General features: G+C 32.5%; 3 protein-coding genes and 1 long non-coding RNA gene across 4 annotated transcripts; all 4 read left to right on the top strand.

Annotated features, from left to right (window-relative positions):
• Positions 1-12,121: 12,121 nt before the first annotated feature.
• LOC132754473 (uncharacterized) lies at positions 12,122-24,638 on the top strand. The gene is made up of 3 exons (XR_009629084.1): positions 12,122-12,226; positions 12,711-12,881; positions 24,192-24,638. It is a non-coding gene; the product is annotated as an uncharacterized LOC132754473 (long non-coding RNA).
• Positions 24,639-27,868: 3,230 nt separating this feature from the next.
• On the top strand, positions 27,869-29,257 carry LOC132754471 (uncharacterized protein K02A2.6-like). The gene has a single exon (XM_060745100.1). It carries the CDS (start codon positions 27,869-27,871, stop codon positions 29,255-29,257), a length of 1,389 nt encoding a protein of 462 aa, XP_060601083.1.
• A 908-nt stretch (positions 29,258-30,165) lies between these two features.
• Positions 30,166-30,828, top strand: LOC132754470 (uncharacterized protein K02A2.6-like). The gene has a single exon (XM_060745099.1). The coding sequence runs from the start codon at positions 30,166-30,168 to the stop codon at positions 30,826-30,828; it is 663 nt and encodes a 220-aa protein (XP_060601082.1).
• Positions 30,829-44,715: 13,887 nt separating this feature from the next.
• LOC132754472 (membrane-associated guanylate kinase, WW and PDZ domain-containing protein 2-like) lies at positions 44,716-63,709 on the top strand. Its single transcript, XM_060745101.1, has 4 exons — positions 44,716-45,295; positions 49,695-49,893; positions 61,471-61,569; positions 63,138-63,709. The coding sequence occupies exons 1-4, from the start codon at positions 45,221-45,223 to the stop codon at positions 63,218-63,220; spliced, it is 456 nt and encodes a 151-aa protein (XP_060601084.1). The 5' UTR covers positions 44,716-45,220; the 3' UTR covers positions 63,221-63,709.
• The last annotated feature ends 8,380 nt before the right edge of the window (positions 63,710-72,089 follow it).

The raw sequence follows: 72,089 nt of genomic DNA, 5'->3' as shown, positions 1-72,089 counted from the left end.
GTTTGTTATAAATAGTTTCAGATCAGATAAAAGCAATAACGCTTCTTCCAGGATATATATTACCTTTGAGTAATAGAAGACTTAAGGCGAACAAATAATTAAATCGCAGAAATCAATAAAGATAGTCGAGCGATTTTTTTATGTTTTCAATTCGTAATAAAAGTATCTAATTTTAATTCAGTGCTCGTGTTAGCTACTTATATCCGTTAATTGCTCTTAGTCATAAGAAATCTTTCAGTCGAGACATAGAATGTTAATTTGTAAAGTATTTTTCGCGTTCTGTTAAGCACACACATGCTCATGTCAATCACTTCTTTGTCGTGGCCTTTTAGCCAAGTGTTTTGTTATACATGTTATCATTAATACATTATTGGATATTTGTTTCTTTGTATTTAGTAACTTTGTATACTTATTGATAGAAAATATTTTGTAATATGATACTCAAGAAGAAAATGCACAAATATGTTTGATATATTTCGTACTAAGGTTGTCTCGAAAGAAGACTTTGTATCGCATATATTGAATTTGTCAATAGTACTTAGAAATTAGTGCTAAGTGGAAAATATAAAAGCTGTCGGAGAGATACTTAATCAAGAAATCGAAATTTTATCGCAAACTCTTTTGATCGCTCTCAATTTGTAATATCTCAGAAGGATAAAACATGATTATCATTTATATATTCCGGACTTAGGTCGTATCATGAGTTGAATTTGTATCGAATATATTGAAAGTGACAATGGTTACCTACAAATTAATGCATGTTTTCGATCAGTACCTAAAATTGTATCTTGAATGCATTCAGCGTTTACATGTTCGAATTAGTTATGAAGTTTTAGCATCTTGGATGCGCGTATTGCTCTTAAACTATTTATAAGAAAAAGCGCTCTGTTGAGATGCAGAATGATTTTTTTATAAAGTATTTTTGCAACCTCTTAAAAACATACATGGTGATGTTAAACACTTGTGTGTGTGGTGATCTAGGAGCTTTATTATGCGGTTATACATTGCTGGATATTTGTTTCTTTGTATTTATGCTCATTGTATAATTGTTAATAAAGGACGGACTGCTGTATGATACTAAGGAATATAAGACATGTTTATACCTAATATTTTCCAGCTTTTAGTCGAATTTATTGAATGTGTCACTGTGAACGTAGAAATTAGTTTTTAGTGCAAACTATATCCATTTATATAAATAATGATTTCGAATAAAAAGATAATATGAATATGTATGTTATAAATAGTTTCAGATTATATGAAAACAATGACGTTTTTTCCAGCAAGTATATTACCTTTGAGTAAAAGTAGACTAATGTCGAACAAATTTTTAAATCGCAGAAGTAAATAAAGATAGTTTAAATTCACAAATCGTAATAATAGTTTCTCATTTTAATTCACCGATGGTGTTAGCTACTTATATCCGTTTATTGTTTTTAGTCACAAGAAAAGTATTCACTCGAGATATAAAATGTTAATTTCATAAAGTGTTTTTCTCGCTCTGTTTAGCACATACATGTTCCTGTCAACCACTTCTAGGTCGTTGCCTTTAGCCAGGAGTTTTGTTATACATATTACCAGTAATACATTTCTTTGTATTTATTAAATTTGTATACTTATTTATAGAGAATATACTGTTATATGATATTCAAGAAGAAAATGCACGAATATGTTTAATATATTTCGTACTAAGGTCGTTTCGAAAGAAGAATTTTTATCGCATATATTGAATGTGTCAATAGTACTTAGAAATTAGTGCTAAGTGGAAAATATATAAGCTGTCGGAGAGATACTTAACCAAGAAATCGCTATTCTCTCGCAAACTATTTTTACTGCTTTCAATTTGAAATGAAAGTATCTTGTATCTCAGAAGAATAAGTCATGAATATTATTTATATATTCCGGACTTAGGTCGTATCAAAAGAAGAATTTGTAACGAATATATTGAAAGTGAGACTGGTTACCTAGAAATAAATTCATGTTTTCGATCAAAAATAAAACAGTTCTGGTCTGAATTCATCGTGTACATGTTCCAATTAGTTTGAAGTTTGAACATCTTGGATGCGCGTATTGCTCTTAAACTATTTATAAGAAAAAGCGCTCTGGTGAGATGCAAAATGATTATTTGATAAAGTATTTTTGCATGCTTTTAAAAACATACATGTTGATGTTGAACACTTATCGGCGTGGTGATTAAGGAGCTTTATAATGCAGTTACACATTGCTGGATATTTGTTTCTTTGTATTTATTCTCATTTTATTATTGTTAATAGAGAACGGATTGTTGTATGATACTAAGGAATATAAGACATGTTCTGAATTAATATTTTCCAGACTTTAGTCGAATTTATTGAATGTGTTACTTTGTACTTAGAAATTAGTTCTAAGTACAAATTATGTCAACTTATATAAACAATGATTTCGAATAAATAGAAAATATAAATATGTATGTTATAAATAGTTTCAGATCTGATGAAAGCAACTTCTTCAAGCCAATATGTTACCTTTGAGTAATAGTAGACTGATGGCGAACAAATTATTAAATCGCAGAAGTCAATAAAGATAGTCGAAAGATTTTTTTATGTTTTCAATTCATAATAAAAGTATCTAATTTTAATTCAGCGTTCGTGTTAGTTACTTATATCCGTTAATTGCTCTTAGTAATAAGAAATATTTCAGTCGAGATATAGAATGTAAATTTTGTAAAGTATTTTTCGCGTTCTGTTCAGTACATACATGTTCCATTCAACAACGGAATACCGTAAGGGCCATCGTGGTTATACATTAAAATACAGAGGACGTCAATGCGAGAGTGCGGCAGTGCGATTACGACAGTACGACAGTACGACGACGACATTGCGACAGTGCGATGACGACATTGCGACAGTGCGATGGCAATAATGCGATAACTTGTTAGTACGATGACGACATAGCGATAGTGTTATCGCACTGTCGCCACTGCACTGTCGCATTGTCGTCATCGCAATGTCGCTTTGTCGTACTGTCGTCATTGCATTATCGCACTGTCGCCATTGCATTGTCGCACTGTCGACTCTCGCTTTCTGGTGGACGTTTTTAAACTGCTGGCGAATAAGCTGACGGTATAGAATATGGGGTAGTTTTACTTTGGTCAATACATTTTTTCCTTCTTGTTTTTTCTTATCCTTTTTATTATTTTTTGTTTGTTTTTGTTTGTTTATTTTCTGTATACTAATAATGTTTAAATAAGATTATTAATTAATTATAAGAATCATTTTATATATAAATACTGTTAAATAAAGTTCAAGGTCGCTATTACCTCAAAACTGAAAACAGTTTCCAGAGTAAAACTTAAGTTCCATGTGGCCCACATTACTCAAACTTTATTGGAGGATTGCTGTTTGAAGGAGGTAATACTTTATTTAATTTATGTAATGTCTTACAAATGCTTCATCCCTACTAAAAATGAACTTTCGGGCATATAATGCTCCGCCTAGCAGTGCTCTTGTTATATTTATATTAACTGCAACAACCACCAAAAACTCAATTAAAGCTTGTATGGACGAGTACCTCAGTGAACAAAGAAACTCGCATTTGCTTTTCCCACCCTCCCATCACAATTATAAATTTCCATTACAGTCTTGCAAATAAATGGGTTTGTAACTTCATGCATATTTTTTTTTTAATTTGATATTGATTTATCATGAGGGTGCAATGGAGGGGGTACCCTTTTCTGCACAGGGGTTTGAAGGGTGACTGCCGCCCAACTCAACTCAAAAAATTGGACTTGTGAGAGGCTCAAAATGGCATCAGGTCGATCTTAAGGTAACGTGTAACCAACGCTGAAAGACCTTCACTCTATACCGACCCATCGGGAATTTGCAGCTTTGTTGGAAAAATTAACACAACATAGTGATTTTGAAATGTCCCCTCGTTGTCATGGTAACAGGAAATTAAGATACAAATGTTATGGATAAGTAAACATTTGTACCAAGTTTGATCAGTATTAAAGCAATTTTTTTCTAGTTGCATAGTCGATTGATTGATTGATTGATTTGGTCTTACGTCGCACCGATACAGAATAGGTCATATGGCGACGTTCCAGCTTTACTGGTGAAGGAAGACCTTAGGTGCCCTTCCGTGCATTATTTTAGGCACAAGCGGGTACCTGAGTAGAACCACCGACATACTTTCATAGAAATTTGAACTTGTGTAACAGGGGTTTTTTCAATGAAAACAGACATCTTTCACAAAATGCTTATGCGGGAATGGGTTAACTGGTCAGCAGATTCTAATATACATGTGTACCTAAAGCACCGTACGTTAATTCGCTGACCATAATTATAGTATAAGAAGAAAATATGGCATAAACCATAAACCAATTTTTACAACATTGCAAAAGAAATCAATACTACACTGCAAATTTAATTTTCATCTGTTCATAAGCAGTTTCTCAAGGTTGAGCTAAAATCGCTTTGGCTATATATAAAACAAGTGGACACAGAAATCTAGTATATCTTTTATATTTCTTTTTTTTATTTAATCATATTTATTTACTTTCTTTAAGAAATATAAAAGCGCTATGTTCACCAAGCACCAAAAATGGATATTGATAAAAAATCTAAAGAAACGTCAATTTGATAGGTAGTTGATAGAAGGATATCCATTTAACCTACTACCTACTAGCTGGTAGTTGGTTGTTCTTAATCCCCCAAAACCTACCGGCAGGTAGTTGGTAATTCGAATTTTGCATATTTCCCTTAAAAAAACAAACAACAACAAACAACAAAAATAAACTGTTAGAATTTGTCTGGATTAAGTATAATAGATAGATGTGTTTTTCAACATTGAAACACATTGTCTCACTGTGTCCACCAGCGGAATCAGTTGGCTATAGTACAATATGTTGACCAGTTAAACTTATAGTAGGATATGCTGTAAAGTTAATCTTAAAGTGAAAATTGTTGACCGCTTATGTTAGATGTATAGAAAAAAATATGTGTTGACGTAAATTTCTAATTACATTTTTCTTTATTTACAATTAAGTAATATAATAAATCATACATCTTACAAAACATAAAACCACCGATGACGATCTATGAACAATTTTTGTTATACAGTGACACTGGATATTTGTTTCTTTGTATTTATAATATTTGTATACTTATTTATAGAAATTAAACTGCTATATGATACTCAAGAAGGAAATACATGAATAAATTTGTTTTAATTTTTAAAAAATGTAAACAGCACAAACACATGTAATAGAAGAAGAATTACGAAAAGGGCACAACAAGAAAACAACTTAATTTGATATGACGTGATGAAAACCCATAGGGCAGCTCTGTAACTATAATGACAATATAATTTCGCGCTAAAGCTTCGTCAGCTTTTCAAATCCAAACATATGTGTTGAAAAATTCAACTTGACTTTGATGATATTATTTGACGATAATTCATAAATAATATAATATTGGTGGCAAAGGTAACAGCAAACATCACATTGAAAATGGATTCCACACAATATTTTGAGAGTGCTTGAACCTATAAAAGTTCTCATAGTGTATAGAAAGATGGGGCGCATTGATTAGATAAAAGTTATTTTCATTATTGAAAGTGCAGTTTCAGTTTTGTAGCATATGTATATTATAGATCTATTATTGTGGAAACATATTCTTGGTCAACCTTAGTTGATTTCATGAAATTATGTATTTTGTATCAAATAGACTATGTTTTTTTTGTCTAGTATCAGTACTTGCATACCATATGGTATTTGGAGCACTATGGAAAGATATATACAGTTTTTCAGTTCAATTACATGTAAATTTTAAGGGCTCCATCAGTTGAAGTTATATTTCCATCTAAGTATATGTTAACCAAACATATCAAGATCAAAATTCTAAAGGTGTGTACAATTTTGACCGAGTTATTTGCCTTTGATATTTAAAGGAATGGAGATTTCCATGATAAACTTCATCATTTTTAATCATATTAGGTATGCAAGGCTATGACATCAAAACACATTTCTACTTCGAGTTTGGTATCGACGGGGAAAATGGGTAGATGAGCCGTTTTATCAAACACTTTGTGAAACGTTGAAAGTTGCTTGTATACGACCGGACTTCAGTTAGAAGCTGTTTCGTTGTCTAGAATAAGTTTACCTATTCATAGTCAAGTTTTCATCATATAAAATGAACATGTTTTGCGTTCACACACACAGTACATATATCATGTTTTAAAATCACACACAATTTGTTGAGACATTCTTAGAGACGTTTAAAAACTGGAACTTTTTGTATTGCCATGAAAAAGACGACATATAGGGGTTAATCTTTATTGGCGGTGTCAGCGTCGATGCCGGCGTCCTTATGCTTGTCCAAAGCCTAACACAGTCACTATATGTCGGATTGACTCAAAAATTGATATGCAGGCTTCTTCTAGTAATACTAAGTCCAAGGCACTAGAATTGTAACTCTGCACTTCTTATTTTTTTAGTTATTGCCCTTTGTTATTTTTCATATTTTATTTTAGTCCTGGCCATTTCTCCTAAACTATAAAAGCTATTACCTTGAAACTTCACAGGATGATAGAATTCATGAAGAAGAAGTGCAGTGTTCAAGAACTTGAACTCTGCACTTAATTATTTTTAGTTATTGCCATTTATTAATATTCATACTTAATTTGCTTGCCCAGAGCATAAGCTGGTCACTATAAGTTTGATTGACTCCAAATTTGGTATGCAAGCTTTTTTATTGACCTGAAGAGTAGAGAACAAGGTTCTTTACTTTATTATTTTTTTATGATTTATTTTTTAGTTATTGTATTGTATAATAGAGGGACCACCGAGAAACCGGCATGCTAGAGGCCATATATTCTCCCAGAAAGGATAACTAACATTGAACTTAATCTGTAATAATTATTCAAAATATTAATTATTTTCTATTCACTGTAAATGATGACCAAAAATTGTTACATTAAATCAAAATGTAAAGTTTTGCTTATAATCACAAGAATTGAATTTTTATATCAAGCAGACCGTACACATAATTTTACGAAGACCGATGATCATTTGTTTTTGAACTGACGCAATCACGTGGTTTTGTAACATTTATTTAAGCCGTAATGTTTTTATTTGTTATGACTTTCATTATCACGGGGGAGGAACTGTTACATGAAGGATCGAGGTCTTATGATAATTTGTCAGGAGTTCTTGTGGTACTGTAACGGAGTTCGTCGGAAAACTTTTGGATATACTACAAAAACGCTCGTCAAAAATGGTCATTTTTATCTTTAAAAAGTCAGTAAGGGTGCTATATTTAATTGTAATGATTAAGTTTTTCTGACATCTTGTCTTATGTGTCACATACTTGTTCATAGTCTATATCATCATCGCCTTTGTTTAAAATCTGGTAGTTTTCTTCATCCTTTCCATTCATAATTACCTAATTATAAGGCAAACTTGCTAACATGAAACCCCGCCTAACAAATTTATGCCCGATTTTTTCAAATGTCAAGGAGTTCTTTTAATAACTCTGAAGATGTCCTTGGGATAATATTTGTTACGCCTGCGTGTTTCTTGTTCTAAATCACGGCACGTTGTAGCGTGTTTTTGTTTTGTTTTTGTTTTTTTGTTGTTTTTTTTTGTTATTTAATAAGATTGTTACTCATTCTTTGCACAAAAATGAGGATATATTTTGTTGGTTTTATTTTAATTTTATTATCAATTATAAGTTTTTTTTTTTGTTTTTCTTTTTTGAAAATGTAAATAAAAATTGTTTTATTGATACTCATTATAAAAGCAAGATAATTTAATAGAAATACGATGTTGACAGAAGTAAATATTTGAACTGATTATACAAATTATTTAGTCTACTTTATTCATGAATATATTATGAATAGTTTCTGATATTGTTTGAACAAAGAGGCTGATAATCATTTACTCAAAATAAAGCATGGAATTTTTACGGAATATGATGGACAAATAAAAAATAAATATAATTTGTGTTGAAAACATGAAATAATTTTGATGAGCCATTTGCAACTTAAACAAATGTGCTAGTATTTTATGTGATTTATGACTTTCCCAAAAGTCATGGTGTAAGTTGCAAAAAGGTGATAAGCAGCTAATCAGTTAAATAAACACTGACCAGCCGAGAAAAAACTTGTCTTCGTTCGGTATGAGCTTCAATTGTGTTTTTTTGCGCTTTCACTGCGCTTTAACGGCGCTCAAACGGCGCTCTCGCTTCGCTCTTGTCTCGCTGAAATAGTAAAGCTCCGTAAAAGCGCCGTGCACATGCATTATAAGCGCACAATCTACGTACATGCGCCGTGTATAACCACAGCGTTTATTCGCACTTATCCGGAAAATTATATATAACAAAAATGATTAAGTTTGAATACAGCTGATTTCATGTATAATTAGTTTATAATACTTGGATATACTTATACTTAATATTGAACCCATGGATATACAAGTCAACATGTGATCCGTACATATTATGATCAGATATTCAGATTATTAAACAACGATGACATAATTGCAAATTAAGTAATATTAGAAACATCAAAAATATGCATTACATTGTTAATCTAGGTTCAATTGAAGATTTTTTATGAGTTTTATATTTGTAAGGATTCCATAATATATGTATAGGTAACTGTTCACTGAGGTGAAAATTAATAAAGGGTCATGTTAATAACTTAATAATTTTCCTTTTCTTTTTTATTGTGAAGTCTAAATATATACAATTCTTAAGAAGAATATTTTCCGCTAAAATGAAAAGTATGATTGTCATTTTCTTAAAGCAAGTTATGGTTTAATCTTCAGGTAGTACTGAAGAAAGGCAATAAATCCTTTTGGAGTGGAATTGTGACGTTGTTATTCGTTTATTGTTTAGTTGTAAAACAAAATTATAAACAGTTCATGGTAAGTAAACAGTTATTATTATTTGATTTTGTATGAATTTTTAATATCTTTATATGATTATTCTGTTGCTCAAGACACACTTAGAACAAATTCTAGGTAGCAATACAGAATTGTCATTTGCTTCAAAACAATTAATGCATGCAAGGTGTTTGATAGTTAGCTCAAGTACTTGTGCATAAATCCAAGGATTTCCATTTGAATGATTTATGACAGTTATAACCTGCAATAAAAAAGAAGTGTTTTTGTGTGTAGCCAGCTACTGGTTTCGACTACTATTCAGAAAATAATGGTGCATTTTTATCCAAACTTTACAGGAATGATCAATACTTTGTTTAGTTGTGCATCTCATCAACATTTTTAGATTTGATGATTACTGACAGAAAAATGTTCCTTTCTAAATTTGTCTAGACTACTCCTCTTATACCACTTATGCAATTTTAATAAAACTTTACATGATTGATCGTTACGTGTTTATATTACACAGGTTTTCAGGTTGTAAGATTAAAGCTGAATAATGGGCCTTGAATAAAAAAAGCGTTTTGACCAGTTAATGATGTTTGGGTCTCCTGCTACACCGTAGCTTTAACATGCGATTGGATATCATGAGGCGACACGTGTCACTGATGTCCCTTGTTACTTACTAAAATCTTGGATGGTAATATCCTTTCCATTATTTTCATTCATATTTGGAAGTTCTGCTGACATGAAGGGGTTTCTCCAACACATCTTGATGTATTGCGCGAAACCACCTGTAAATAGGTTGCGAAATCTTTTTGCAGCCATTAATCATAAGATGCATGCAAATAGACCACACATCGTCAATCAAAAGTCCAACATCTAATGCATCTCAATTTTACAAAATAACAAAAAGCCACAGATCTAAAATTATTTGCATGAACATAGCTTTACATAGTCTAATTTTGGCCTGACATTTTTCTTTGTTTATTTCAATGAAAATAGTTTTGTTCATCTGTTATTCGTAGAAACATATCAAGAGGCAAAACTGATGAAAATCTGTTATTAAAGTTGTGATCATTTTAATAGCTTTTTCTTTGTGCCTATAGATTCACAATATTTCTTTTTTTTCCATATGAATATAAATGGTTTGCCTCAATGAATCAAGTGATATCTTAAATGCATATTTTCATAGTGATTTAAAACTCCTGATCGTTTAATTAAATCAGATATTACATCTTGCAGAATATCAAGTATGGCTTTTCAAACAGAGATGTTATTTCCGATCCTTAAAGATCCTTCAGCACGACATTATTGTTGTGTTTGTGGTATTTTTACTATTTGGCATTTTCTAGTTGGGTGGTTCCAATATTCCTACTTGAATAATATTAAATTACCCTTAGGATATGTTGCCTGCTTTTTAACTTAGTCTTTTGACATCTTATCTGTGATATGAAGGCTTCATAACCTCTGACCCCCTTTCAAAATTCCATTTTGCTTACTTCCGCCCATTGTTTTCTCGTTTAGGGCACACGCTTTTCATTACTTGGGGACCATACGCCGCTTTTCATGGAATTTTCTGTGTCACAATGAAGGTTCCATGATAACCGCCATATGAACACATCTGCGGATGTTTCTAATTTCAAAATTATACCACAAACGACCTTTGATTATAAAATGTTTCTGTCAGGAACAATTTGGACACGTCCTTAGATATGTGGTTTGGGCATCCTCTAGTGAACCTCTACCAAGATTGTTCAGATAATGGATCCCGGGTCAATATTGACCCTACCCCAGGGGTCACTTTCTTTAAGTTTCAGTCATATTCCCAATTGAAAATAGTGTATTAATTACCCAATCCACAGGAAAAAATTCTCAATTGAAAGTTACGAAATATATACAAATGTATATTGAATAATTAAAAATCTTTGCAAATAAGGTCTTCTTCACTGTTATAGTGCTTAAATGTTTGAAGATGCAATCCTAGACAATGTTAGCAAGTTTGCCTTATAATTACGTAATTATGAATGGAAAGGATGAAGAAAACTACCAGATTTTAAACAAAGGCGATGATTATATAGACTATGAACAAGTATGTGACACATAAGACAAGATGTCAGAAAAACTTAATCATTACAATTAAATATAGCACCCTTACTGACTTTTTAAAGATAAAAATGACCATTTTTGACGAGCGTTTTTGTAGTATATCCAAAAGTTTTCCGACGAACTCCGTTACAGTACCACAAGAACTCCTGACAAATTATCATAAGACCTCGATCCTTCATGTAACAGTTCCTCCCCCGTGATAATGAAAGTCATAACAAATAAAAACATTACGGCTTAAATAAATGTAAACAAAGAGGCTGATAATCATTTACTCAAAATAAAGCATGGAATTTTTACGGAATATGATGGACAAATAAAAAATAAATATAATTTGTGTTGAAAACATGAAATAATTTTGATGAGCCATTTGCAACTTAAACAAATGTGCTAGTATTTTATGTGATTTGTGACTTTCCCAAAAGTCATGGTGTAAGTTGCAAAAAGGTGATAAGCAGCTAATCAGTTAAATAAACACTGACCAGCCGAGAAAAAACTTGTCTTCGTTCGGTATGAGCTTCAATTGTGTTTTTTTGCGCTTTCACTGCGCTTTAACGGCGCTCAAACGGCGCTCTCGCTTCGCTCTTGTCTCGCTGAAATAGTAAAGCTCCGTAAAAGCGCCGTGCACATGCATTATAAGCGCACAATCTACGTACATGCGCCGTGTATAAACACAGCGTTTATTCGCACTTATCCGGAAAATTATATATAACAAAAATGATTAAGTTTGAATACAGCTGATTTCATGTATAATTAGTTTATAATACTTGGATATACTTATACTTAATATTGAACCCATGGATATACAAGTCAACATGTGATCCGTACATATTATGATCAGATATTCAGATTATTAAACAACGATGACATAATTGCAAATTAAGTAATATTAGAAAACATCAAAAATATGCATTACATTGTTAATCTAGGTTCAATTGAAGATTTTTTATGAGTTTTATATTTGTAAGGATTCCATAAATATATGTATAGGTAACTGTTCACTGAGGTGAAAATTAATAAAGGGTCATGTTAATAACTTAATAATTTTCCTTTTCTTTTTTATTGTGAAGTCTAAATATATACAATTCTTAAGAAGAATATTTTCCGCTAAAATGAAAAGTATGATTGTCATTTTCTTAAAGCAAGTTATGGTTTAATCTTCAGGTAGTACTGAAGAAAGGCAATAAATCCTTTTGGAGTGGAATTGTGACGTTGTTATTCGTTTATTGTTTAGTTGTAAAACAAAATTATAAACAGTTCATGGTAAGTAAACAGTTATTATTATTTGATTTTGTATGAATTTTTAATATCTTTATATGATTATTCTGTTGCTCAAGACACACTTAGAACAAATTCTAGGTAGCAATACAGAATTGTCATTTGCTTCAAAACAATTAATGCATGCAAGGTGTTTGATAGTTAGCTCAAGTACTTGTGCATAAATCCAAGGATTTCCATTTGAATGATTTATGACAGTTATAACCTGCAATAAAAAAGAAGTGTTTTTGTGTGTAGCCAGCTACTGGTTTCGACTACTATTCAGAAAATAATGGTGCATTTTTATCCAAACTTTACAGGAATGATCAATACTTTGTTTAGTTGTGCATCTCATCAACATTTTTAGATTTGATGATTACTGACAGAAAAATGTTCCTTTCTAAATTTGTCTAGACTACTCCTCTTATACCACTTATGCAATTTTAATAAAACTTTACATGATTGATCGTTACGTGTTTATATTACACAGGTTTTCAGGTTGTAAGATTAAAGCTGAAAAATGGGCCTTGAATAAAAAAAGCGTTTTGACCAGTTAATGATGTTTGGGTCTCCTGCTACACCGTAGCTTTAACATGCGATTGGATATCATGAGGCGACACGTGTCACTGATGTCCCTTGTTACTTACTAAAATCTTGGATGGTAATATCCTTTCCATTATTTTCATTCATATTTGAAAGTTCTGCTGACATGAAGGGATTTCTCCAACACATCTTGATGTATTGCGCGAAACCACCTGTAAATAGGTTGTGAAATCTTTTTGCAGCCATTAATCATAAGATGCATGCAAATAGACCACACATCGTCAATCAAAAGTCCAACATCTAATGCATCTCAATTTTACAAAATAACAAAAAGCCACAGATCTAAAATTATTTACATGAACATAGCTTTACATAGTCTAATTTTGGCCTGACATTTTTCTTTGTTTATTTCAATGAAAATAGTTTTGTTCATCTGTTATTCGTAGAAACATATCAAGAGGCAAAACTGATGAAAATCTGTTATTAAAGTTGTGATCATTTTAATAGCTTTTTCTTTGTGCCTATAGATTCACAATATTTCTTTTTTTTCCATATGAATATAAATGGTTTGCCTCAATGAATCAAGTGATATCTTAAATGCATATTTTCATAGTGATTTAAAACTCCTGATCGTTTAATTAAATCAGATATTACATCTTGCAGAATATCAAGTATGGCTTTTCAAACAGAGATGTTATTTCCGATCCTTAAAGATCCTTCAGCACGACATTATTGTTGTGTTTGTGGTATTTTTACTATTTGGCATTTTCTAGTTGGGTGGTTCCAATATTCCTACTTGAATAATATTAAATTACCCTTAGGATATGTTGCCTGCTTTTTAACTTAGTCTTTTGACATCTTATCTGTGATATGAAGGCTTCATAACCTCTGACCCCCTTTCAAAATTCCATTTTGCTTACTTCCGCCCATTGTTTTCTCGTTTAGGGCACACGCTTTTCATTACTTGGGGACCATACGCCGCTTTTCATGGAATTTTCTGTGTCACAATGAAGGTTCCATGATAACCGCCATATGAACACATCTGCGGATGTTTCTAATTTCAAATTATACCACAAAACGACCTTTGATTATAAAATGTTTCTGTCAGGAACAATTTGGACACGTCCTTAGATATGTGGTTTGGGCATCCTCTAGTGAACCTCTACCAAGATTGTTCAGATAATGGATCCCGGGTCAATATTGACCCTACCCCAGGGGTCACTTTCTTTAAGGTTCAGTCATATTCCCAATTGAAAATAGTGTATTAATTACCCAATCCACAGGAAAAAATTCTCAATTGAAAGTTACGAAATATATACAAATGTATATTGAATAATTAAAAATCTTTGCAAATAAGGTCTTCTTCACTGTTATAGTGCTTAAATGTTTGAAGATGCAATCCTAGACAATGATTGTTTGCTTTCATTTATTCACTGCAAAATTTCAGTCATGCATTTGTTCCCAATTTTTAACAAAATATCACTGAAATTCCCAATACCATGAGTATGGGTCAAGTTCTTTAAGTCCTAGGAAAAAACCATGTGATTATAGTAAATCTTTTGTTTGTATTTTGGTGTACAATTTTAAAGCCATTTCAGGACAAACCTTTGGCTTTTTTCGTCCTTTTCAATCCCTTGTTCATTTGTATTCTTTGTTATAAGTGTGTGTCATGTAAAGAAATGTACAAAATAAATGTTTAAGCTAAAGAATGGACCATTTGCACATTTCTCGATGCAGAATTGGACATTGATATCAGCTGGCAAAGACATTGCTTTTATTCCTTCACACCATTTTATTCTGTTCTCAGGTGAGAGACCTGTGGTCAATGACCACCTTGTTTGTTCAAACTTAATGAAAATAGCTTCAATCAAACCTCAAACGTGTTTAAATCTGGGTTTCTTATGACCAGGTTAAATTATAGAGAAACCTTGTTCACAAATAAGAGACTGCTGTTTAAGCTTACCGGAACATGCAGCTTGTTTCCCTATATGTATAGTGTAAACTTAAAAAAATCTTCTTTGAAACTTTGAAAAAAAAATTGGTTGTTATTAGATATTGTTCATATATCATCATCAAGTGAATCTTGACTTATATTTCGTAGATTTCTGCCCATTGTCTCACAGAGGCCATTATGTCAGGTGGGCTGTAAGCTTGTTATTATCATTATAAATTGAAATCTAGAAAGTTACACAAATAGTGGTGTAAACATTGATGTACATTGGTTGTCCCCCGCCTTTTCGAAGAAAAAAGAGGGATATAAAAATAGGCTCTGTCCGTCCGCCTGTCTATCCGAGCGAAGATCCAATGGTCTTTGAGCTTCATTCCATCCTGAATTTTAGTTAAAAAAGAAGGAAATCACATAAACCGACATAAACACATACACCGACTGGTTTATGTGGTAATTTTACTAGTGTATGGGGAAAAATGCCACATAAAGATCAAAGAAAAAGCACATGAACCCCAATTGTTGGCACGTCCGTACGGCCGTCTTTCTGTCCGTCCGCCTGTCACACTTTCGTGTCTGGTCCATAACTTTGTCATTTATCAAAGGTATTTGAAATAACTTGGCACAAATGTTTGTTATAATAAGATGATGTGCCATGCGCAACAACCAGACCCCTGCATCCAGGGTCAAGGTCGTACCTGCTCATTCAAGGTCAACATTGTCTATTTGAGGGTATATGTCGTGTCCGTCTAATAACTTTCTTGATTTTGCAGGGATTTTGAAAATACTTGCCACAATTGTTCACAATAATGAGACAATGTGTCATGCGCAACAACTGGTCACCTACCTCCAAGGTCAAGGTCACACTTGGAGGTCAAAAATTAACAAAGTCTGTTATATGGTATATTTTGTGTCCGGCCAATAAGGCCCCCACGGTTACTCGTTTAAACGGATCCGTTTTGATTTTCATTCGTAAACGATTACGAAATGTTTTACCGTTTAATCGAAATGACCATATTGTCTTACAAAATATATTAATCATTACCTGTATTAATCATGAATTCTATTAAATGGGTGGTTACAAATCTCTAGACAGTATCACCGTTCAATAAACACTCGTGATATAATACATTCTTGGTAAAGTTGATTTACTTTTGTTGCTCAAAAAGCAAAATGGGAATACAATGTAGAAAATGTGTGCAAACTCAATCGTGATGAGCCATGAACATTATTTATTTGTACATGTATTAAAAATATAAAGTAAGTCATCATTTGGCGGCTTGAATACATGGTGTAGTATAGTACATAAGAGTACCACCGTTTAAACGGTATCGTTTCGGTTCTTAACAATCGTGTAAACGTTTACAAAAAATTGTAAACGTGGGAGCCTTACCGGCCAATAACTTTTTCATAGATCAAGGGATATTTTTAATGATGTGTCATGCCCAACACCTGCATCCCTTCCTACAAGGTCAATGTCAAAAGTGAACATAGTCTGTTATAGGGTAAGGTTTGTATCCCATCTAGAACAAACTTCTTCATAGTGCAAGGGATTTTGAAATTACTTGGCACAAAAAGTCACAAAAATAAGGCAATATGTCAAATACAACACCTGCACCCCTACCTCCAAGGTCATGGTCACAATTAGAGGTCAAAGGTTAACAGAGTATGTTATATGGTATATTTTGTGTTCCGTCCATATCTTCTTCATAGATCAAGATATTTTATGGAAAGTATTTTGCACTAAAAGTCACAATGATAAGATAATATGTCATGTGTAACATCTGTGTCCCTACCTCCAAGATCAAGGTCACACTTAGAGCTCAAAGATTTACATAGTCTGTCAAAGGGTATATTTTGTGGCCATTCCATAATTTTTTCACAGATCAAGGGATTTTAAAATTGGTTTGCACAAATAATCACATTAATAAGACAACATCTCAGGCGCAAAACATTGGTCCTTACCTTCAATGTCACACTGAGAGGTCAAAGATTAACATAGTCTGTTATATGGTGTATTTTGTGTCAGATATATAACGTCTTCATAGTTATAGGGATTTTGAAAATACTTGGCGCAAATAGTTACAATAATAAGACGATATGTCATGCACACACTTTAAGGTCAAAGCTTAGCATGATAGATTTTTGCATTTGCAAACCTAACATTGATCATAATTTTGGACTGAAAGTCCTGAGATCCATACCTCAATCTTTTGAAATAGCACAATTTTATGCTTCATATAAAACTTCCCTAAGGTGGGGGACGTTGGTAACTCTGTTACAAATTCTTGTTAATTCTGTAAAAATATTAGAAGCTTGATATTATGTCTTAAATTTTAAAATTTGTTAAGTGTATTTTTTATGTGATTTTTGTTTTTCATTTATATCTTCAAAGTTACCATAATCATTGAATCATTCAAAATTTTTACCTTTTCTCTGAGTATTATTTTAGCACAAACTAGCTATAATGATGTAAAAATGCTAATCGTTTTAATTCTCTCATGTACTTCTTATTATATGCAGACAAAGTGATTCTTATAATTTTATGTCAGTACTGATTTAATAGATCAAAAGTGTACTATATTTCCATTGAAAAAAGACTGAAGTGTCTGGTGACAAAATACCAGTGTATTTATCAACTTAAGTAATAACCTCAGGTTACCTAAAGCGTATTTTTATTTTATTTCTTATCTAAATGAATAAAGAATTATTTTGAAGACATGGAGCATAGGAAAATAAACTAAACTGTTTTCCTATGTATACAGCATTATGCTCTTGATTTATAAAAAAGCTTTATTTTCCTTTGATACCTCAATACTAAGTGCTTGCATACTTATTTTCATATTGAATTTGATAGACAATATGATTTTGACAAAGTTCAATTTATGTTATAAATTGATACTTTGCATAATTTTATCAAAATGCTCACTAAAGACCGTTTACTTTGATAAATAATAATTTGAGTATGTTTATGATACATATATTTTAACTAATATTTTTTGAAAATGAAATTTCCTTTTTTAAACAACTTATAAACATTTTATTAGAAAGGGATGAGAGGGAATTCGAAATACTTCAGTCTTTGTTCAAATACAGGAAAGATGCATATTTTGTACACTCAACCCATAATACTTGTATTATACATATATGGTTTATCTTCATTTATATAATTTAACATTTTTTTTTTCAGAATAGAGTACTTTTCTGTGTTAAATCAAACTTTTCATCTATTTATTTGGCTGCCTCAATTAGTAATTTATAAATTCTTGGTAAATTGTTTATGAAATTTTTCATTCTTAATTGTTTTTACTATGCCACTAGGCATATAGTTATTGAACTGTCTGTCCATCTGTCCGTCCATACGATGCTAACATAACATGGCAAGTTGGGTTTTTCTTGAGTTTTACCTGTACAATTCCAATGATTTCATAATTTACTCTCAATACAAAAAAACATGACTTGGGCAAGTTACATAATTATGGCTACACATTTTACCAAGTTATTGCCCTTTTTAGCACTTAAAAATTATTTTGTTAACCTTAATCGACAATTTGGATACATCTTAAGTTCTGTCTATATTAATAGCTTCATATCTTTCACACTTCTCACTAAAAAGTACATGATATTGCCAAGATACATAATTGCGCTATCCATTTTCCCACTTATTTCCCTTTTTCGCTTAGGAAAAGGGCATTGTATGGTTTACCAGAGCAACAGATATGGTACGTTTTTACGCAGTTAATTTTACAAAATACGAAATTGATTTTTTAATGCGTGTTAAAACCAATTTTTAAAGATAAAATATGCAATTTTCCTTAAGATTCGCACATATGGTCATTTTCGTTAGTTGTTCGCTCATAGTTTCAACAATAGTTATATACATGCTATATAAATATTCAAAAATGTAATATGGCTTCATATAAAAGGGGTGGAACAGACAAGCGTGTTTTGTGACAATGTTGCCCTTGTTTGACTTATGTTTTTATACCGAACTTCGTTTTGGGGGTATATATGAGTCACCCGGTGGGTCGGTCACTCGGTCCAGCGGTCTGTCGCATTTTCCTGGCCCGGAGCATAACTTGAAAAATAATGGTTTGAATTCAATACAACTTCATACAATGGTCAAGCACATTGAGAGGAAGTGCAATGTACAAGAACCATAACTTCCTTATTTCTGAAGCAGTCTTGCGGGGATAGGGGATATTAATCACATTTAGTGATAGCTCTAGATCATATTCGATAGGATGATAATTTGCATCCTTTGGATTGAGTTAAGCATCAGTTAGATCAAGGTCATTAATGCTAACATGATTTTACTCTTTTGCACATTTTTTATGGTTATATGTCTTTCATATTTGTAGGAAGATATCTTTCATAGTCTTTTTCCTTGGCTTGAGTTTGAGGTCAGTAGGTCAAAAGTGTAAAAAATAGATCTTTTAACAAGATTCAAGATTCAAATAGCTTTACTTGTGTTCAAAGACCTCAGGCCCAAAATACATAGCATACATACAACAATATAGTAATATGGTTGCGTCACCTTAACAATGTTTATTAATGCGAAAAAAGACTAGTTGTTTATGTTATCCATTAAAACATATACATAAAACATAAGCTTCCTTAAAGTGATTATATCACGTGTACCTATTAATACATAAAAATCATGTAGTTCTTTTCCGCAAAAATACCAATTGAATAAATACTTATCACGGATTTGTTTATATTTTTTACATATAAAGAAAGCATGGAATTCACAATCTATACTATCATTACAAGTTGTACACAGACGTTCTTCCCTTGGGATATTATTATGTCTGATATTTCTTTACCTAATTTATGGTTGGAGTAACATTGGCTTATACACCCTTTATTATAGATTGCTGTTTTTCATATTTGGAAGGAACATATCTTGATGGTTCGGTGGTGGGAGTCACAAGGTCAATGTCACTTTTTTATGGAATAAACCATTAATCTGGTGGCATGCTGCTTTAACCCATTCACTCATTTTACAGTAGATTTTTTATTACACCTTTTAAACAGCCTTTGTATTTATCTTAACAATGTCTCATATTAACAAGAATCATACGTAAGGTGGTCTTGGATGGAATTTGGAGTCACTGGGTTCACTATATTTTTAACTTCATCACAAGCCATAGCAATGACTAACCAACTTATGTTTTTCACAATTACAAAATGCCATGTTATATCATATAACTGTGTTGACATTTTTGGGCAATGTTTCTGTCCATAACTGTAACTGAGTGAATGGGTTAAAGCAGCATGCCTCCAGATTAATTGTTTATTCCATAAAAAAATGAAAATGTAATTAATCGTTTAATATTGTATAATAACCAAAGAAAAGAAATTTTACATTATCAAAGACACTTGCAACCCACGTTAATGACAAAAAATATGCAAAAACTTGCCTTTACTGCATTAGTACAGCAGTAGAAATAAAGTTATACATATTGAAATAGATAAATACAGAGTCCCTAAAGAAAGCCCAACACGGCAAAATTGAAAATGTTGCAGATGTGTTCATACGGCGGTTATCATGGAACCTTCAATGTGACACTTCCGTGCCATTCCATGAAAAGCGGCGTATGGTCCCCAAGTAATAAAAAGCGTGTGCCCTAAACGAGAAAACAATGGGCGGAACTAAATAAAATGGAATTTTGAAAGGGGATCAGAGGTTATGAAGCCTGCGTATCACAGATAAGACGTCAAAAGACAAATTTAAAAAGCAGGCAACATATCCTAAGGGTGATTCAACATTATTCAAGTAGGAATATTGGAACCACCCAACTAGAAAATGTCGAAAAGTTGAAACTAAAAATACCACAAGCACAACAATAATGTCGTGCTGAACGATCTTCAAGGATCGAAAATATAACATCATTGATTAAATGTACGGGGAGACTTTTTACAGCCGCCACACGGCACAAATAACACGGATGTGATCATGAAATAGATAAATACAGAGTCCCTAAAGAAAGCCCAACACGGCAAAATTGAAAATGTTGCAGGCTCGGTTTGATTGAGCCTGTTCATGGACGGTACTGGAAAGTACAAGTTACCGTCCACGCCCCCTAGCACCGGCTTAAGCAGAATTCAACATTTAAACGTGAAATAGTAAAATTTTGAATTTAGAAACATCCGCAGATGTGTTCATACGGCGGTTATCATGGAACCTTCAATGTGACACTTCCGTGCCATTCCATGAAAAGCGGCGTATGGTCCCCAAGTAATAAAAAGCGTGTGCCCTAAACGAGAAAACAATGGGCGGAACTAAATAAAATGGAATTTTGAAAGGGGATCAGAGGTTATGAAGCCTGCGTATCACAGATAAGACGTCAAAAGACAAATTTAAAAAGCAGGCAACATATCCTAAGGGTGATTCAACATTATTCAAGTAGGAATATTGGAACCACCCAACTAGAAAATGCCGAAAAGTTGAAACTAAAAATACCACACGCACAACAATAATGTCGTGCTGAACGATCTTCAAGGATCGAAAATATAACATCATTGATTAAATGTACGGGGAAACATTGAAACATTGACCATTAAATCATTCATGTAAATTATTACTTTGAAATTCTATTTTCCCTCAAATCTCAGTACATTTTTCTCAAGTTTCAATTCATGAAATATTTTTGCTCATCTGGAGGCATGCTTCTTTAACTTGCTTAGAAATATTTTAAGAATTGTTTGGGCATTTGTTTTAACAAACACATTCCTGTTCCTTATCATTTTGAAGTGATATGTGCATTGTACTTATTATTTAAATATATATATTTATATATATTTAATATGCATAAATTCTTAGGTTCTCTGGGAATGTATTATTAGATCCATATGTCTGTAATCCATATTATTCATGGTTAAAAAACAGTCATGTAAACAGAAATAAAACGAATAAAATTAGTGAAATCTTTACTAAAACCAAATGAACCAACTAAGTCCCAGATTTTTTAAATTAAGGTGCTAGGATAAAAATTGACCCAACCAGAAGGGTCAGAGGTTTTCTTGTCTATATGTTTTATTGTTTTAAAAAAAACTGCTCTGTAACCACAATTACTTGAGCTTATTTTGCACAAAACATTATCTAGAAAAAAATGAAATATTGAATCCTTAACTGGTGAAATAAACAAATGTTAGTATTAAATTAATCAAATATTTGTGTTCTTTAAAAATCTACTATCAGAAAAGTCGAAAGTTGACGAAATCAAACTGCGTAATGATACTTAGATATGGGCAGTGTCTTATAATTATGTACGAGAGTTGATTCGTGAATTTTGAAACAATTTGTTACAGCGCATAATTCTTAACTGATATGCATGTTACTGTAACAAATGCTCAATATGTGATCCATACATGTTGTAAATAAGTCTATATCGCTTTGGCCATGACAGCAAGGTTTGATTATAACTGTTGGTTCTAATTGTTTCCATTCATTCTTTAATGCTTGTTTATGACCCGCCAAAGTCTTTGTAAACATTGTTTTAAATACCCCAAATAGCAAAACCCATTGGTGCTGCATCAGGACCTTTGGGCATCCATTCTTCAGGTGTTACAAAGTTGATTTTTAACATTTGTTGACTCAAGTATGCTCAAGTATGCTCAGTGTTTTGAAGTATGAATCCTATAAGACCATGTCTATAATTTTAACTCCAGGAAAAATTCTGGGAAGATCTTTATTGGCAAAAGGATTCAGAACCTAATTGATATAGAAGTCTTAATTGACTTTACACCTTTATCAATATCCGTTTTACCATTGAAGTTTACGACTGTCAAGGCCACGATTCCTGTAGCAAACTAATAACGTTTTACAAACTTAAGTTTTGAAACATCATGTACTCATTAATGGTAATAACAAAGCTGATGGCAATCCGATAATAACTGTCACTGTGATAAAATATTGCCTCGTCTATGGTGACAAAATTTTCCACTGGTTGATATTAAAACGTAGATACAGTCGCCATGAACACAAACGTCTTTTCTCAATTTGATTTGCATTGAGCTTATAAACTTTGCATTTCTTGTAGTACACGTTTAATTCGGTTTATACACCTTAACGTTGTGTCATCACTCTTTGGGTGTCGGATTTAGCCTTTGAATAAAAATGGCAATTTTACGAACCATGTCAACAGTTGACTTCGTAGGTAAACTCACTTGGTTTGGGCTTTTGAGTATTAGGATTTCGAAAAATTCCGATGGAATGTTTTACTCTATGTATTGTTGACAAAGATACATCATGCCCCTGTCCCTTTAGCTCCTTCTTTATGCTTCTATCTTCAACAGGTATTCTATAACAACCTCTAAACGTTAGTTAATTTTACGTCGACAAATTATGAAATCACAACTATGTGTAATATATATGTGTAGTTTGCTCAAGAAAGGATAAGATGCCGCTAAAATCATTATATTTGTGATTAAAACAAAGCTGATGTGTATTTCAAAATTTGTGAATCACATTTAGTAAAATTACCTCTATTTCTATGGATTTTCACAAAACTAGTGTGTGATGTAAATAATATTATTAATTCTTAAAAAGAACTGTGTGGTCATTTTTGTGTCACCTCTATGGATTAGTGGCATCATTTAAGAATCACTTCTATATCGTCTGTCTGTCCGTCTGTCTGTCTCTCTGTCTGTCCGACACAAAACTTGTCCGGACCATTCCTCAGAAACTACTGATGAAATTTCTTCCAAACTTTACATGAATGAACAGTAGCAAGTCTTATGCGTATTATTGGGATTTTCCGGTTCAGTGATTTTTGCCAGAGTGATGACCCTTTAATAATTTGATTTTAAAAGTTTGTCCGGACTACTACTCTACATCCTATATTACTGAATCAATTTCAATGAAACTTTACAGGATTGATCTGTAGATAAACTACTTGCACATATTACAAGGGTTTTACTGTTAAACAATTTTTGGTGGAGTTATGGCCCTTGAATAAAAAGGTGTTTGTGTGTTGCCAGCTTCATATAATCTTGTCCAAACTACTTTTAGGAAACTCTTGGTGAAATTTTATCCATACTTTATAGGAATGATAATGTGCAAAGTCTAGTTGTGCATATCATCATCAATGTTTTTGTCAGAGTTATGTCCCTTTAATAATATTTGAGTTTGTCTTTAAATGAATTGAAATTGAATTTCATTTAAGCTGTACAGGATTGATTGGTAGCTAAATTACAAGGGTTTTCTGCTTGAATGATTTTTGCAAAGGCAAAAGGTGTGACAGAATACTCGTCTCATACCACAAATGCAATTTCGTTGATATTTTACAGGATTGATAAGTAGCCAAAGTACTTGCACATATAACATGGGTTTTCCACTTATTTATTTTTATTTTTTATTTATTTTTTTGTTTTTCAAATAACACATTTTTCTGGTGCTAACAATACCACTTGAAATAGTCTTATTTAGAATATAAGCAATTAATTAGTGTTGATCTTGCTTTTTTATATTATTACAAGCAAACACAAAGAGAACAACTGATGACACCAAAGTACTGCCATGCAATGCAGTAGCAATACCACTTTTTAAGACAATAATGCAGTATCAGTACCAGAAGTAGCAACATGTTGTAAGGGTAATGCAGTATCAGAACCAGTACTTCCAAAATCACTGCAGTACCAGTACTAGTAATGCAGCTTTGGCCTAGAATATGAAATATGTTTTGCCCTGTTAATGGTTTTTGGGTCTCCTGCTACACAGTAGCTGCAACATGCAATTGGCTATCATGAGGCACACATGTCATCACTGATGGCTCTTGTATCAACTTTATTTCAATTAAGTATATCTATAAATATGCTGTTTTGTGTTGTTGTGTTTTCATGAAATTTAATTGAATTTTCTTATAACCGTTTAAAATTTAAAACAAAATATGTTTTCCAAAAATTAGAAAGTCTATATAAATAAATGCCTACTGTATGTATATTGATGTAAATAAAAGTATGCATGGTCTGTGTTAATTGACGTAAATAAACATTTGTTAAACTTTCTTAGTCTTTTTACATCTTTCTTGGTTGCTTACTTGATATCAAGCTTAACAAATGTTGTTTGTTTTTCCCTTGCAAAATATATAGAGATAAAGTAAACATTCTATCAAGATATGTTCCCAAAGATAGTTTCAGATGTACTTCGATGTATTGATAGTTACCATTTTGTGATCATATTATGACTGTTGTCCATATGCATGATTGTGATTTGAATTCACACAACCAAGATCTCCCTCCTTTCAATATAGGAGACGACTGTTTTAACCGTGTATTAAGATAAACCTGTTATTAAAACAAGCATAAATTATTTATATAGATATTTGGTATGAATAATTGCAAAGTGACCTTCTCAAAAGTTATGTTGTTGGTCCTAATCTGAATAGGTCACAAGAGCTCAATATAGATTCTTGAAAAACCTAATTCTCAAGAACAACAATTCTCAGAGCTTTAATATCTGATATGAGCATTACTTTGTGGTACTCTTTGTGTCTGAAATTACACACAGCTGGGCAACTGAAGTCTTTCTTCACCTGTGAAACTTAAAAGTCGCCATATGGCCTACTGTGTTGGCGCCTACCCATTCAAAAGAAAATAAATAAAAAGAAGTTATGGTACGTATTTCAATAACAAAACAACACTTTTGACGAAATGGACATATTGAAAAACCTAGGTGACCTCATACGATTGACTTAAGCTTATATTTATAATTTTTGACATTAACTTATGAAACTGATTCATAATTGGACAAAGCTTCACATGATTGACTTTTGCTTATATTTATACTACTTTGTCATTTAATTATGACTGGAAAGTGTGATTTTACACCCCACACACAAACACACAAGAGCAATCAAGAAAATGGAAACGATATGTTCAGTATGTGTGGACAATTTGATATTATTAAATTGTTCTGTTAAATACATAGGTGCTCTGTCAATGTGCAACAGCTAAACATACAAGAAAGTATCTCGAAATTAATCCTTGATTTTCACTTACTTACTCGAAATTTCGAGTAACTTATTTCGAAATTTCGAGTTACTAACACGAATTTTCGAGTTACTTAGTCGAAATGTCGGGGTTCTAAGTCGAAATTTCTTATTACTTTACTCGAAATTTCGAGTTAGTAACTCGAAATTTCGAGTAAGTAAGTTAGTAACTCAAAATTTCGAGATAAATAACTCGAAATTTCGAGTTAGTAACTGGAAAATTCGAGATATGTAAGTCGAAATTTCGTGTTTGATAAAAAAAACATACACCTGGCACTAATGCTCTTCCGTACGATCATATGCAATACTTTACACTACAAAACTTACTCGTATATCGCACATGCCAGCAAAAAAGAGGAAAATCATCAACTTTTGTGGTGTCTCTTATTTGTCACATTTAGATAAGCCAAATAAATAGCTCATTTTATCAGGTACAATTTTCTTCTGGAATATAAAGATTGTCGCAAATTTATGCCTTTTTCATGTTCACTATATAATGATGTTACATGTTATCAACAAAAGCGGTCATGCGTAAACATTCCCACTTGCCAGCATTTATTTTTATCTCACTACAAATTCCAAAGATGTGCCTAATAATACGTATTGTATTTCCTGAAGAAAGCAACCCTAAAGTAAATATTTCGTATTCAATTTTTTGGAAATATCATGCTTACATGAAAAAAAGTAAAATGAAAAAAAAAGTCTCAATTTTAAGAGTAAAAAATAATGTAAAATGTATTTATATACTTAAAAAAATATGATAAAAGTAAATTAAAATTGATATATGCTTGTAAAATCCTGTCAATAACAATAGCATAATTACCTTTTAATTATCAGATTTCAGTTTGAATAATTTTATATTGCTACCTTGGCATGAAATTAATCATAGAATTCTAATATTCTCATAGAAGAAACGAATATGTAGCACATTAATTGCCCTGCCCCGCCTTTTCGAAGAAAAAAAGGGGGCGTGTATAGAAAAAGTCTCCGCCCGTCTGTCCGCTCTCACGGGACAGTACAAAATGTGGCTATAGGGACAATAGGTAACTGTTCTTTCTCTTTGATGTTATTCACACGCCCGGCAAACTGTCGCTCCACTTCAAAGTAAAACGAGCGAACGGCATTTCCGAGCGAAAAATGTAGTTCCGTGTAGGATTGATTTGGCTTCCAATTATTGTAGTAAGCAAGTCTACAAGATATAATAAGCCACGCATTTAATATCAAACATTGTTATTGTTACTGTGTGTATGCTTACTTGATGTTTGGGAGTTTATAAGTGTATATTTGGATGCAACACATATAATAAAATATATAAACCATCCTTCGGGTCTTGTTTAGTATGTGTGCTAGTAAGCCATCCAAATAGAAAATACAAATGTTAAATTGGCCACGAGTATCGGATATTAAAACAAAGTGTGGATTAATTAAACTGACTCTGTGAAAAAAAAACAGATTTGATAATGGAAATGCTTTTCCGAAATTTGATGTTTTTGCTGATGAAATTCCTCTGGGAGTACGATGGGAAAAGTATTTGGACAAATTAGAAAACTTATTTGTTGGACTGGGTATAAACACTAGAAAGCGAAAACAAGCACTGTTACTTCATTATGCAGGAGATGATGTTTACGATATCTATGATACATTGAATTTAAAAGAAGACAATGAAAACTACGAGGAAACGAAAATTGGATTAACAGCATACTTTAAGCCAAGAAAAAACACACAATTTGAAATATTCGAATTTCGTTACATGAAGCAATTGCATGGGGAATCTATCGACCAGTTTACAACAAGATTACGCCAGAAAGCTAAGAATTGTGAATTTTCGGACATTGACTCAGAAATTAAAAGCCAGATCATACAGGGTGTTATTTTACAAAACATGAAAATGCAGTGTTTACAAGATCTGGATAAATCACTTAATGACTTACAAAAATGAGAACCATGGAAATATCAAAAACTTAAGCACAGGATACAAGTAGTCAGCAAGTAGTGCGGGTAAAAAGCAATCCTCGATTTAGCCGTCAATCAAAGGGATTTGCACCTAAATGTTTTCAGCAACGTTCATATCAAACTATCCCAGAAGCAAGTTCGTCGTCGGGAAAGCGAAACAACCCTCTAGAACTAAGGAAAAAATGCCGAAATTGTGGAGGAAAGTATCCACATATGTCACGTTGTCCTGCTATCGGAGCGGAATGTAACTACTGTCATAAGAAGAATCATTTCATATCGGTCTGCAGAAAACGTAAAAACAAAGTGAAATTAATCGATGATGACCAGTCGGATTCACAAGATTTATCAGAGGCAAACACGCCGAGTATCAGTTCAAATGAGTGCGATGTGTTATTTGGATTTAAGATGTCAGATGGGAAAAAAGTGCCAAAGAAATGCATTAAATTAAATGGAGTAGATGTGTATGTGTTGATAGATAGCGGTTCATCGTTAAATATTATTAGCGAAATCTACCTCGAGAAAATGAAAATCCGTCCAGAAATCAAGAAAACGAAAACAAAAGCATTCGCATTTGGGCAGAAATCTCCACTTCCATTCTTAGGCAAATGTTCCCTGCTTGTGCAGTCGGACTCAAAATTTATGACAAAAGATTTCCATATCGTTAAAGGTAACAAAGAAACATTGATCAGTTATGAATTATCGGTAGAGCTTGGGATTTTACCGCAAATACAATCAGTTCATAAATCAGTTCAAAGCAAAGACGCATATTCAGGAGGACTTATTGAAGAATATTCTCAAGTTTTCACAGGCTTGGGGTGTTTGAAAGACAGAAAAGTTAAGTTTCATATTGATGAACGTGTTGTACCTGTGGCTCAACCGCCTAGGAGAGTTCCATTTCATGTACGTGCGCAAGTCGAAAAGGAACTGAAAAGTTTAGAGGAAATGGATGTCATTGAAAAGGTTATAGGTTTACCGACACCATGGGTTTCGAGCTTAGTAGCGGCTCCGAAACCTAATGCTCCGCATGAAGTGAGAGTGTGCGTAGATATGAGGAAAGCTAACACCGCAATCAAAACAGAGAAAAATGTTTGCCCGACGGCGGATGATATCATCTTGACGTTAAACGGTGCAACGGTATTTTCACGTCTAGATCTGTACAAAGCTTTCCATCAAATTGAATTGGACGAAGCAGCACTTGTAATGACAACGTTTCAGACACATATTGGACTGTTTAGGTATAAACGTCTAAATTTCAAGGTGTCCGCAGCACCGATAATTTTCCAAAACGAACTTCGTCAAGCAAATCAAGGTCTAAAAGGCATATTGAATATTGCCGACGACATCATTTGTTTTGGTAAGACACATGAGGAACACAATGCCAATCTTTGCGCTTTACTGCAACGTCTTCAAGATAGAAACCTCACACTGAACAGCATAAAATGTTCATTCGGACAAACTAAAATCAAGTTCTACGGATACCTATTTTCCGAATCCGGAATTTCACCCGATCCTGACAAAGTAAATGCAGTGAAAAATATGGACAGACCAAAATCAATATATTCGAAATCCTTCATTTCTGGGTCTTACCAACTATTTGTCTAAGTTCATAGATGGCTATTCAAGCTTAACAGAACCACTAAGACGACTTACACATAAAGGTGTAAAATTTGAATGGACTGCTGACCAAGAAAAAAAGTTCACATCATTAAAAGATACCCTAATTAGTGACAAGGCCATGACATATTTCGATCCTAGAAAGGAAACTGAACTCTGAGTCGACGGAAGTCCAGTTGGATGCTCAGGAATACTTATTCAAAACGGCAAGATAGTATCATATGGAAGCAAAGCATACAATTCGGTTCAGACGCGATAGTCTCAAACAGAAAGAGAAGCTTTGAGTGCTGTCATCATGATTCAGCATTTCCATTTGTATTTATTCGGCAAGAAATTTAAACTGATAACAGATCATGCAACTTCAGTCAATCTTCAACAATATCAAGACAATACAATCACCAAGATTAGAACGTTGGCGTTTGAAGTTGACAACGTATGATTTCCAGACAGTTTATAGACCAAGTAAAATGATGATATCAGATTATCTTTCCAGGCATCCACATGCAAGACACGAAACAAATACAGTAGCCGAGCAGTATATTAGCTTTATCACAGATAACGCTTTGCCAGATGCATTGAAGCTGTCAGATGTAGCACAAGCTACCGAAACGGAATGTATATTAAGGTGTGTAAGAAATGCGTTAGAACAAAATGACTGGAAAACTCAAAAATGCAAATTAGATGAAAGTTTTCGGTTATACGAAAATTTGAATAAAAATCAAGAACTTGCAGTTGCATATACGGAAGATGGATTTGTGCTTTTACGGGGTACAAAACTTTGCATACCAGAAAGTCTGCAAACACAAACTGTTATGCTTTCGCATGAAGGTCACCAAGGCCAATCAAAATGAAAAGGATTATTACGCGAGTATTGCTGGTTTCCACAAATGGATAGAATGGTGGACGAAATTTGTAGATCATGTATTGTATGCCAAGCTGCATCTACAAGAATTATTCCAGACCCGATCACACCAACATTACTACCACGAGATGTGTTTTCTGAAGTCAGTTGTGAATTTTGTGGACCATTTCCAGACGGTTACATGTTACTAGTTGTTATATGTGACTACAGTAGATTTCCAGTAGTTGAAAGAATCAAATCGACAGCCGCAGATACAGTCATACCGCGATTAGAGGCGATATTTTCGATATTCGGATATCCAGAGGTAGTGAAAACGGACAATGGACATCCGTTTCAAAGCCGCGCATTCAGAGAATTTGCTTATAATTCGGGATTTAAACATAAACGAATCACTCCATTGCACCCACAGGCAAATGGAATAGTGGCGAGATTTATGGCGCCACTGCAAAAAGCAATTAAACCAGCGATAGCGTCAAGACAAGATTATAAAAGAGCGTTAAGTAGATATTTTATGAATTTTCGGAACACACCACAAACAACTACACAAACAGCTCCTAGTGAATTAATGTTTAATCGTAAATTAAAGACAAAATTACCAAAGATGACATTTGATAACAAAGATACAGATATTCGAGACAGGGACAGTCTATCAAAAGCGAAAAACAAAATATACGCTGATAAGAAACGTAGACCTTAGCGAAATAATTTGAAACTGGTAGATCGTGTGCTATTAAAACGGGAACAACGGAATAAGTTTGAAACAACGTTTGACCCTACCCCCCGGATAATCATCGCCATTAAAGGATCTATGCTTACAATCAAACATAAAGGAAAAGAAATCACACGGGACGTTTCCAAGTTTAATTATGTTCATGGAGATGAGATCAAGAGCCGATGCAGACGAAACCTGCAGATAATACATATTTATCTAGAAATAGGCCGCAGGGGAAACGCCGACCGCCGAGACGTTATGAAGATTAAAAAAAGAAAATGGTTTAATCTATGATACCATTTCTCGTTACAGCTATAAGGGTTAATGACTCAAATGTGTGGGCCATAATAATGCCCTAATTATATTTGCTATCATAGCAGTGTATCCGCTTGCTGGATTTATTAATCTTAGGAAAAAATGATAGCGTTTGTGAGAACATTCTGTTATTCGTGAAATTAATACTTTTGGTTTTTATTAAATTATTTTATAATTAGTTTTTATGTGGTAGAACGGAAAAACAAAATCATTCTTTTGATATTTGATAACAATGCTTGTTGTTTGAACAAATGTTGTGATAATAATGCAATTTGCTTGATATTTTGTGACATTCCGAACAATAGAAAAAGATATGACAATTAACAATAACATTGTATTTATCACTACTTCGTTGAAACAGATGCCTAGTACACTGATTAGAGTAAATCGCATTGGTAAATGAACTCAGCTGAAAAAGGAGAAGAGTTTATAATAATAGACTTGATATATAGCTTATTTCATACGAAAAGAAAAATATTTCTTATTACAATATGATTGCACATTTAAATTTAAAGTTTTGATAATTTAAGTTTATTGATGTTATTGATGAGTTCTAAACTAAATATAGAAGAGGATGTAGTAAGCAAGTCTACAAGATATAATAAGCCACGCCTTTAATATCAAATATTGTTATTGTTACTGTGTGTATGCTTACTTGATGTTTGGGAGTTTATGAGTGTATAATTGGATGCATCACATATAATAAAATATATAAACCATCCTTCGGGTCTTGTTTAGTCTGTGTGCTAGTAAGCCATCCAAATAGAAAATATAAATGTTACAATTATCTAAGCTGTTACAAAAACTAAATTATATTAAGCCCGGGAGAATGTTTCTCCCTGACGAAGCGAACGACAATTTGTAGAATATTGAACTTCCCAACCATAGAAACGCCAAACCCTTCAGATTTCTTGAAAAAGTGTATTAGTAAAATATCTACCCGTTATAAGAACGTGTCCTCCGTGCAACATAAATTACTTCCGAATTTTTTTTTAAATGTGTAAATGGGAATTTTTCGAAAGTAGTGGAGCCAAAGGGCAAGAGATGGAGCAAAGGGTTCGATGTTGAGTGCAAGGTGATATTGATTTGACGTATAAGGAGCAGCGAAGTCTGTTATAGAGTGTATTGTGTGTACGATCTATAATTTCTTCATAGTTCAAGGGATTTTGAAATAACTTGGCACAGAAAATCACAACAATAAGACAATATGTCAAGTGCAACACCTGTACCCCTACCTCAAAGGTCAAGGTCACATTAAAGGTCAAAGGTTAACAGAGTCTGTTATATGGTATATTTTGTGTCTCGTCCATAACTTCTGCATAGGTCAAGGGATTTTGGAAAATACTTGGCACAAATAGTCACAATAATAAGATGATATTTCATGCGTAACACATGTGTCCCTACTTCCAAGGTCAAAGAGGTCAAAGAATTACAAAGTCTGTTATATGGTTTATTTTGTGTCCGGTCCATAACTTTTTCATAGATCAAGGGATTTAAAAACTCTTTGCACAAATAATCAAAATAATAAGACGATATGTCTGGCACAAAACATGGGTCCCTACCTCCAGGGTCATACTTAGAGGTCAAAGATTAGGATAGTCTGTTATAGGGTATATTTTGTGTCCGATCTATAACTTCTTCACAGTTCAAGGGATTTTGAAAATACTTGGCACAAATAGTGACAATAATAAGACAATATGTTTCAACGCCTGCATCCCTACCTCGAAGGTCAATGTCACACTAAGAGGTCAAAGATTTACATAATAAATTTTTTATGCTCCCCGAAGGGTGAGCATATAATCGCCGCTTTGTCCGTCTGTTCTCGAGGGACAGTATTAATGTGGCTTAAGGGACAATAGGTAACTGTTCTTTCTCTTTGATGTCATTCATTCCGTAATGCTTTTATGTGGCTGTTTATTTTGTGTGGCTAAAAAGAACAATAGAGAAAAAAACAGAGTAGCCACATTATTACTGACCCGTTAGAACTTCCGTCCGCTGTTCTTGTCCGGGATATAACTTTGAAACTACAAGAGGTATCATATGAAACTTTGTATGTAAATTGATCTCATTGAGTAGATGTGCAGTGCTCAGAAACCATAAAATAGATAACTCTGCCTTGCCTAATTTTTGAATTATTGCCCTTTGTTTATTTTTACACTTTGAAATTTGTCTGGTAAATAAATCTAAAACTACAAAAGATATCAACATGAAACTTTGTAGGTAGATAGATCTCATTGAGTAGATGTGCAGTGCTCAAAAACCGTAACTTTGCCTTGCCTTTTTTGTAATTATTGCCCTTTGTTTATTTTTACACTTTGAACTTCATCCGGGACATACCTCTAAAACTATAAGAGAAATCAATATTAAACTTTGTAGGTAGGTAGATCTCATTGAGTAGAAGTACAGTGCTAAAGAACAATAACTCTGTATTGCCTAATTTTGGAGTTATTGCCCTTTGTTTCTTTCTTTACTTGAACTTTGTCCGGGACATTACTGTAAAACTTTAAGAGACATCAACGTGACACTTTGTAGATAGATATATATGTAGAAGTACAGTGTTAAAGAACCATAACTCTGTCTTGCCTTATTTGGAGTTGTTGCGCTTTGTTCATTTTTAAACTTGAACTTTGTCCGGAACATAACTCTAAAACTATAAGAGGTATTAACATGGAACTTTGTAGGTAGATAGATCTCATTGAATATAAGTGCAGTGCTAAAGACCCTAAACCTTGCCTAATTTATGAGTTATTGCCCTTTGTTCATTTTTACACTTTGAACTCTACCCGGGACATAACTCTGAAACTATAAGAGATATCAACACAAACATTTAAAGGTAGATCTCATTGAATAGAAAGTGCAGTGCAAAGAACCATAACTCTGTTTTGCCAAATTTTGGAGTTTTTGCCCTTTGTTCATTTTTTCATGCTTTTCTGTGTCCAAAACCTACTCCGGGAGCATCAACCGGTTCAATCGGTTCTTGTTAAATTCCATGTTTCATTTTATTTCTTTAATAAATTAATTGTTGCATTTGCAGATCTAGCATTGATCATAATTTTGGACTGAAAGTCCTGAGATTTATACCTAAATCTGTTGAAATAGCACACTTTTATGCTTCATATAAAACTTCCCTGAGGCGGGGGGCGTTGGTAACTATGTAACAAATTCTTGTTGACTTGATATGAAATTTCTAAAACAATTAAAAAAGGCCAAAAGTTTATCTTCCAATAACTTTTCGAGGAGGTTCCTTTTAATTATCACTCACACAATTCATAAATGTTTCCTTTAGCTCACTTAAAAATGAGACGCCGGTGGCGGCATTGACACTTCAATACTTTTCAATAATGTTCATGACGTCAATTGATTTAGTGAAGACATTTCTGGCATCATACTAAATGCTTCGACATTCCTTTCTTGTCACGTGCATATAAATCTCCGTTGCGTATTAGAGTGGTACACACGCATAATAATACCGAGTGTCCTTTATGTAAGAGTTTGTGGGGAGTCATCTGCGGATGTTTCAAAATTCAAAATTTTACCATTTCATGTTTAAATGTTGAATTCTGCTGAAGCCGGTGCTAGGGGGCGTGGACGGTAACTTGCACTTTCCAGTACCGTCCATGAACAGGCTCAATCAAACCGAGCCTGCAACATTTTCAATTTTGCTGTGTTGGGCTTTCTTTAGGGATTCTGTTTTTATCTATTTCAGAACTTAACAGACGGTAGGATTTAGCTGTACAATTCTAATTAAAGATATGGTGTACATTCTTCAAAGCAATACAACACTCTTGCATTCAGACAGTAAATCTATATTTTATGAATCATTAAGTTTCATTTCAAAACAATTCCATCCGAATAGATCCCTTACAGAATTTATTCACTATTCTTACTAAAAATATGTGTAAATATTATATAATTGTTGGTATTTATCAATTAGGAAGATTAAGAGGTAGGTCGTGGATAGCATGAAGGGAGCATTTAGGAATTTACCATGTTCTGGTTTTCGTTTTATTTGTATGAATGTTAAACTTTCTCCTGTCTTTGTTAAATGAATATTGTAAGAAGTGTGAGTTACATACTATCGTTAACATTTGTAATTTGTTATTTACCTCATATTTACATGTATTGTGTATTGAGTGAATAATAAAATCTTGAAAATCTTGAAATCTTGGAATGAATAATATAACTGATTACCCTAAAGCCTGTGAATGTGGCGGCATGGCCGAGTGGTTAATGCGCCGAACTGGTAATTTAATGATCACTAGCCGAATGGGTTCAAACCCCGTCAGGGCAAGTCGTTGCTTCCTTGAGCAAGAATCTACACTCATTACTCAGTACTGGTTGGTTTCAGGGACGGATTTGAAAATGTGTCTACAAGCTTATAGCTTTCTACACAATGGAACTTAAATGAGTTCTGTATAAACCAAAGCCTATTCTGTAAAATTATGGGGATTTTTGTCTGCGTGATTAATGATGGAAACTCCTCCGTTTTTTAAGAAAAAAATAAGTAAATAATCATTTTCTGCGTAATTTAGGATTCAAACATGCCACAACTTGGTGGTTCCTCAACATTTTTTCAACATCATTTTTACTTTATTGGAATTTCATTCATTAAACTAATTAAAAGGGAATAATTGAGAAATCTGTCGACTAGGGAGTTCTGTACAACTACATTCAAGAGATAGAACATTTCCTATCCTGTAAATCGTATGAATTCAAGAAATAGTAGCCTTCACACATAAAGATTTGCTTGTACATCTATGTTTTAATTGGTGTTGTACTTCAAAATTCTCCTGGAATCCAATATAACTTACAACCCGATATCAAATAACAATAGAAAAAGTGTCACCTCTTTAATTAAATCATATTGTTTAGGTGGATTGTGGTCCAATTATTATTTCTTGCAGCAATGTATATCTAGGTTCATTCCTGTCATATAAAACAAAATAATGTTTTGCTTTTTATCTAGTCAGAAATTTATAACATAATTTTTATAGAGTTTAATGAATATCAAAAAGTTACTGTGTAATCATTTGTCTCTGCGAGCGCTCAACGTGTATTATCTATTGTATCCTGACATTGCTTTGTAGTATTATCAGGCCCTTTACCTGACCTCGCCTAATGAAAACTGCCAATCAAAATTATCACTATCAGCACTGGTCTTTTCATGCCGAGTAGAAGCTGATTAGCATGTAAAGTAGAAAATGAAAAGTTATTCCTGAGCATTATAATTATACTATCCACAGACGTTCGTCAAATTTACCATGACAATAATGGTCCAATTTTCATAAAATAATCACCCCTTGATCATCAAGAACAAAAATACTATCCAGATCCCGTTTTCTATATAAAATATATACAGATATGTATTTATAGTATCATATGGATGAACTTAAACGGCAATATAAATCTAGTATTTTATGGATGAAATTAAAAGAACAACTTGCTTTTCCTGTTTTACTGAAAATAATAATATAATGTTTGAAAAATATTTTGAATAAAAAATTATTTAAGTTGCGGGAATATAATAGCAGGAGTGGTCATGTACATGTATAGTATCCAAACCGACTGCCTGTGAGATTGTCAGGGTTGAATATTTTAATAATTTGTATAGCTTTTGAGTTAAATTAACATCCTTCTGTTTTGTCGCTACATGATAAATTCTCTACCTTTTACCCTAAGAAGAAAAGTTAAATTATTCAATATATCAGACTGAATTATGTATAACAAGATATGTTTGCATGTTAATATGTACTGCTGTTACCGATATAACAGAAAAATCGAATTCTCTACTGAGCGCAAAGCAAATGAAGTTTATGAACACTACTAGTTCACGAATTTTTAGTAAATGAACTCATGAACTATCATGATATGGGTTTATAACCAACGAGATCTGTTTTTAAACTGTAAAAGTAATCAAAATAAAAGGCTTTTAGAAAACGTAATAATATAATTTGCATGTAAGGCAAACACATGCACATAAATCTACACATAGTGGTTAAACTGTTATTTATGAAATCTCCCTTTCCTGTTTAGTGTCTTGAGTGACTTTACTTAAGAAATAATATCAGTCTTAGCGGTGCTTATCGGCTATTTAACACCGGTTTCGAGTGTTGATGCGTATGAATTGACCACGAAGGCCGTAGGCCTGACTGGTAATGGGGGAGTTTCCCCACACGCTACTGATAAGCGGAAGAAGTAAATAAGAGGTTAACAAACAACGGCCACTTGATGTAAACACAGAGATTAATAGAAAGTTTCAGAGTATTTTGACTGGTCAGTTGTTAAATTAAAGAAATAATTAATTATCAAAGGGGCTTCAGCAGCAGAAATAAATGAAGATTTTATCATTTAATATTAAGGTAATTATATTTAACAAATTGAATATATTACATTAAATCTTAAACATATACCAGTAAACTGCTGTATTTTTCAACTGTACAATGTAGACAATGTAGACTGAATAACAGTATGAAAATGATCTTGGATATATAATCAACACTTTCCTGTTAAAACTTTTTAAAATATAATGCCTTTATATACATTTTATTTACGTAGAAATTATTCAAGTGATTTATACAATATGTTTGATATAATCTATTTTTGTATATTTGTAAATTTATGATGCTTCAAATAAATATAATCATATAGAGTTTATTACTTCAAATTTGTTCTTTAGTAAATGAAATGCATCAAGTTATATAATTTTTAACAGATTGGAGACGTATGACAGAATTTAAGACTTTAAGGGAGAACCCATTCTGCTACTGGGCCATTAGCTCAGTTTTACATACTTTATTACATGTATTAAGGCAAGATGTACTTGTATGTGCATTAAAACGTGACATAATCATGATAATGTGTGTCTGAAATAATAAAATCTTCACATTATCTATCTGTCTTTATTGATAATGAGTATCAATACGTATTGTATAATTCATTATATTCCATTCTAGTATGTCAAATCACTTAAATATTTTCTACAATCAAGCTAGTTTGTCAACAATTTAGAATCATGAAACAAACGTATAAAATATGTGACCCCTGTTTAATTAAGTTCTGATTTCAGAATTTTCAATTTCTTTGCAAATCCTTTTACCCGTTCCACATATGTACCAGTTTTGATGATATGCACATGTCTCTGACTACAGGCAACAAAAAATTGCTATAACTATGTAAAATATATTTTATATAGTAAACGGGTGCTGGATAGTAATTTTGTTCTTGATGATCAAGGGGGGATTATTATTATTATTAATTATTATGACAATTTGATCATTATTGGCATGGCAAATGTGCGTGACCATAACTTCATTTTATTACCATGCACACCTATCTTTACTGCTTCTCTCCATTTATTCTTTAATCTTTTGTCTTGTGGAAAATGAAACCCCCTACAACAGTAATTCACCATTTCTAAGGCTGCAGTGTTAATCAGCTTACATTTTTTCAAGCGGAAATAACTTCCGGTGCCGATTTTTGTATAACGCTGTTCGATTTTGCGAAGATATAGAAATCATTTAACAAAAGAAATTATAAGATAAACGTTATTTTATCAAGTTTTCAACAATAAAAACGTTTACAACAGTGCCCGATTTATCATTCTTCTATGTATGAAATAACGTCAGCTTGTTTATGAATGAGTTGTTTACTTAGTTTTAGTTTATACAAATTTATTTTAGTTCGATAGTGTTGGAAGCTATAAAGTTATAAACTTAGGATGATGTCATTACGCTGTTTACGAATTGGCACCGTTTTGTCAAAATATTTATTAACTGATATGGATCAAATTTATGGCGTTAGTGTATGTGAGATATTATTTCGGTAATGTATTGTATGAAAAGAAATGATTATAGGAACTGAAAACATAAATAAATTTTTTTTTATTGTTTTATTGTTTTTATTGTTAAGGCTTTGTAAACTATATAATCGAGGGTGCATATACAAGTAGTCCCTAACCAGTGTTTATTGGCAGTTTAACACCAGGGTTTTTTTCCTTCTTTGTCTATAGTGACAATATCACGTGGAGTGTTAGAATTGAATTTTAACGTTACATAATAAACAACGATAACGTAAAAAAAAAAAAAAAAACTGTTTTGTGTTACCAGAAGACTAGACCTTGTTCTTATTAACACAAAAGATATATATATTATCCTCATAATTTATAACTCGAAATAATTCAACTAAGAAAATGTGATACCTGATACCTCTACAAGCCGTCACGTGACTATAGACCGATAAGAGTCGAAATAAAGTTTCCTTTTAAAAGGAAAGGCTTGCACAGTTGTGCCTTCATCCCAACATATTTAGTTGTTTTTATTTTTGTAAAAACGAAAATTTTTGTCAAAACGATTTGAAATCTATTCTCTATTGTATAAAACTAATAAAGAAAATAATCAATCGTAAAAATACTAACATTGAGATCTATCTATCATTCTGAAAGGAAACAAGTGTGCACATTTCATTTCCACTTCGTTACGTGGTACCAACTAATAAGCATGTTCACAGATCTATAGATCATCACGTGGTATTAAGGTTAATGATATGCACGGGCTTTTTTTAGATTACCTCACCAAGTTCAGTAGATCTAAATATAACTCGATCATGCACTAATATTCTGTGTGATTTGGACCACCCTTTGAAGACGGAATACTACTACAGTCAACATCCTCTATTGTATAAAACTATTAATACAGACAAAAACCATTATAAAAGAAAGTAACTTTTGCGTCTTGAAAAAGAATTGAAACGGAACAATTTCGTTGGTTTAAATCAATAAACAAGTAAAAATACGAATCCTATTTATATAAACAAACTGGGATTACCGAAGTAACTAAAATAGCTTAGATTTCCGTAATATTACTTCGTCTGATTCTGCAGTATGACGGAATCGCCCGAATTGTCACGATTGCAATCGGAAGTACATCGGCTATTATCATTAATCCGAAGAGTGACGGAAAAGGCCAAAAAGTTGCGATTGGCACGATTGCAGCTGGTTTCCCGTTCAATCATGCACTTACAAATGTAAGCAGAAAACCACCTTACCGGAACAAATTTTCCAAATGAAATGGCTTGCAGCCGTGGCTGCAAGCCAAAATCAACAAGTAAAATGGTATTTATATGTAAAACTAGGCCGCATATTTGCTGGTGAAATAAATTCTGTATAATGTACATGTTTGTATCTTATTTCTGTATTGTAAATACTTTTACGCTGATGTATATGTGTGTTTTCAAGCAGAATACTATTAAGACAATATGATCACGTGATCATCCGCAGTGAAATAATATGAAATTAGGCAAAACCTATGCACGGGGAAGTCGTTAAAATTCCTTTCTTTCCGTTTTAAAGGTTTCATTCAGTATTACATGCACCGCTTCCGTTTTCACTTGGAACACTCGACATTTATTATTTATCCGAAAAGTTGAGAATTGTTCCGTTATCGGAATACCCCGCCTATTATCATTGAGTTACATTGTAAATGGCGGCGCCCGACTAGAATTGACACTGAAAATTTCATTGATAGGTATAGAATTCTATATATTTTTTAATTGTTTTTTTATTTGATTTTCTTTTAGATATACACGAGTAGTCTATAGCCGGGCAAGCCAAAGCCCGAACCCGCTTCGAGGGCCCGGTCTTTGACTTCCCCGTAATATCCATGGACTTTCAAAATCGACGAGGCATATTCAATTAATTCTGTTTTGATTAACTGTGAATTTATTATTCTGTTTGCATATAATTATGTACATGAAATGAGTTTATTTCAGGGAGAAATTATCTGTGTCTTTGCCTATTTATAATTTACAAAATTCGTTTCCTTTTTTCCATTATGACATAAAATTTTAGACCGCTAAATTTGGGTTTTACGTCAGGTAGGTTCGAGAAGGAGCCGCTGGTCTTGAGCCTGGATTCATCCTTCAACAATACCCCCCTCCCCCCCCTCCCTTCCCACGTTGAAAAAGTGTTGGGTATCCCGCTCGCAGCAACCCGACTTTTCGAACATTTTCAAAAACCATATTAGAAAGTTTATATTTCTTTACTTTTACACGAAGTATTTGGCATATTTTAACAGATAAATTTTCTCAGAAAATCTATTACTATAAGTCATGTGGAAGCTTTTTTTTGGACCTTTGTCTTTACAAAAATTGATATGTAGCTTTATATCCAGAGGTTGGGAAAATAAACGGTTAGTGGAGACGGCTTACAAATACTCTCTCTAGCCTCTTTAAACTCTGTGTTGTGTTGCTTATTATTTCTAAAGAATGTAAATTATTTATGCTCGTTTGAGTGCATAAGTATATACAAGCGGCACTTGGCAGTGATATCATAAACCACAAGGGTGCATATTATCATTACATCAGATTACGTCACTTTTGTGAGTTGTTAAAATATTTATTATCCGAATTTGGTTTATGGATCATCCTAGTACTTCATTGGCCATTCCTTACTGATTTGATACTCCATAATGACTACCAAGTGGCATAGTCAAAAATACTTAAAATCATAATTCAGTTTATAACGAATTTTTGTGTATACGTGTATCATAACTTGTTTTCTAGTGATTTTTAAATACATGTATTTGATAAGCAGAATATAAATTAAATAAAATTATCAAGTTAAAAATACCAGCTTTAATATAATATGTAGTGCATTCAATTGGCGTGATGTACGATTTTTTGAGAATGCCCTTTTTGCCGACACAAATAGTATACAGTTATGTACATTCAAAAGAATTGTTACTTTTATACATTTTTTTTTAAATTATATATATTATATTCCTTGCAAGAAAGTTAGAACACGTTCTATTTTTCTACAAGTTTTTGTCTGTCAAGACACTGATAACACCGGTTTGACACAAAACATGTGCCCGAAGGTGTGTGATAGCCTTTTTTTTATTATTATTTTCTGACTTTTATGTTACTGATTCAGTGTTCATGATCTGTAAATTTTAAGTAAATGTATAAAATATCTTGGTCAGAGGAACAGATCAATACACTGATACACAGGAGAGCAAAACAAAAAACAAAAAAAAAAAACAAAAAAAACAACAACAACAACAAACAAACAAATCAGTTTTCAAGTAGTCAAAATGGATTTGAAATGATCTTATTCATTTAATGAATAACTTCCATCAAATAAAAAAAATGCATCAATTTATCAGCTCAAAAATATTTTCTCACATTTTCCATTATTTTAAAAGAATGTACACATTTCAATTTCATTTACTCCATTGTTTTCAGCTAATTGCATCATTTTCCCGCTTTTTTATTCACATATTTTACAGAAACATGCTAGTATCGCAAAGACAAAGGTATAAATCTTGGGCTATCTTAATTAGACATTTCAGTAAAAATTGTGCCTGATTAAATATTGAAAAAGGCCTTTTATTTAGCTTATCTAAATGTGACATGTAAGAAACTTGTTCAGCGCGGTAATCAGGTCAACAAAAATAGTAACGTGATATTTTAATGCTGACTCTTCACTTATCATCGTGAATTATACTTGTTATTTGTAAAGTTTATAATTCTCGGTATAAAAACGCTTGGATTAAACTTTTTATAAATTTTAAAATCGCTACTTACGTTTACCGCGGCGATAAATCGACCATGCATCGAAAATAAATAGTTCTGATATTTCAACCGTTATACTTTTATCGGGAAAATTATAAACAAAACGGATTATTGTAAAGCACTGAAAAAATGTTTAAGTTAAATATTTCGCAAAATATTGTCTTTATTTTTGAAAACAATTTTCCAATTACTACGCAGCGATCGTTGCCGTTGTGATTATTGCAAGATCACTATCACGAATGTATTTTTATTGTTATAAACCATTTATAGTCCTTAAAATATTATTTTTTTAAAAAGACAAATAATGATAAACAGTCTCTTGGATCATGCCTGTGTGATAACTAATGAAAACTAACTTATTAGTACACCCTAAAACGCACACAAAACCGCAATATCATATAGCTGTTAGTAAATATTTCGCATACATTTACTAAGAATTCACTGATGGTGATTAACATATAGTTTGAAAACATCATATTCTTGAACAATTTTCGCCGAAAAAAAACCACACTATTTAACTACAAAACCCGTAGCGACCCTCCTACACAATTTCAAGAATACATTTTACATCGGCAAATATAAAAAAAAACTTATATGTTCATCTCACATAATTCATCATTCAAACTTTTAACATAGAAATATCTTTAAAAAATATGACTGGCAATTGATATATCCCTACTCTGACCTTTTAATGGAATAAGAATAAATTTAAACATGTGCTCATTTGTTTAGGAATATATTGTAGTGAAAGTTTTAATATATACACTAATCTCATAATTATAATTTGACAGGTCAGGGATCTAAACAACCAGTTGTTTAGTTAACTAAACTCATTTCAATCCCAATAGAAACATTCAAATATGTAGGGTAAAAAACATAACCAAAGAACCTAGTAGTCGTCTACCCGATGGTGATCTCATTTAACTGATTTTAGTTTCGAATTGATTAGAAAACACAAATAAAAATGTGCTGCGGTACAACAAAATTCTCAAGTAGCAAACAGTGTCAGTCTTACAGATGCGGTCAAATATGTTTTCTTACCAGAACAGAACAAGGAAATAATTATTTCAGAGAAAGACCCAAGGATCAGTCTTCAATCAAATGAATGACCCCGTATTGTGTAATAAGAAAGTTTATTCAATTTTGGGGCAACGAATCATAATTTGATAGTCCATGTGTAATAAAATTAATGAAAATAATCGGCGGCATAAGAGGAGTTTAGTATTCATTTTACAACACTTGAAAATAATTTACCACAGAAACAGTGTTGTGTGTGTGTGTGTGGGGGGGGGGGGTGTGATGTTCTCAATGGTAAGACAAACATGATCGACAGGGATAACCGCAAACCCTGTTAACAACAGATTTCCCGCAGTACATATTTCAAGCTAGTGAGGTTTAAAAATAGATTCTATCGATAAACTACCATAAGTTGGTTGAGTATTGGCGGTAAAAATCAAAGCACAGAAGGCGCTGAATTTGTTTGGGTCTCAGAATGTCAGAAAGGTGCAGGTTGTGAGATTATAAACCAATTTGTTTGTATAGTGTCACCGATGCTTTTCCCAATGTTATAACTAAAGTAAATTGGCTATAAGACTATTTGCAACACTCATTCAATTCAATGTTTATTTGGCTTAAAAACCCTTGGTATGAGTTCCATTAACTGGGATTTGAACTCCATACCTCTCGCTTCCAAAATGTTGCATAACTAGCAGTTTTTATTATCATTCAATGCCGACCTAGAATATTTCAATAAGGAACCGTCAGATGATCTTATAATAAATAGCCGTCATACTTGCTGGTATGTCATTTAATATTGGCAGTTTAGGTTCTTCAAAATGTGCATGATTAACAGTCCGAATGTAGACCTCAATGAAAAGTTCTGGAATATTAACAAAATGATAAGTCCACCATATTAACCATACATATAAATGTAAGGATAAATGGCGCAATGGACAGATCTTCTCATTTTGGTAATAATTGAAATTACAGCACATTTTAGGCAAAAAGAAACTGTAAGTCTGAAACATTCTGTCATAGCCTCCCGTTCAGTACATTCAGTGCTTTGATTTTGGTCCTGTTATCATCTTTAAACATGGCAATTAACACGTTTTTAAACCTGAACGCTAATAATTACGAACGTAATAGATAGAATGAAATATAAATAAATTATATAATTAAGATAGAAACCGTTCCTATCAGTTGGTGATATTTGCAAGATTACATTTTTTTAGACTTTAAAATTAACTTTTCGTTTAACATCGAAAGTACAAGTTAGTTAAAATCAAAATAATCTTTGTAAGCGTTATTGAAGCAGAGTGTCTAAGTTTTATTAGTGTCATGTTCAAGGAATGTATAAGTTTAAGCAGCTAAGTTTCAGAGATAGTAAAATTACCGTGTTGAGAGTTAACGGTGTTAATAAAACAATATAGTTAAGCTTCACATATTTGATACTGCCTCATTCTCTGTTTACAGAATATATTTCTACACTAGTAAAATGAATGTTTCATTAAATTGCAATGATCAAGGTTTTGGATTCTGGCTAGTTGGCGGTTCCGAGGACGGTACTCAGGTAGTCATTTAAATTGTTTGTCTTGACTTTTTTGTTTATTTGTTGTTTTTTTTATGAATGAATGGTATTTGACGCATTGGGATTTGTACATTCTATATATAGTACATAAGCACCATTGTATTTTACGTTTACATGTAAAAAGCAAATATGATGTACAAGATTATGTAATATATTACATTTGTCTATAATTGAGTACTAAGAACGTTATCATCTGTTAACAAAAAACGTCGGCGCAGTTTTTGTTAAGATATAGTTGTTCAGTTTGTGTTCGTATTGACACTGTTTAAAGACGATGTACCCGTCTAAAAAATTCTGATGAATTTACAACCAGTCTGAGGGCCATCCTGGTAGTTTTGTCTATCACCTATTTTGATTAATAATTTTATATTGTTCCTAATATTATAGCAAACATATTATTTTCTATTGATTAGTTATTAACTTATAAGGAAATGTTAACATTCAATTTATCTTTGCTTATGAAATGAAATCAAGCCAAATGATCGGATTTAATGAAATTTGGTATATTCGCCATTATTCTTTTGTGGCGCATGATGATGATTTACAAAAGTTTAAAATTCATAACGAGTCTGCGTTGGTAAGGGCAATATTCTATATTATACCCATAGACCGCAATTTATAGCAATAATGTACTCATGGTTCGATTTATAAGTTTGAGCATGGGCTAGACTATAGCCTGGTGAGTATAATTGATAATAATAATAATAATAATAATAATAATAATAATAATAATAATAATAATAATAACATAATAATAATTATAATAATAATAATAATTATAATAATAATATTATTGGTGATATTTGCAAGATTACATTTTTTCAGACTTTAAAATTAACTTAGATTCGTTTAACATCGAAAATACAAGTTAGTCAAAATCAAAATAATCTTTGTAAGCGTTATTGAATTATTATAAATAGGATACCATGGAAATAAGTGCGCTACCATATAAACTGCAATATATAGTAATATTTTACTATATGTAATTTAATCATGGTTGAATTGATAAACTTTGCATATTGGTTAGAGCATAGCCTGGTGAGCATACTCGAACTTAAATACACTGTCTTACTGTTTAGTTAATTTTATGTTTAAAAACTATGCTTTTTGGATGGCGCGAACCACTGGCATTTCCGTAAGTCCTGCGCGTTACCACTGCGCCACGGAGCCATAATTATGTAAATGGAGTGGTTTTGTTTTTACTATATAGAGGATATTTGTTTGTTTTGCATGTTTTGCGTAGCCACGAGTGAAAATATAAAAGTTGGTGTTCATGAATGAAATATATTTCAATCTTATATGTAAAACAAATAAAGTTTCTTTTTATTTCATGCTTTTTAAGTGATTTAAACTATTTTTTACTGATTTTGCCGCCTAACGCATTTTCCTTTGTGACGTCATCATATCATGACGTCACATTATCAATTTTGAAATATAGTTCTGTTAATTTTCTCCAATTTTGTTACATTTTTAACATGATGTATGGTGACATCGATTTTCTTTTCCAAAAGAAGCAAAATTTACGTATGACGGCATTTATTTCTGAATGATATTCCATTTAGTTATGATTTTCTTTTCATCCGCATTTAGATATAGTCCGGCTACAGTGAAAATTATATTTTATAAATTTCACTAGTGGTTTATCAGAATATAATCATCTGATATATTACCTTATTTCATGCTTTCCAGTGTTTTATTGTGGCATGAAAATTACCATATTTCACTCGTGGCTACCGCCACTCATGAAATATTTATTTTCATACCACTCGATGAAAATAAACCATGTATTTATAGAAAAAACTTGAATATACTCTATGTATTTTCATGTGGATATATTTATTTTTTTTTAGAGTTATTGCCCTTGACTTAGTAAACATTTGCAATTTTTAACTTGTGTCGCACGTAACTCAAATCTTTGTTATTTTAAAATGTGTAATGTTTATATATAAAGAAAAAAATCACTTTGAGAATTTTCTAATTTAAAAAGCCGGGCTGCTGGGCCTCTAGGCCGCCAACTTCACGCCGCCAGGCCGCTGAGCCGCTAGGCCGCTAACTTCACACATCTCAGATATTGTCACAATGCGTAACTTAGATTATAGTATCTTATATTCTATCCTCATCCATTTTGGTTTAGTGTACACATGTTGCCAAAATGTTGTCATGATTATTGTTTTATTATTACAATACTGAAACATATTGTATTTTATTGTATTTTATTACATGCTTTACTTTGGAAAGTGAAATTATTTTTGATAATTTTCACAGTGAAGTTATAAAATATATTTTTCACTGTAGCATGCGGATGATAGAGGATATTCAAGTTTTGTCTATAAATACATAATTTATTTTCATCGAGTGGTATGAAAATAAATATTTCATGAGTAGCGGTAGCCACGAGTGAAATATGGTAATTTTCATGCCACAAGATGAAAATAAATCATGTTTTTATAAAAAAAACTTGAATTTTCTGTTTATTATATATATACATTTTTCTCTTTTTGACATTAAAATTTGAAAGACTTTCCCTTAAATGTTGTGTACTGGCAGAATTTAAAAGAAAGTAGTCCGGCAAGACACCAGTGAAAATACGGAAAATATGTTTCACTGCAGTGAAAAATAAATTTTTACAGTGAAAATACTGAAAATGAAAATACGCATTTTATTTCATTAATATTTCTCAATATTTCATTTGTAAATAGAATCTAGATCTATATAATAAAAAAAATATTTCACATCTAAATGAAATCATCGATCGAGAGGAATAAATTCCGTCGTATGTAAAAGTTGATTCTTTAGAAGTAGCAAATGAATATCAGCATGACATCGTGTTAATAATGTAGCAAAATACGAAAACTTCTACAGAACTATATATATTACAACATTGTTACTGTGACGTCATACTGCGATGATGTCATGAAGAAGAACATATGACATTACGCGGCAAAATCAGTCAAACTTTACTTGTCTTAAAAAAAATTTTAATGTCGAAAAAGCTTGAAATAAAGAGAAAATTTATTTTGTTTTGTATTAAGATTGAAATATATTTCACTTGTGATCATCAACTATTATATTATATTATACATGCATTATATTATACTTATTGCATTGTATTTGTATCATTATTAGTATAATTTATTATGTTAGTGTTCATCCGTGCTATTCTAGAACAGAAATTAGAAACTTCGACGGAGAGGATGTTTCTGATTTCTGTAGAACAGCTACATTATTTGGCCTCATTAATATTCACTTTATTACGTCACTACCAGTACGCTTTATTAATCGGTTCCTTGAATGGGGGGGGTAAATTTGACGCATGATTTACGTCTTTTTGCGCGCGAAGACGCTTGTACCCTTGGGGCGATATTTTCGGAAAACATTTTTAATGAGTTGGATAATTGTTACCTGATATGATTAATACAGTTTGATTGGTTGGACAACGGATATTCAGTACCTAATATCTTATATGATTTAGAATCTACACATGTATACACTAAATGTCACGAGGTTACGAAATATATATTCTCCAAAAACATTATCTACTTTCACTTTATGTCTACCGAAAAAAATGAGTTACAAATTAATTAAGACCTTTTTCTACATTCGAATTAAAAAATATTAATTGACATTTTGTATTGTTTTTAGCTCGACTATTCGATAAGAATAAGTAGAGCTATAGTAGTCACCCGAGCGTCGGCGTCAAAATCCTTCCCGATCAGGAAGTTTATTGGCCTATTTTACGTAGTTCAGGAAAAATGACCTGTGCATAATAGTTTTTCAACCCACTTCAATATGAATATCAGATTTTAAGTGCAGTAAAGATACATCTAAAATCCTATCGAGTCATTTCTTTTAAAATGTCTACAATTAAAATAATCTGAAAGTGAATTTGAGTGAAGTTTTACGATTTTACTAAGAAGTAGCTGCTTCCCGTTTTGGAAACACTGTTTCCTGGTCAGGCATCTAGCATAATATTCATCATTAAATGTTTCCCGTTTGGGAAGTTTTATACTTTCTGTTTGCGTTCTATTCTGGAATTTGTTCGTGTTGATTGCGATTGCTTCGGACAACACCAACAAATACAGATATCTGTACAACAAATCAACATGTGAGTCATGACGTGAATGTTTTGAATGTCTTGTAGTCTGTAGACCAGCACTTCTTGGTCTAAGAAGTGCTACTAATGTATTTCCGACTGTTTTCATGTTTGCACTATTCTTAGTTTTCTTTAGGCTGCTAGGCTGCCATGCTGATAGGCAGCCAACTTCAGGCTGCTAGGCTGTCAACTTCACGAACATGCGTTTCCATTTGATGACAAATAAAGTTGGACAATAAATATGTTTATTTGACTGAACTTGACTAATAATTTGGTTATTACCCTTAGGTCACGGTTGGCTTCATAGAGCCTGGAGGTTCGGCTGCACTAGATGGTCGGTTGCAAACAGGCGATGAGATTATATTTTGCAACAATGAATGCGTAATTAACGCTTCACACAAGCAAGTGGCTCACATAATAAGATGTGCGGGGCGCAGGTCCGGTCATGTTTCCTTGACTGTGAGGAGAAGAAACAGTTTTTATAAAGGTAATCCGATTATGAAGGCAGGTTGTATTCGGCAAAGTTCAGTTTTCTTCACTACCATTTTTTGATTTTGCTTGCAATGCTATATAACTGACATTTACAAAAGGCTTTATAAAAGCCCTGTGTATAGAAAGCTTTGGAAAATAAGCTTGATTTAATTGATGATATATCGCAAATGTTATAGAGCGGGTGTGGGTATTACCGAACGTGCGTGTATTTCCGAACACAATTTTTTTTCCACCATAACCTTCTTAATGTTCTTTCTTATTAAGGCAGTGACATCAGAAACATGATGTCACTTCCTTTCCTGACATATCCTGTAATATTGCCAACGTGATAACTTGACAAAGCAAGAGATTTTCAAGACTAAAATACTACTACGCTTGTCAAGTAATGTACTCCGTTACAAATATTTAATTTTAGATTACTTGACGTCATAAGGTTAATCTGGTCACGTGATTTTGATAAGTCACATGTTTCTTTGTTATTTGTGAAACTAATACATGTACTGTGATATGGAAAATAACTCAATATGTCACTTAGATATTTATTTACTGAGTTATTTGCATGTTCGGAATTACAAGCAGTTAAATTTTGTCATGTGTGTATTACCGAACGCTATGCTTACACTGATTAATATAGATAAATACAGAATCCCTAAAGAAAGCCCAACACGACAAAATTGAAAATGTTGCAGGCTCGGTTTGATTGAGCCTGTTCATGGACGGTACTGGAAAGTGCAAGTTACCGTCCACGCCCCCTAGCACCGGCTTAAGCAGAATTCAACATTTAAACATGAAATAGTAAAATTTTTGAATTTAGAAACATCCGCAGATGTGTTTCATACGGCGGTTATCATGGAACCTTCAATGTGACACTTCCGTGCCCATTCCAAAATGAAAAGCGGCGTATGGTCCCCAAGTAATATAAAGCGTGTGCCTAAACGAGAAAACAATGGGCGGAACTAAATAAAATGGAATTTTGAAAGGGGATCAGAGGTTATGAAGCCTGCATATCACAGATAAGACGTCAAAAGACAAATTTAAAAAGCACACAGTTATCATTATTATAGCGTTATAAATTTATCTAAAATACAAAATAAATAATTTCATACATCTAAATAAATAAAATAAATTAATTTTAAGCAATTATCAATCAATTGATTAATAATAAATAAATAAATAAATTGTAATTAATTAATTAATTAATTAATGCTTTCATTCAATCCAATCAAAAAGATATATAGAAAAGATAAATAAATGAATAAGTAAATATAAAAATAGAATACAAATGAATAGATAAACAAATAATAGCTCTAGAGAGAAGAAAAAATGATCAGTACAGACATAGACAATTTCTTTTTTAATGAACTGAGCAGGGAGAAAAACCGCAAAAACGAGAAACGTAATTGAAGCAGAATTAAAATGCTTGACCATGTAGCTGATTAGATCGTTTAAACTCTGTTTGTTGAAACCCAAGCATCAAAAAAGGATGGGATTCCATAGTCCACCCTCACAATACTGTCCCGGTCAATAAAGTTGGCCAGTTCTAACTAAAAGTCTGAGGATAGAACGTATGTAGAATTGGTCATGCACATCATGTCTCAATTATCGGCTATGGGAGGCCGCAAGACTAGAGCTTGCACACACTTGAAACTACTTGGAAAATACTTTATGGTGAAAGTCCCTGAACAGCTTTCGTGAAAACAAATCTAGCAGATCTTGGCTGGAGGGTTACTTTCGCCGCAACCCTGAACTGAACTCTTTCGTACAACCATTCAGCTTGGAAAAGAGAAAGGGAGAGAGAGAGAGAGAGAGAGATCGATCGATTGTTTTCCCGAGAAAAGGTTAAAAAGAATTAAAAGATTGTTTTCTGAGTTCAAACACTACCTTAGGGAGGAGTTAAAAGATACAGATTTACGTAGATTTCACATTACCTGAGTATCTGACAAGTACCTCTTTTGAGTAAAATATTGTTTAAATAAAAATTATTTAATATTTACACATTTTGAACACGTAATATACATGTTATCTATGTCCTCTGGTAATACATTGTTCAATAGTGAAACTTGCGAAACATTAATGCTTACATCAATAGTGAATGATTTGTTTTTAATTTATCTATTTTTCAGGTGAAGATTAACGTTTTTTTTTTAAAAGTTGGCAGTGTTTCCGGAAATACAGCGCATGTGTGTTCGGTATTACACGCATATGGTCGGTAATAGAAAGCAGTCAGGTCTAATATATGAAATGTCATAACTCTTTAGATAATGTGCGTAGATAAGTGTTTCTTGCATGTAAATGTAAAGGAAAACTCATATTCGTCAAATGTCAATTGAAAATCGTGATTACTGCGTGTATTACCGAATACTACTTATTTCACCTTAAGTGTTCGGTAATACCCACACCCGCTCTAGACCACTCTAAATTAAATATTACGTTCCACGGCAGTTTAAAAACTATTCACATGTCGAGTGCGTACATGTTTAATGTAGAACGTCTATACATCGAAATTCAACGTGTTGCATTTTTCGATGTGTCGTTGTTTTTTCTAAGGTCCAAACATATCTCCCTATTCATAAACATTTGTTTTACTATATATATTTTATTAATTGAATGCATCGTTCATTTGACACAAAAAGTTAAACGGGGTGTAAAACATGCATATGAGACATGTCAACATAGAAATTAGTATTAGTTATATAGGCCCATGACGGGATTTACGATGGCATATATCACGTCTGTTGTTAATGTTAGTATGATGAAGGTGTGGGTCGAAACGTTAATAAATGTTAACAAAATTTATGTATTTAAACTGTCGATGACGAAAAGCCTTCCGCATTATTACTGAATTAATACACTTGTTACTATATATAGTAACAAAATCGCCAATGATTTCGACTGATTATGAGTGTCACGTGACCTATTATGCGTTTGCGGCCCGGGAACCCGCTGAACATGTGCACGTGCACAAACTGAAACAATGACGTCATATTTTACGTCATCAAACAGTTGACTGTAAAAGTGAAAGTAGGTTTTTTATTTTTATTACCAGCAAGCTTCTAAAACAGGGCTACCGCTATCATAAAGTACGGAAATATTTTACTAAATTTTACAATCGTAACTTTGATTTAATTTCTAAATTCAATAGTGATTTAAAAACTCTTCTGCGACAAGGGATTAGCCAGCCTGGTTTTTTTATGGGCGAGTGTGAAATTTACAAACTTCGTAAGATTTTTGGGGTCAAATGGTAATTTTTCTGCTGTTTTTACAAAAATATTAAACGTTTTTTAAAAAGGGGTTTACCCTACTATTTTAAGACATACTGCATTTTTTAGTGTTAAACCCTTTTTACATTTGGGAAAGTTTTACGCCCCTTTTTTTAGCACTGACGCCCAAGGGGGAGACTCTATGGGATATTTCGTAAAGCCCTTTTTGGGACTAATTGTTTTAAAATGTTGCTTCTCCCTGCTTCGTGGGGCCCCCTTGTAGGGTGTTTTTCTAGTTTTTTTTTTTTTAAACATTGAGTACTTTTTTATGGTCTTTTGGGTTTACTTTTTTTTTCATATCATTTTAGTTTTTTCTTTTTTAACCCTTTTTGTAACCAGACAACTTTAAAATTTTCACTTGGGGGGGTTTCATTTTTTTTTTACACTGTTCGTTTATAGGAAATGGTGGGGCAAAGCGATTTTGGTGCACCTTTAACCTTTAAACCCCCCACCCCTAACCGCGGCCAGTGAGGCAATCACGCAGTGAGGCAAAATTTTCGAAAATTACCGATGGGTACGGGTAGGTTATAAATTTGGGTTGGTTTAATTTATATAACAAAATACGACCCTTTTCATTGCTTAAAACTTTTGTCCCTTTTGGAGATACTGAAGGTAATTTTGGACTCTTTTTTTCCTTTTTTAAGATTTTTTGAGCGGGTTAAAAATAAAACCCTTAAAAAAAATCAGTAAAAGTCTTTTTCTGTTCAAAATATCTAAAATTTTTAAGTAAATCAGGCCTTCCTTTTCGAATAGACTTCACCTTTGGGGGTCACGCGCCAAATATCACCCCTGAGTCTTTTTTTGAAAGTTTCAGACCTCTTTGTCCGGTCAAAGAAAAAAGCTCCCGTTGTAGCAGATACATATTATAAATGCGCCGCGATGGCAGAAATCCAAAACGGGGCTAATTTTGACAAAAAAATAAAATTCAATTTTTTATCTTCCTTTTTTTTGCGCCTTTTTAGTGGGAAAATTGAGACGTTAAACATCATTTCTAATTTTTTTCTCAGAAAAAAAAAGTTTTTAAACCCCATTCCCCATGAGCATTTTAAAAAAGGGCTTTTTTCATTAAAGGTCTCCCGTTACAAGTTCAATTGCTAAAAAAATAAAAAAACGCTTCAATACAACAAACTCACAAATTGACGGACCATTCCCGTAACAACTTTTAGTCGAATTTCCAATAGCAAAGGGACATCTAAAAAATTACCAAAAATCACTATTTTCGTTGTTTTTTTAATAAAAATTTTGTTTAAAAAGAGCCCATTTTCTAAAAGGATTGAGAAGATAAAAGGGTTTTCAGCTTTGTTACACGTTACCTTATGATCGACCTGGGGCCATTTTTTAGCCTCCCACAAGTCCAAAAGTTTTCTTGGCGATGAGGGGGACTCAGCCCCCCTTCAAAACCCCCCCCCCCAAAAACAGAAGGGGGGCAATCCCCCTTCTGGCGAACCCCCCTGATGTATCTTTTGGATGGGGGTGGGGGGGGCGCCGAAAAAGTGGTCAATTTTTTAAACAACATTTATTAAACAAAAACAAGTGTTGTGGGCCTAAAAAGGCATTTTTTTCACCATTTGAAAAGCAAAAAAGGAAGGGGGGGGGGGGTGAAAAAGGCGTAGAAAGGCGTATAAAATCTGGTAATGGTTAACAGAAAATGATGAAAAAAAACGAAAATTACCCAAAAACGTGCGTTTCCATGTGAAAACATGGGCCTCACATATAATTTTTTGAAGAAAAAATTGCCTGTTTTGTTAGATTTTTTTGATTTTTTTTCATTAATGCATACCGCATTATCGAAAAAAACGCTTATTAACAACATCAGACAATACAAAAATTTATGATTTAGTACCACAAATTTTACATAAATAGAGAAATAACATGAAAAAAATTCATTTTTCATATTTATGCATGTGTGCTTGATCTTTTTGTCTGTCAGTTACATGCATAAATACTGTAGTTTAAATTTTGCGGCACTCCCTTTTTTAAACATAACGCCAATTTTATATTACACAAATAAATTTTTGTAATGGATATTTATTTTCACAAACATTATTTTTCAGGGGGTAATAAGTTTACGCTTTATGAAAAAAAAAGGTAAATTTTCTTAAAACGCCAATTAAAATTATTTTTTTAAATTTTTTTTCATTTTTTGTTTAACCTGGGCAATTATAAAGATAACTTTTATTTCATACACAAAATAAAAAAAATCCTGTATTTATAAGGAAAAAAAACTAGAATTTTTTGATTTGTTAATTCTTTTTCTCTTTTTTTGACCTTTCAATTCATATGAACAGATCAAACACACAATGCATGAATATAGAAAAATTGAAGTTTTTCATGTTCATTGTCTGCTATTATAGTGAAATTTTGTCGTACTAAATCATCACTTTTGTATTTGTAACTGCAATGTTTGCTAAAAACTTTTATCGATGCACTAATAACTTTTCTTATCTTTTGAGAAAATATTAGAAATGAATTTTAACGTCTCAATTCCGACTAAAAGGACGCAAAGAAAAGATGAATTGAATAAAAGATTGAAACTTGATTTCGTGTCAGAATGTTAGCCACGTTCATGGTATTTCTGCCATCGACGCCAGCATTTATAATATGTATCTCCTACAACGGCAAGCATTTTTTCTTCGACCGGACAAGATTGAGCGTCTGTAAAACTTTCCAAGAAAAGACTCACGGGGTAGATATTTTGGCTTGCGTGACCCAATGGATGAACGCTATATTTATAACAGGAAATCCCGCCATTTACTTAAAAATTGAGATATTTTAACAGAAAAAAAGACATTTTTGCGGGTTTTCCAAGGGTTTTCCTTTTTCCCCAAAAACAAAACAAAACGATCCAAATACCTTTCAGATCTCCATTTAAAGGGCAATAGTTTTTTAAACAATGAATGGGGCCCTATTTTGGGAAAAAAACCCAAACCCAAATTTTAAACCACCGACAACGGGAATTTTAAATCCCATCACTGCAGTGACTCCATCACGCCGCCGGTAATACGGTTGCTCCCCCCTCATTATTATGCTGCTGACCGTTCCCAAGGCGGCGCCCCACTGTGTTCCTCAGATGTAGTCTATGTTTTTCATACTGTTTTGGTGACACTTTTTTTTGGTCCCTTGTTTTCCCCGTCTACGGTAATATCTTTCCCCCGGGCCCATTTTTTTTTTATTACCCCCCCCCCCCCCCTCCCCCGCTCCTCCCCTTCCCCTTTTGGGGCCCTTTTTTATTTTTTTTAATTCCAATCAGTTTAAAATTTTTTATCATTTTAAAGATTTAAACCCGTCCGCTCTTCCGTTTTTTTTTTGGGGGGCCGCCTGGGCTCCTTGCCATTGGGGTTTTTGTTTCTGGGGATATGGGGTTGCGTTTTATTGAACGCCGCCCTTTTCTTGTTGGTCTTTTTTTATCATATTTTAAGCACGAATCGCGATTTTTTAACAAAAAAGATTTTTCAAAAACCCGTTTTTTTAATTTCATTTCAAAGAAAAAAAGAAAAAAAAAATTTAAAAAAAAAGAAATAAAACCCCTTTTAATTTTACATAAACTCAGAGGACAACAAATCAGTTTTAAACCCCAAAAATCAAAAACCTTAAAAAATTTAAACATCACTGTACTTAAAATTTCGAAGCATCACTGCTAAAATTCACGAATTTCGAAGCATCACTGCTAACTTCACAAATTTCGAAGCATCAAAATGAAAAAAAAAAAAATACGGAATATTATGTTGTAGTAGCTTTCTGAGGCTTTGTATTTTGCTACGAGCGCGGTGGAAAATTGAATCTTGGGGAACCGAAGGTCGAGCGAGATATAATTTTCCAACGATGCGAGTAGAAAAATACATATCTCAGAAAGCATCAACATACTTTTTCCTTTATTAATACCTTCGATTTTAAAAATAAAATTTTTAAAAAAAAATTTAACTACGAAAACAATTTTTTAAAAGGCCCCCCAAAAATTTTTTTCCCCAAATGCAACGATACAAACTAAGATCGGAACCAACGTCAAAAAAAAACCGGGGAAATTCAAAAAGGACCGTATTTTTCACTTTAAAAAATACGGGAAAATTTCTATCCGTAAAGCGTATTTGCCTTCAATATTTTGCGTGTATTTTAGGGAGAAAATTTTATGGGTTAAAAATTAAAAAAAAAAAATTTTAAAAAAATTTTTTTAAAAAAAAAAGAATCAGATCCTAAAATAAGCCCTTTGGAAGGGTCAAAGTATGTGCAATATACCACTTTTTCATTTTTACACCAAACTAAACCCTTGGGGCAAGGGGGCTTTTAGGGAAACCAAAAATTTCCAACCAAAAAATTAAAAAAAAATTTTCAATTTTTTAAAAAAGTAAAGATCAAAGACGCGGTTTTTTAAATAAGACTGGATTTTTTTCAAAATATGTACTTCCGTTTCATTTGAGGGTTTTTTTATTTTTTTTTACAAACCCCTTTTGTTTCTTTAGGCTGCCAGGCCTGTTTAGGCTGCTAATTCCACAAATTTCAAAGGGGTTAAAATGAAAAAAAAGAAGTTTTAAAGTTAAATCTTAAAAAAAAAAAAAGATCGCGAAACTAAACTAAGGACTTTGGGAAGGTCTAAGTAGGGCCCCTTTCATTTCAGGGTTTTAATTTTTTACACCCAAAAGAAACCCAACCCTTTTAACCAAAAATTCGAAGCGAAAATTTAAAAAAAATAGCCGAAAAATACACACAAAAAATAAATCAAAAAATTTTTAAAAAAACTGGGGAAAAGTCATAAAGTGCCGAAAGGTTTGTTGAGCGTTTCACACATAATACACAACGTGTAATGTAAACCCAGCCGCGGGTTTACAAAACCCTATTTATTTTAATTTGATTCTACATAGAGGTAAAATCCCAGGGGGAATTTTAGGCGGGGTTTTATCAGCTAGTGGCAAATTTTTTTGGGCTGCCCCAATAGCCACTAAATAATTACACCCGGGCCTTTTTCCAAAAGAATAACACAAGTGGGTTTAAAAATTTCATAAGTAAAAATCCCTAAATAAAACATTTTCCATGAACAAAACACAAAAAAGGGCCTTTCTAAACCAAAGTTCAAACAATAAATTTTAAAAGGAAAACATTCTAAGAAAAAATTTTACATTGTTTAAATTTTAATGTTTTCTCTAGCAGTTTGAATGAAGCTTTAATTCCCTTTTTAAATTTTTAAAGAAAATTTTTCCCTAAAAACATGTCTTTAAAAATTTTTTATTTTAAGGGTTTAGTCTGTATGGTCATTTTTGTTTTCTTGGAAAAATTTTGTCTGACATTTTATCTCTGATAAAAGAAGGGAAAACCCTGAGTAAATATCCCTTTTCTCAAAATTTGTCATTGTGTCTTGATTTTAATTTTAAAATTTGTTTTTCCTTTTTTGTAATGTCTGCTATCTCTTTAGTTACGGGACAAGCAGGGGAAGAGAGATTTTAAACCCCAAGCAGGGGGTTTTTTGGACAAAACCTTTTTTAACTAGGTTTTACAAAAGGGGGACCATAAAGGGGGCTTACACAAATACACAAACCAATACCGGACAAAAACAAAACGAAAAATTTAGATTTTACATTTCATGTCGGCCTTTCCCATGCATTCCCCATTTTTCAGAGCCAAATTTTAGAATAGGTCCCCAAAAACTGTAAATTAATTTTTACTTTTTTTTTAATTTTTAACCCTCGATATTATTAAAGTGGTGAACAGCTTTTTAAGGGCACGAGCCCGGCTTTGCGGGTGCAATATTTTTTTGACTGCGAAATAAACTAATTTACCAAAGGGGTTTTTTTCTTCAATTTTTAAGGGTTATTTGAAAGTCATAAATTCGAATATTGTTTTTTAAATTTTTTGGGTGGGTGTTGATTGTTAACCCAACTCCCCCAATATTTAAAATTTTGCATCCAACAGGTTTTCTCCCTTTTAACCCCGGGAAAAAACGGCACACCCCGAAACAACCCGGGCCGAAAGACCTTTACGGCCCCCTTTTTAAAAAATAAAGGTTTTTAAAGACGCTTTTTCCGAGAAAAATTTTTTAAACCGGTACAAAAAAAAAATGCGTTAATAAGAATATTATTTTTCAAAAATTTCTTTTCCCCGAAATAATTGACATGTTTATAGCAAAAAAAAAAAAAAATTTTCAAACCCGGCTGTTGGTACGACGGGAAATTTTCTACCCTCTCAGGTAACTTTTTAGGGGAAAAACTGGGCAAAGCCTCGTTACCGCTGAAAAACATTTAAAACCCTGAGATGGGATTTTCCCGGGTCTGTACCGCACCCGGGTGTAAGATTTAAAGATCTTTTATCATAGACTGAAATTTCCCCCCCGGGGTATTAGCATAAAGTAATATCATCAAAAATTTTTTGTAGGGGACGTCTTTTCCCATGTACAAAAAAGCCTCCCACCCTTACTCCCGGGCACCCCCAAAAAAATCCCTAATTAGGGGCATCCGGGGATAAAATTTTTGCTGCGGGTCACATTTTACCCCGCAGCACTAAGGTTTCCCTACTAACCACCCGGGATGTGCTCCGGATCACCCGGGCAGGGGCCCAGGTAAAAAGCTGGTTCATCCCGGTGTTTCCCCCGGGTCTTTCCCCGGATGACGCCAGAAGACCCCCCGGTTTGCCCCAGGCAGAGCCCCGGCCCAAATTCCAGGCAGACCCCCGGCAGACCCCCGGGAAACGATCCAGGCAGAGCCCCGGAGAACCCCCGGTGGATTGAAAACCCCCCCGAAAATAAAAAAAATTAAGTTTTGGAAAAACCAAAAAAAAAATTTTTTCCAAAAAAATTTTCATAGTTTTCGAAAAACCTTACCAAAACGGAAGAAGGGAAAGGGGAAAGGGGTTTTTAATACAAAAAAGTCCCAATCATCGCAAATTGTCTTTATTTTTTTTTAAAATTTGATCCGGGTTTTTCCCGGGGCTTACCGGGGATAAAACCGGGTTAGCTCTGCCTTTATCCCCGGGGCTCTGCCGGTAGTTCCCGGGGGGGCTCTCCGGCAATATCGGGGCTCTAACCGTGCTCTACCGGGCTATATCAAAACCCCGGTCTTTCCCCGGGTTTTTCCCGGGCGGGACTCGGTGTTTTTCCCGGGTATAACCCCGGTCTTTCCCCGGCCAAAAATTTAAGGATAACCCCGGCAAAGCAATCCTTTCCCGGGGTTCTTTCCCGGACCCCCCCGGTGAAAAATATTTTTTTTCCACCGGGGGTCAAAATCCCGGGGATTTTCCCTGGATAAAACCCGACACCCAGGACGTTCCCGGGCGGGGTTACGGAAGAAACCCCCTTTTTCCTGGATCACCCCGACGTTTTCCCGGGGGCTCTGGGGGGGCTCTCCCGGGGGATGTAAGTGAGGACGTAGCTTAAAGACAAGGGCAACTCAGGTCCCCTTTTTTCCCCCTTTTTGGAACCCCGAATTGTTTTTTTGTAAAGCAAAATCTTTATTTGCTGAAACTTGACATTTACAGTTCCAGTCTTTTCTTGGTTCTTAAATTTAAGAGATACAAATGATTTTTGAATATTATCTAACCCGGTATTTTTATTTATTGGTTTTGGTGGAAGAACCTGCGGATGCTAAGTCTTGTTCTGTAAAATTAAATATCTAGGTCAGCGTGCGGTTATTTAAACATACTGAGAAATATTAAATAAACGTGAAAACTTGACTCAAAATTTATTTAAGTGTTAGTTTAGAGGTATGTCGGATGGTCAAAATTGTTTAATAACTCCCATGTAGAGAGAGAGAGAGAGCTTTGACTCCTTGGCAAAAAGATTCTTTACTTACATTTATACCATTTTGGAAAAAAAGATCTGTTGTAAGTGATTCTTTTGCAAATGTTGTAAGAAAGCATGTTCTGATCATCATATGGTTAACGATTAAAGCGACTCCATTGACGTTCAAAATTATAAGAACATAAAATTTGAATTATCGTACATAAATGAGCTCGGACACTTTAAACTGAAATATAATTATGCAAAGATAGTCAAGAAGTGTACTTCGAAATAAATTGAAAATCGTATTTTTATGCTTTTCTCAGCTCGATTTGTGTGTGAAAAGCGTTTAAACGCTTTTCATTTTTGATCATATTTTTACAAATTAAATAATTATTCTGGAATAACGAAGTGCGCGAACGATCTGAAATTTTTGCACAAAGATTATTGGTCTAAACCTACATTAGATGGTACATTTACCTGGATTTTTTTTTCAGTTCCATCATTTCACAAAAACGTGGAGTCCCTTTAACACATTGATATCTATGACATTTTAAAAAACATACACACACGGCGATTGCGTACATTCTGTATTTTTTTTACTTTATTATAGGCTGTCATTCGGATTATTTAACTTTAACCAGGAGAAACAAAGAAAGCAAAGAGGGTACACAGTCAGCGAAACAACAACAGCAGCAGATTACTGAACCAGGTAAGTTACATACTGGTTGCTTGTGTGTTGTTGTAGTTTTTAATATTTCATGAGAGTTGTTCTACTTAAATACAATTAATAATCCTTAACCATTAAATTTTGCTCGTTCTTTTACGGTTTGGTATGAATAATTAAAATATAAATCTCCTGTAAATGGACTATAATATAAGTCTTAAGAACAGGGCAAACAGATGTCTGTTTAGTAATTCGTTCTTGGCTTATGTTCATTAAATATGCATACTTCTTTCTTTATTTTTCCTGATTAAAAACTAAAGTAATGTTATAAACGGGATCTAAACATGAAAATGACGTCAACACAAGTGCAGTCAAAGTAGCAATAAGTTGTTAGTTGTAGAAATAACATATGTCAATTAGGAATTGATATAACAGTTATTACTGATATAATTAATCCGAATATGAGCAATAACATCAATTTGACCGCTGCTTTTAATTAAATTAGTAACAAGAAGTATTTTTAAAAAGATACTCGGCCGAAGTCAAACTTGTTAACTTGCATAGTACACTTAACGAAACTTATAAGTACTCCGACCAATTTTTTATTATATTGTGTTAGAATTACTATAACTAGTCTAAGTCGATACTGTATAAACTTTAATCATAGTATCATCATTTTATAAAAGTAAATGCATTTTACAATAACTCAAACTTAACAGAAAATCAGTAACTGAGATCACCATTGTAATAAAAATCAAATACATGTATTTTGAAAACCGGAGTTTTCCTACAAGTTTGAAATCGGAGTACTTATAAGTTTCGTTAAGTGTATAAGCTACCACTAACTGCAAACAAAACATTTTTTTTGTCCTCAATATTTTCATTTCAGTTAATTTCTACCTTAACTTTTTCCAATAATTGTCATCTTAGATTTAAACAATTTTACTTACGTAATTTAATTTTGATAAAAATGAAATTTGAATAGGAATTAATAAAACATTTGGTAGATACAGTAATTCCACGGAGAATTTTCGTTTCAATCGTCTTAAGCCCGGGTCGAACAGACTCTCGGTAGAAGAGAATATAATGACTAGAAAAAAAACCATCCACCAAAAAAGCAATCTGTCAAATTTCATTTTATATATTTATTGAAATGCTATTAGAAACATCTATAGAAAATAGCATTATTATATTGTGTTTTTATATTTATTCTGACTAGTATCTCTTCCAACACTCTTCTAACCATCGAGAAATCGTTCAGTCTGAAACAACTCTTCCTTTAACAGATGCTGTGCTAAAGGATAAATCGAACAGACTGTTAGTGTTAAAATGACCAGTGAAAATTATGCCTATATTCATTTCTTTACTGTTAATTTTACCGGAAGTCAATGTGAAATCACACGGTCTACGGCAAAAAAAACAACATCCAAAACGTCTTCATTAACTGTTTATTCTGCAAGTGGTACATGAACATATATTTACAATGTTAACAATCCAATTAACTGTTAAAGTTAAAAAGTCATTTAAAATGATGTTATTTATAAATTACCATGTTATATAAGAAAGAACCTATTGGCTGTGCAGTGTCTTTTTACAGTAAAAATATCTTTCAGATGCAGCTGCAAAAGATGATATGGTTCTACCACATATGAATGAAAAGTCAAATTTTAAACCAGTGAATCTATTCAACATATAATGGAGATATTGATAGAAGTGTTCTCTAAAGTAATATTTTCCGGTTTCGAATGAATAAGCAACCCTTGCAAATTATCGAATTTGTTAATTAATTACTTAACTTGACTGGAACTGTGTGTTTTTGTGAAACATTTCTGACATGGCTTTATTTAAATCACTTCTAGTGGTGTTCCGAAAGAATATCATGAGATCATGGGAAACATGTTATGACATCTTATTGAAATACATGTATATAACATATCTGATACAATAAAAAGGCAAAATGAAATGTATCGTATGTACCCTCTTTGCCATCGTTACTTTAAACAAGTTAAAAAGTCCCATACAGTAAATGAAAAAAAAACAAAAACGGAATCATACCATAAGTCTTACATCTTATTTTATATTGCACTTTACACATGCATGTATGTTGGAAATTCGCTTTTATCAATTTTTTTTTTATTCATAATTAAGTTCATTCATATTATACAATACTAAAGAAAGGATATGAAAGATGTAACGTTTCTTGTGGAAATATAAAAAAAAAGTTTTAGATATCTACCGCTTAATTAAATGTTTGAAAAAGACAATTCCACTGTAAGTGATATATTTACCCCATTTTACTATTTTTATGCCACCGTAGATACTACCTTTGTTTTTGCTAAGAATATTTCTAGTGCCATAAATCATATATATATCTTTTAGCATTGAAAATAGACGTATAACAATCTATAACGCTATGAATAGACTTGCTTCATATGCGTTTAGGTTCTAGAAGCTGCACTTGTAGAAATTTTCATTGTGACATGCAGAACAGGGATATTTTTCAATTTTATATATGACTCTTATGCAGAGGCAGGAAGTTTTTAACTGACAGGAAGTGACCTAAAAACGGTATTATAAATACAGAAAATACAGAACAATGGCTGTTAGCCGGTATACAGATGGACATAATTATTACATTTTAAGAATTTTATGGAAAAAAGTCTGAGACTAATGTGCTTCGAGTGTCTTTTCTATTGTGTGTCGAACACATCTGTCTCATTTCCAATTTATCGCAAATATGAAAGTTTACGAACACATCGGTCACACTTCGTGAGACAAATGTGATCCGAGACAAATGTGCTCCTACAAAGCTTGAACTTGCCAAACTATGTTGCCCCTTTGAATAAAGTTAACATCATCATCATCATCATCATCATCATCATAATCATCATCATTATTATTATTATTATTGTTGTTGTTATTATTGATGTTTTTGTTGTTATTAAATTATGTACAAGTGTTTCGACATGTTCAGCCTGTTCTATTATTAGAAACTTACAAGTGTTGGCAAGCAAGAGGCAGTGTACAAATAACATACGTTACAAGGCTTACCTGATAAAGAAAGAAATATTATCAAATCCATTCAACCTTAATTGACATTGATTTATTTTAAATTATCTTTAATTTATTTTTAACCTCAGGCATAAACTCAGTTTCAAAACTACAATTCAAAACTACAAATATTATTAGAAATATCAGATTACAGAAAAAACTGAAAACAACTGACTGGCTTAAATACATATGAGCTGCGTTATGACAAAACCAACAGAATGGGTTCGCGACCAGCATGGAGCCAGACCAGCCTGCGCACCCGCGCAGTCTGGTCAGGATCCATGCTGTTCGCTATCAGTTTATTTACTTGTTATAGGGTCTGTAAGCGACCAGCATGGATCCTGATCAGGCTGCGCGGATGAGCAGGCTGGTCTGGATCCATGTTGGTCGCAAACCCATTATGTTGGTTTTGTCGTGACGCGGCTCATATATTTGTGGAACATCTATCAAAATTATAAAGATATTCTTTGACTTCTGAAATGCATAACCCAGTCATTTAAAATATTTCCACTTCTGCAGAAAAGCCTGTTAATAAAATTAAGGCTAAACTTTATTTTTTGCTAACGATTAATTTACTATGTGGAATGGAGAAATTATTAGACATGCTAGTTACTTATGATTTATGTTATGAAACATAGTAAAAAGCATGAAGCAAAACAATTTGTCACATTATAAAACGTAAAATGCATGCAAAGAATTATTTGTTGGTTACCACGGCTTAAATTTTCTTGGTCAAATCTTTTTATAGCGTTTGTCCATGCATCCCTTCTCCACAATACGTATTTAGGAATCTAAGTACATATAATGACATGGTGTTTTCTGTGTTTTGCCTATTTGAGCATCCATATATTTGAATAAGAATGCCTGTATGAAATAAATACGTTTTGTTTGATTAAAAACATATATAAAGCAGTAGCATAATATTTTGTTCCGCATCATTTAATTCTGTTAATGCACAGTTTTCATGTGTTTTCAAGAAAAGAAATATTCTATGTTGACCGTGAGATGTAAATATCATAATGTTACCATTTTTGAATTCTATGAAAAATATTTCATTAGAATATTTCATTTTTGATATTTCATTAGTTTTTTTTACTATTTCATTCACCATTAAGTAATATCCTTAACTTTTACATAAAACGAACCTAAAATAAACCTACAGACAAACGCATCAAATAATTCACAAGTTTCTGAAACATTTAAGATATATTTTGCTAATAACAGCTGCTTATTTTAACAATTAAAGTATGATAATTGTGAAATAACTTCTCTTTGGATGCTTGTCAGTAAACAGCTTTCTGCCTCCACTAAATAAAACATGAGTCACCTGAAATTGACCTTACATTCTGCAAGGCGTCTTTACCCCGAGATATTACGGATATGTAATCAGCACTGTCATACTGATAAGAAATTATTACCAGTGAATGCAGGAACAATTAGCTTAATTGTTTCTATAATCTGGGGTCAGGTTAAACATAAAATAATCCAGGATGATGCGAATGTTTTCAGTTTTATTCATTTGTAAAAAGTTCAGAAAAATGGCAGATTTCTAGATTATATTGTGATAAACTGTATTTTTGTCAAATATCATATTTCAGTTGGTACTACATATTGAGGTTAACAATATTTGCACAAAAACATGATCTGACTCATTCAGCTTTGTGAAATAAACAGTTATATTTGGTACATTTTTTACATTTCTTATGATTTTTTGTAAACTGAAACTCAATAAATAAAATGATTTTTATATCACTACGTAGATATTTTAATCTTCTTCTTTAAAAAATATATAGGTTTAAATATAAAATAATAATAACAAGATAGAACGTGAGGTTTAAATCACTTAACCCCAATTAACCTTAACCCAGGTGAAATTGAGTTGGTACGATGGTACGATGATTAAAACACGATGACACAATGGTGGACTCACGATGATACGATGACACAATAGAGAATAATATCGCGTTTTGCATCATCATGACATTGCAGTTTCATCTTACGTAAGACAAATGTGTTCCGAGACAAATGTGCTCCTACAAAGCTTCCTTTCGAGTCTCTATCAAAATGTACTTATAGTATACAGTTCAAACAAATGATTTATATAAAGATACATATTGTTTATATATTAAAATGATGGGAGAAGAGTGTTTAGGGACTTTTATACTAAAATGGCCTTTTTATTATAAAATTTACTCTCAGAAATTTTTTTAAATACAGTTTAATTCAATAACTTATCAGTAGGCGCATTGAATGTTAGTATTTGTAGCTTATCCAAGGTTTTTATGTTCCAATAATAATGGATCAGAAGTGTTTTGTCTGCAGAAAGGAGAGTTTATTAAGTAAAAAATTAAATATATTTCTATACAGACAAAAAAGTATAAAGAATAAAACCCAAAGACAAGGTCATTTTTGAGCATTTCAATGACCTTTGGCTATTAGCAGACAGCTTGCTGCCTCCAGATATAACCTGTGGTCAGTAATGATATGCAGCGTTCTATTTTTAGTAATTTTGAAAGGGGTCAATATGACATCAAAATCAACATATGGTTGTGTATTCATATGCTATTAAATTTTACTCATCTTACTCATCAGCATTCTTAGACTGGGAAGAAATGTTTGATCGAATAGACCGAGTAAGGTTGTGGCAAAAATCAATTACTGCGAATGTAAGCACATTTTAAATCCATGTATTTGTAATCTGATATAATTATACGAATTCAGATCCCATAACATTTTTTATTGGAGTAAAACTAGGAGACCAAGCTAATAGCATACTCTGTATTTTTTCCTAAATTATATTGTAGAAACTATGAATAATAACTTAAATGGTATTTTAACTATTGATGCCCTAAAATTATTTTTATTATTATTCGCCGATGACGGTGCAGTATTTGCTGTGACCCTCAATCTCTACAATGTTAAAAACACTGATACTGCCACCTGTGGTTTTAATAGTATTCAGATGATCAGTGAGAACTTTTATTCTGCATAATTAATACTGATAACATTGAAAATACTTGCAGAACTTGGAAAACCGATCCCAAAACTATTCCTTTTGTTAAAACAATGCTGACGGAGATACCATTTAATGAATGTTAATTGCTTATCAGTAAGGTTAAACACAACGACTCAGTATCTGTGAGAAAAAAACTGAAAAAGGTAGCTTTCGCGGGTCTACGTCACGTGTCCCTATATATAAGCCGAATGACGGACAAAGGGACACTTTAGGAAATATGTTCGAAATTCATGTTTCGACAAACTTACAAATAGATTTAGGGATTTTTGATAAAGAAATAAGTACTATATCATTAAAAAAAATAGAGGAAATAAGTGGAAAAAGTAGCGGTCTGTCTTTATCTATACGTAGACAATTACCGTCGTTGATTATCGGAAATGCTACCCTAACCATCGAAAGGATTGACGAGGGAAAACAATATCTGGGGTGGTTTAAAGTTGTAAAAATTGTTCAGGTAAGAGTTAAAATATACTTTTCCTTTGTTTTTACATTTGAATGCACAGAAAATCAGGAATATGACCGCAAAATGAGGCGCATATTTCTGATCCTGTAACAGCTTATTAAAATATATTTCCTACATCAAAATATAGTTTTAAAGAAAGTAACCACGCTATTTTCATTTCATACCAACGCCGCCATATTGTGATGTTGCTACACTAATGTAACATGTATCGATCCCGTACATGCGTAAATAGTATTATCATCTTTAGAATCTGATGAATGCTGTCGAATCTTCTTCTTTTTTTGGAGGCATATGAAAAACTATTAAACAGTGTTAATAAATCTTTAATCCTATTTCTTGCTACATTAAAATAATCACCAATAAATTATCTTTAAATATTTTTCTAATCGATTGAAATCTTTAAAATAAATAAATTATTTAAATAAATATTTCTATAATCCACATACGAAAATTGTTTAAAAGATGGTAAGAATTTAAAGATGTTACGGTCCCGAGTTTTCTCAGTTACCAATATGCTCTAAATTTATGCTAGATATAAGTTTTATGTTGTGATATTTGATTTTTTTATCTATTTTCTGAATATCTATCTTAATATACTATAACTTTCGTTCGAGACCAAAAACTTAAAAAATAAAGAAAAAGATCTAAAGAGGCGCCGTGATTTCTGACAGATTTGCTAAGCTCGTTTCCAAAGCAACACCTTTTTTATTTGAAGCAGTAACTTTTTTTATCTTTTTATTGTTTAAAATGAGTAAGCATGTTGAAAGAAACAAAAAAAATAAAAAAAAAATTAGCGGCGCTGCGTTTTTCCTGTGTAATATTATAAAATAACCGCGTTGATTATCCAAATCGCACTTCGTCATGCAAGTTTTTATAAATGAAAATAATTTCTGAGATTTTTTTTGCAAAAAAAAAACAACAAAGATTAAGCGGACATCTGTTTCTCGAAATAAATTTCCGAGTTCCGAGTATTTTTTTCCGAAGGCTACCACGGTCATTTAAAAATAATGTTCATGGCATCGTGTGTTTTTATTAGAACATTGCAAAAAACGAATAAGAATATTCGGAAAAAAATGTTTTAATTGTTTTGTTATTACTTTCAAATTTCATTAAGATCGTAAGTACGGAAGCGTATCAGGGCCGACAATTGGTGAGATGTTTTGCGCTAAGTCGACTTATTTTTATTCGCATTGATAAGATGTTTTTGCATTTCTCGATAAAATTCAATGACAAAGATGAAAAGCTTTTAGGCATTGCAACTGATCTTTTCTCGATATGCTTGAAGCTTTTGTCTCTTCGACAAAAATCCTGTCGAAACTTCTTGATTTCACGACTTTGCTGAAATATTTAGTAAGAGGCAAAGACGTTACTCGAATTGACAATTGTCATTGATACAGCTTACCATGCATGTAATATTACTATATTATAATATTAGTCCCTTTTGTTACTATTTGTTACAATTATAATAATAAAAAAACATACTTTGATAGTTTTATCATCTTATGTTACTGACTACAGTTATGACACAAACAGAACACATTACAGTCGATTTTTTAAAATGTTTTTATACGCGCGTTAGTGCTCTGATTTACAATTCTCAATTTCGTAGCAGTTTTTTTTATTTTACGATTAGCGATGGTTACCTTACTTTTAATATTTTGTTTAAATACATTGTAATTTAACTATGTAATTTTGGTATAACTGTAATAAGTCTTGAATAAGTTTATCATTGATATAATGTCTCTTGAAACTCTTAAATAGAATGGTCGTATGCAGATTTTATGTGAATATTTGTAAATATGTATAAAATGTATATATACGAATGAGACAAAAATAAAGTATGAATATATATGTCACATAACATTTACAAGTCTTGTAAATCTTGTTTGTATTCAATTGAATTACTTTCCTACCAGGTAGGCATCAGTGAAAGCATTTTTGATATTAAATATCTTTCCCCTCTTTTTAATTATGGACAGTGCAAAAGATAAGTTTAATTATGCAAAAATTAAAATTGTTTACGAAACATTCGGAAAAAATCTACAATAGTACTTAATCTGAATATAACATGACCTGTGCGTAGGAATAATTTGGTAGAGCACATTTTTTTTTGCGCGGAGCATTGCAGCAACATTTGTACTTGTTGTCTTAGAATTTGCAAAGAAGAATGAATCGGCACCTATTAATCGACGAGTCGTCTATATTCCGTCTGAAGATATTTATCCCGTAGAAGACTCCGTGTGATATTTACTGTGCTATAGCTAAATTCATGTTTTAAACCTTATTTATAAGAACACTTTGACAGCAACGAATTATTTGTGCATCTGCTCCCGTAAAATAATATTTTCATCCTTTTATAATTGTGAATTTTTGCATAAATTAATGTCTATGTCTTAAATTTAACATAAAACTTAAATTTTCTCAGTACCGCATGCACACCAGTGTAGCTATCAACAATTTATTTGTCACGTGGCATTAGCGTTTTGATGGTACATAAGTTTACTTTTCTATCAAAATCGTTATGTTAGGAATATTTTCACAAATAAAACATGAAATTGATGAAGAAATGATTAATCTTTAAAGGTATTGTAACAAAGTTATTCAAATATCAATTCTTGTTCAAAATTCATGATTTTAGGCGATCAAAATTCATCGCAAATTTCACCACACAAATGGTACTTATTATGTTGTATGTAGAGGCAGACACTTTTTCCATGAACTTCATAAAAACTATATATGGTAGGACTTCATAAAAACTATATATGGTACCTGAAAAATTTAAAGATTGGTTACAGTTAGACCGTAATGACTACATTAAATTTTAACGAATTTTATGGCTTAATCAAGGGTTTAATCATTACACTATAAAACAAAATTTGCTTTGAAAAAAAAATAAATAAACAACTGTACTGTGCCCGCGATAGCTCATTGGAAAAGGTTTTTGATTCACTTGTCAAGGTCTAAGGTTCGAAACCTATTGATAGAAAGCTTAATGTGTTTTCTTTTTCTTTTTTATATTTTCTTGCATTTATTTAACACATATCGAAATTTAAATTCACGAGATTCATTATATAATTTCTTACTAAAAGCTATACTATCAAATATTTTACAAATCTTTTTTTTTTTAAATCTTTAAAAAAAACCAAGATATTCAAACATTCAAAGTTCTTACATGAATAAGAACAGTAATAAACGGTCGTTCATTGAGCACTGCTGAGTTAACCGGTAATTTTCGAAAAGGTAATATATATTTTAAAAAATGTCTTTATGCATTCTCGATGTTACGACACTGAGGACACTATGAACTAAGATACCCGTAGTTCTTTACAATACGCTAATACGCTCACTATATTCTATCAAGATATATAGTTATAAACTTGTAATTGTTCGTACATTACGGACATTACCGATAACATGTCGAAGATTCATCTAGCTTATAATTCAAATAGATTACTGTAACATATTTTGTTTTCTTTTTTTTCACAAATTTGTTATATATGTGTTATGATTTACTTATAAAATAAATACTGTAATAAAACATGTGTATATCTTAGTATTTTTATGAAAATGTAAAATGATTTTAAACTGAATAATGCAGATGTTAAGATGGTTCATACAATATAAAAAAAAATCGTATTTAAGATATTCAAGAGCAACTGCCGTTATGTGTTTGATAGACGCGGACATTGTGACTGCGCCGTCCGGTTAGCTCAATAGTTACAGCGTTGTACTGTGAATCGGGCTACCCAGATTCGATTCCTGGGCTATGCAGGTAACTTCCGTCGTGACACATGCAATCATTTCCGTGGTCATTCGCACTGTCCCTCTGTTCTAGCATATACAGGATAAGTACCCTGTTCCATCTAGCAATGGCTGCGTTTTAAAGCTGCATGAAACAAAATACTTCAAGACATTTTCTTGAAAAAAAAGTACTACGATTTTATGAAAAGCAAAATAAATCTACAATTTAAGAAACAAGTTACATATTATAAGCAATTGATGACTTATTTTTCCAATATAATTACTTGATTAACG

This window comes from Ruditapes philippinarum, unplaced genomic scaffold (genome assembly GCF_026571515.1).
Source record: "Ruditapes philippinarum isolate M1 unplaced genomic scaffold, ASM2657151v2 ctg1733_1_1_1_1, whole genome shotgun sequence".
NCBI lineage: Eukaryota > Metazoa > Mollusca > Bivalvia > Venerida > Veneridae > Ruditapes > Ruditapes philippinarum.
This window is presented reverse-complemented; position numbering and strand designations above follow the sequence as displayed.

Excerpts from the sequence above, each read along its gene's own strand:
- LOC132754471 (XM_060745100.1), top strand. The coding sequence starts at position 27,869 with ATGTCACGTTGTCCTGCTATCGGAGCGGAATGTAACTACTGTCATAAG.
- LOC132754470 (XM_060745099.1), top strand. The coding sequence starts at position 30,166 with ATGGTGGACGAAATTTGTAGATCATGTATTGTATGCCAAGCTGCATCT.
- LOC132754472 (XM_060745101.1), top strand. The coding sequence starts at position 45,221 with ATGAATGTTTCATTAAATTGCAATGATCAAGGTTTTGGATTCTGGCTA. Across the intron at positions 45,296-49,694 it reads GTTCCGAGGACGGTACTCAG|GTCACGGTTGGCTTCATAGA; the intron begins GTAGTCATTTAA and ends TATTACCCTTAG. Across the intron at positions 61,570-63,137 it reads GCAGCAGATTACTGAACCAG|ATGCAGCTGCAAAAGATGAT; the intron begins GTAAGTTACATA and ends AATATCTTTCAG.